At 51.8% G+C, this 71,809-nt stretch overlaps 1 protein-coding gene across 1 annotated transcript; it reads right to left on the bottom strand.

The window, feature by feature from the left end:
* Positions 1 to 16,432: 16,432 nt before the first annotated feature.
* LOC119978350 (vitamin K-dependent protein Z-like) lies at positions 16,433 to 62,444 on the bottom strand. Its single transcript, XM_038819925.1, has 5 exons — positions 62,296 to 62,444; positions 59,281 to 59,430; positions 53,585 to 53,609; positions 25,285 to 25,398; positions 16,433 to 16,883 (listed from the first exon to the last, which is right to left on the bottom strand). The coding sequence occupies exons 1-5, from the start codon at positions 62,299 to 62,301 to the stop codon at positions 16,774 to 16,776; spliced, it is 405 nt and encodes a 134-aa protein (XP_038675853.1). The 5' UTR covers positions 62,302 to 62,444; the 3' UTR covers positions 16,433 to 16,773.
* Between the last annotated feature and the right edge of the window lie 9,365 nt (positions 62,445 to 71,809).

The raw sequence follows: 71,809 nt of genomic DNA, 5'->3' as shown, positions 1-71,809 counted from the left end.
AACCTATCGGTTCAAGCCGCAGTTACGGCCCCTCATCTAGGAACATTTGTCGCTGCATTTCTAATTCCTTTTGCAGCACCCCATCATCCGCTGCATCCTCGTGGATCTGAACAGCCAAGACTCTAGGGGAGGCTATCTGTTCCAGCGCATCCTGCATTTTACCTATCACGCATTTAAGGATGGCCAGGCCCACAAAGATGCAGCCGAGTGCCACTGCTAGATACATGGCCATATTTATCAACCAATCCTTCCAACCTCCGAATCCCCAGCTACCCCAAGAGCCAGGGTCCTGCATACCGTCCAGATGGTCCCTTGTGTGATCCATAAATGTAGTGATGTTATCGGTTAAATCTTGATCTCCCATGATACACCTACCCTGCACTATGGCGCATACCCCACCTTCACGGGCCAGAAGATAGTCAAGAGCATAACGGTTCTGCATGGCAAACAACCGCAGTTGAGATAGTTCCTTTGTTATTGCCCCGAGGGCCCCCAAGGTCTTGTTTCCCAGGATGGTAAGGCCGCAAAGAAAATAATTCCTATCGTTGACCGCCAAGGAACCCCCCACACCCCCCAGTGTCAAGGCGCTCAGAATTCCCCATCCGGCTGAGTGGCCCCGGTTGGGTGCTAGGACCTGAGGTTTCTTCCAACCTTCGCAGAACTCGGCTGAGACTGACCGGCGCGCCAATTGATGGTGCAAGGGGCTGATTTAGCTCACTGGGCTAAATCGCTGGCTTTTAAAGCAGACCAAGCAGGCCAGCAGCACGGTTCGATTCCCGTTTCAGCCTCCCCGGACAGGCGCCGGAATGTGGCGACTTAGGGGCTTTTCACAGTAACTTCATTGAAGCCAGCTCGTGACAATAAGCGATTTTCATTTCATTTAATTTTCATTTCATTTTTCAGTATCCACTCAATGGGGCAGGGGACCGTGGTAGGGACTAGAGTCCCGATAGCAATTTGGCGGGGAAATGGGGGTGACAAAGCATTGCTCCGTGTGCAGGCTAGCATCACAATCAGTATATTGGTTGAGCAGGGATCCCCCAGTAGCCCATTTCATCCAGCTTTGGAATGCCCATTCGGGCCTCACAGCAATGCGGAACGCCCTAGACCCAACAGTGATATGAGAGACATTCGCCCAGCCACAAAGGAGCTGGAGGCCAGCGTTCAATGGAACGCAGGTGGTGTTATGACAGATGCATTGGCTAGACGCCTGAGTGACGTGACACCTCCTATCCGTACAAGTGGGGAACAGACATGTTATGTTCGTTTCCACCTCTACTAGCAAACACCCGTACGCCGGACTGCTGAAACAATTCTCGTACGACCGGGAGTCACTATTGGAAGTGAAGTAGCTAGGTACATATGCCCTGCACCGTCGAAGCTTATCATACTGAGAGTGGGAATTATCTCGAGGAAGGGGAAGGCAAATAGCCGGTGGTGCGGAAGCCGGATCGTAAGGAAGAGTGACTTGCTTGGGCGGTGGCTCGGAACGCTGACAATGAACCACAGTTTGGGGAGTTCCCCAAACCAGTGAAACAGAAAATAACCTAGACACCAATGCGGGGTTCAGGTAGCAGACAACCCGTCCCTGGCCATACAAACGGTGGTAAACCTGGTAGAAGAGATTCATACTGCCCAAGTTACCCCCCTCCCGGGTCCTAAATGAATCAAGTACATCCTCCGAGAACCTACGTTCTAGTTGTACCTCCCTCCTCACACGGCCCTTCCTCTGTCTAGTCCCTTTCTCTCTCTCACAACCTCTTCCTACCCCCTCCTCACAGTCTGATTGTATCTGTGAGGCACCAAGGTGAACACATCCAAAATCAAATTTACATGTACTCCAAAAACAAGGAAATGTCCATGCAATAGTCCCTTCCCATCGTCGGGAGCAGTGCAATTGCTTCATGAGTCCGGCACGGTCCGTTAAACTGATGACCTTCCATGAGTCGATACTACGTCCTCGTATATGGGGGCAGCGAAGAACGTCACCTCTGCAGAGGTGAAATGTCCGGGTACTTCGGTTGGGTTACAGATGTAGATGATATTCCCCTGTTCCATTTCCGGCGCCGATGTCACTCCAAGCGAGGCGATGCCGAAGATCACACAGGTGGTGTGTAGCCACCCCATCATGCTTCACACCTGTAAAACAACGCTGGGGAAGGGAGGCAGGTTAGTGACCGACCTTTTACAGTGGTGGAGGTGGACCCAAGAACTCCGCCCCTCCACTTTAACTGCAGTGGGGGTGGTAAGGAGAACTTGGAAGGGCCCCTCCCATCGCGGCTCCGACCCTTTCCGAGTCCAATTTTTGACCATGACATAAGTACCAGGCTGCACTGAAAGCGAGCTATGTGATGGGGACGGTGACGGTTGAGCTGCTCGAACCTGGCCATGGAACTCCTGGAGGACCTTAGTGAGGGCTAGAACATAGATAGTCATTTCTTCAGTCATATGGTGAAACTGGACCAGTCTGGGAACATGCAGGTTCCAGGGAGTTCTAAGGGGCCTGCCATAAAGGATCTCGGCAGGGGAGAGCCGGGCCGATCCCGCAGGTGTAACCCGCAGCTGGAAGAGGGCAACGGGGAGCAACTTAAGCCATGTCAATCCCGTATCTGCTCTTAATTTAGCCAATTTAGTTTTGAGGGTCTGATTGTGTCTCTCAACCAACCCGGCTGCCTGCGGTCTGTACGCACAGTGTAACTGCTGGCGTATGCCCAACTGAGAGCAGAACTCCTTGTTAATCTGTCCAATAAAATGAGGCCCGTTATCAGAACTTAACTGGGCTGGTATGCCGTACCGGGGAATGATTTCCCGCATCAGAACTTTGACCACAGTAGCAGCTTTATTATCGGTAGTCGGATACACCTCAACCCATCTGCTGAACACATCCACAATGACCAAAACATATTTATAACATTGACACCTTTCCAACTCAATGTAATCCATTTGGAGCGTCTCAAAGGGACCACTGGGCAATGGAGTTTGCCCCACCCCACAAGGGATACCTTTGCCGGTGTTATATTGCTGACAAATCAAACATCGATTACTGATACTCTGGGCCAGCCCCTGCATCTTAGGGTGCCACCAAGTGTCCAGTAACAAATCACTAGCCCCTGAGCCCCACAATAAGTTGCAAAGTGTACACATTCGATGATCCATAATGCTAGCACATCAGACATACAAGTCTGATGTGCTGGCGTGGTCCATAAAGAAGAAACAGAATCATATGTACAACCTAAAAGTTTCCACATTTGTTTATCACTCTCAGGAGCGTCCTCCTGTAACCTTATGACGTCTTGGATGGTTGGCATTGGCTTGTCAGAGGCAGACCTATTTACTGCAGAACGTTTAGTCTGACTCAATATTTCCGCGCTGCACAATCTGCACGTTCATTACCAACGTCAACTGGGGTCTGACCGTTTGTATGGGCCGCACATTTAATGACGGAAATCTGCACGGGCATAAGGAGGGCCTGCAGTAGGTCATTAACTAAACCCCGGTGGGATAGCTCCGTGCCTGCCGAGGTAAGGAATCCCCGATGCTTCCAGAGCTGTCCAAAGTCATGAACCACCCCGAAGGCGTATCGTGAGTCAGTAAATATTTACCCAGCGATCTGCCCCAAGTATACATGCACGGGAAAAGGCAAAATGTTCGGCTTGTTGGGCTGAATAAGGGGTCTGAAAAGCGGCCGCTTCTAGGGTCAGGCCATCCTGATCCACGATTGCGTAACCGGATAGTCTCCGGCCAGTGGGGCTTATTAATGCACTGCCGTCCACATACATAATCATGTCAGGTTGATCTAACGGAATATCGCTTAGATCTTCCCTTATCGAAGTAGCTTCCTGAATCAAGGCTAGACAGTCGTGGCCAGGTGCGTCTTCATGGTCAGGGGGACCGCTAAGAAAATAGGCTGGATTGATAGTGGTACAATATTTAAATGTCAGACGTGGATTGTTTAAAAGGTATATTTCATACCTATTCTGACGAGCTGCGGTAAGATGCTGAGTCTGCAGCTGCCCCAGTAGTGTGATGACCGAGTGGGAGCTATACACCGTAATGTCCTGTTGGAGAGTTATATTGGCAGCAGCCTGCAGACTATTGTATATCGCTGCCAGGATCTGGGTGCAAACAGGGTAGGCCCAACTGCACTCGATCAACTTTGGAAGAGTAATATGCCACAGGCCGGTGCTTATCCCCATGTTGCTGGGTGAGTACCGCTGTTGAACACCCTTCCAGAACAATACAGTATATCTGGAACGGTCGGTCGTACAGGGGCCTGCCGAGTGCCGGTGCTTGTAACAAAGCCTGCTTTAGGCAACAGAAGGCTTCGAGTGCCTAGGTGGTGAGAGTAAAATTCCCCCCTTCGCTAGTGTAAGGCGTCAGCAGTTTTGTATAGACAGCGATGTTTGGTATCCACTGCCTACAATAATTCACCATACCCAGCCAATGACGGACCTCCTTGGCTGTGGTAGGGGCGGGGAATTGACATATGGGTTCAAGCCTACTGGGTTCAAGACTTCTGTCTGTGGCTGTAAGTAAAACCCCCAAGAACTTGACCTTTGTCTGAGCCACCAGGACCTTTGATTGTGAAACAACGTAACCCAACGAGGATAGGTGGTTTAATAACTGGATCACATCATCCCTGTTACTGGGCTCGTCGGGACTCGCTACCAATAGGTCATCAACATACTGCACGAGAGTGGAACCATGCTTCAATGTCAAGGCCTGGAGTTGGGTCTGCAGACATCTGGAGAAGAGCGTAGGTGAGTTGACGAACCCCTGAGGCAGTCGGATCCAGGTATACTGCTGTCCATTGTAAGGGAAGGCAAACAAATATTGACTTTCAGATGCAAGCGGAAGGGCAAAGAAAGCATGCTGGAGGTCAACTATAGCGAAGACCCGGGCTCGAGCTGGAATTGGAGCCAGTATGTGGGCAGGATTAGGGACGAGAACCTGTAACGGCTGCGCGATGGCATTGATAGAACGGAAATCCTGCACTAAGTGGTACTGGTCTGGTTTGCCTGGTTTGGGCACCGCAAGTATTGGGGTGTTACATTCTGATTGGCAAGGGACCAGAATGCCCTGTTGCAATAGTTCACGGATTAATTTGTATATAGACGGGGCAGGTTGGGGTTTCAGGGGGTATTGCCGAATGGAAGGCAGCGTTACATTATCCTTAATCGGTACCTTAATGGGTGTAACATTTGCCTGTCCCACTTGTGATGGGCATTCCGCCCAGACCTGTGGGTTGACATATTCCAAAACGTCACGTCCCAGGTGATGCTGAAGTCGAGTGTTAATAGTTTCAGGGAGCTCAAAATATTTTATGGAAGTGCCGTCTGGCATGACTTGAAGTGTGTACTCCGTTGGATCTGAATGATCCACTGCTCTCCTTACCATAGGCCCCAGATCCTTGGCATGGTATTGGTTGTGGACTTGACGTGTAATGTGAGGGCCTACAGAAGCTGACTGTAGCCATAAATGTGGTGGTATTGTAACAAAATCGGCGGCACCTTCTTTTCCCGTAACTGTGGCTGTAATCTTGACCGACCATTCGGTCCCAATTAACGGCTGGTATTTGTTCTCCAACTCCCTGTTCTGTCCGGTTCTATCGTAGGCCAGTGTAACGTGGCACAGTGAATGTTCAATATCTAACGGCCACCACTGTGGCGTGACAGAAATATAGCACTGTTGTCTCGTCCTCCATGATTGAACCGTTACCCCTTCATCCCCGCACTCGAGCTGTAGCTGGAAGATACACAGTAAATCTCTGGCCAACAAGTTACAGTCCAATCCAGTAGTCACCACAAACCGATGATCTGTAGACTTATTCTCATAGTGACTACCACAGGTTCAGAAATAGGATACTCACACACCTGGCCTTGGAACCCCAACAAATGCTGGGTGTGGTGGGATAGTGGTAGTTGAAGTTCTGATTGCACTGAAGACATGGCTGCTCCAGTGTCGATTACAAATGGGTGATGTTCATCTCCTATCTGCAGAGAGATAATAGGTTCCCTGTCCGATTGGAGAGTCCTTATGACTAAATTAGCTAGTCAATCTTGTGTTGGGAAAGGGTTTGCCTGGGAGAAGTCGGTGTACCTCGTCTGTCCTCTCCTCGGTGGGTACCCCCTCCTTTGGTCAGGTAGTCTCCTCCTGCTGGCTGTCTTTTAAAGGGGCATTCCTGATGCCAGTGATCTGTACGGCCACAATTAAAACATGCATTGTTGCCTCTATATCTGCCCCGTCCTCTTTTCCCAGTAGACCAATGGCCCCTCAGAGGGGGCGGCAGTTGTAAAGCTGTTGGTGCACACGGTGGGCCATAAATAGGGGCTGCGGGTCCATTCGGGTGTGTTTGATATCCTCCCCCGTGTTGATCCACCCACCCAAGATCGTAATATTGGGGTTCCAGCTGGTAAGCCACTGTATCTGCCGCTGGTTGGGGTCTCAGATCATCCTTTTTCATCACGTACTCCGTCTTAATCTTTGTAACTGAGCCTCCTTCCTGGCCTACAACCCTCCTTCCAATAAAATCTGACTGCCCGGGCCATCTGGGAAGGGTCGTTCTCTGTCCAATTCATGTTATTACATTTCACGGCAGTGGCCACAGAAGGTGGTAGGCAATGCATTAACATAGCACAGTACTGAGGGGAATTCTGGCCATTCTGATACAGCAAGTCGCCTGACTGCGCACGGTAGAGTTCATTAAAGCGTTCCAGAAATTCCTCTGGCTCCTCAGTCTTTTTAGGTTTGAGGTCTAAGATAATAGAGATGTTTATGGGCTTTTGAAACGTGGCATTCAACGCATTCAGGATCTGTGTCTGTCTATCATCGTCCAAGGCATGGGCTTGCTGGAGTGCAGCGTGGCTAGCATAATTTAAATGGTTAAGGTGACTGCGGTATTCTGCTGGGGTTAAAACCTGCTGGACTAGGGCCCAGAGGTCCCGTGTATCAGCGTGATAGACCGAGATAGTGGTTCTCAGATAGTCCACGAAAGCAGCAGGAGATTTCTTCCTGTCTGGGATCGCAGCCAGAATAGCCATCATCTCACTGGGTCTCCATGGAAAATAAATATCTATAGTGGGTTGGGCGGCTGCTGTCGCAGCATCAGGATTCGGTATCTTCCTAACCGGCAACTGTCTCAGAGTCTCATTAGGGGGCGCTTTAGCGGATTCCTCTGGCTCCGCAGAGACTTCACCGTCTTTCCCTTCCACTAGGGGGAGCTCCGGCCCCTCAGAACCATTCCCCCCCGTTTTGTTTGTTCCCACATGTGTCTGTCTCAAGACTTCGGCCTTAAGGGATGCCTGTGGTATGGGTAATTGTTGCCGTATAGGATCAGACCCCTCTCTTATTGTCCGGGATCTGGTCCTCGAACTAACGGGGATTGTGGAACCGAGCTCCTCTTCTCTAACCGCAACCGAAGGGACTGGAGAGGCTGGTATGATGTGAATCTGGGAAGGAGCAACTGGATATAATTTATGATATCCCAGGGGCTCTGGAATTACTGCAGGCAATGCTACTGGTGCAGTGGGGACTCTACCCAACATGGTCCAATTATCTAAGTCATCGTCTACCTCTGTCAATGCAAGGCCAGCCATTGAACTACGTAGCCCATTTTTCTTACTCGAGTCTGCCCCAGTAGGCATCGCCCTCTCTTTACTCGCGCGTTTTTTTGAATGCACATTCCTTTTTCAAGACGTCTACAGTTTTCTGAGTCCCGCCTTCACTAATTGGAATCCCCATTTTAAGGGCATTTTCTTGCCAACATGATAACATGATCTTATCCCTCTCCTCTTGACAATATTTTCTCCATAATCCAATCAACTCTTTCGCTCAGAGGCTTTGATGTTTCTTCCAAATTTCACCCTGAATTTGTTTAATTAAGTCCAGATCTTTAGTGCCCTCTAGTGGCCATCCGTCTCCCAATTTCTTTCTTAAAGTTGCTGATAGTTTTCTAAAATCTCTCGCTTTATCCGGATAAATATCACATAATATTTGCAAAGAACTGTTTGGATCACTCGTATTATCCAAGCAATTCCCCATTATCTCCAACTAGTCCTCTAGACTGCGTTGTTCGCCACTACAGTCCAAGGATACAATTTTAACTTAACCAACTATAGTTTCCAAAACACACGTGGAACTGAATCCCACAAGCAACCTTTAACTGAACTGTCACGATTAAGACATCCCATCAGTTAAACCAACACTCAGTCGTACCTACATCGACTGATTTTCCCACGTCTCTAATCCCCAGAATGACCTTTGATTTAGTCGAGACGATCGTACCGTACCAGCCGCGATTGACCAGGCCAATCAGTCCAGGAGAAAGGGGAGATCAACGTGGTAATTTTAAGCTACTCACATTGTGGGCCCATGTCCACTTTCCGTGTCCAAAATCAGCCTAATTCTGAGTTCGCAGCTGGCCGGTGATCGTCTGGAGAAACCCGGGTTTCAGGCACCAAATGTTGATAGTTAAATTCTTCACCCGGTAGCCTGGCTCAATAAAATGAGAAATGGATTTGTAGGTATAGTATCATTTAATAATAAGCAACTTGCAAGGCTGGCTTACTCGTAGGACTTCAGAACACACACACAGCCGTCTTCTGGGAACCCAGAGTAAGAGAGACTGAGGACAAAGGGTCTCTACAGATATATTCAAAATCACAGTAAGATTCACATATAAGCTTCCCATTGGTCATTCTATACACCTCCTGACCTGGCCATATATCCTGATTGGGTCACTTTGCATTTCTCAATCCTGGGCCCCCTTGTTACCCAGCATCCTTTTCACCATTCTCTCCATGAGGCTACCCTCCCCCTTCTCTAGCCAGGGTTTGCTAAATTCCTTTGTCCTTTATCTGTGAGCTCACTACCATCGGACCGGCCCTATTATCTATACTATTTTAACTAATAATCCTATTTTTTTATCACATTCATTTGTTCAATTCCTCACTAACAACTAGCTGATTAAAGCCACAGTTAGGATTCTAATTGTGTCTTGAGTCGAATTGATGGTACATCAATTTAATCAGCTAGAATTTTGGAATGGAGCTTCGCATCAAGCCTGACTGCGTCCACACCAGCCCGCATGCTGCAAATACGTCTGCAATTTTTAAACACTGGCACGCGTGTTTTAATAGCTACCTGACGACTGCAGCCAGCAAGCCCACCAAGGAACCGAAACTCCACATCCTCCACTCATGCGTGGGCACATCGGTCTACCCAATGATCGAAGATGAAGGCAATTTTGATGCGGCCATGGAGATTCTCAAAGAACACTTTCTCCGGCCGCTCAACGAAGTATACGCACAGCATCTCCTGACGGCCAGACAACAGTTCCCTGGTGAGTCCCTCGACGAGTTTTACCAGGCCCTCACAGCTCTAGGGAGAACGTGCGCATGTCTCCAAGTTTCGGCGACGGAGCACATGGAACTTCTAATCAGAGACGCTTACGTTGCTGGCATGCAGTCCCCTTCTATCCGCCAACGATTGCTGGAGAAGAACACCCTCAGCCTAGCTGAGGCATGGACTCTTGCAACCTCCCTGGAGGTTGCTGCCCGGAACGCCCGCGCATACGCCCCTGTCCACACAGCAACCCCCTGGACTTCATGGCGTGCGCCACCCCCATCCTCTGTGGACCCCGACCCCCCCCCCCCCAAGCCTGCGCCGCGGGTCGCTCCGACAAACTAGCGGGGCCCCGTTGCTATTTCTGTGGCCTCTCGAAGCACCCCCGCCCGCGCTGCCCGGTCCGCTCCGCTCTGTGTAAGAGCTGCGGGAAGAAGGGCCACTACGCGGTGGTCTGCCAGACCAAGTCGGTCGCTGCTGCCCCGCGCAGCGACCGCGGATCACCCCCCCCCCCGGGCCCCCCCAGGGCCCCACGCCGCGCACCAACCTCTCCGGCCCGCCTTCCGGCTCCCGCAACGGCCCCACGGTCCTCCCGACCCACACCCCCAGCCGCCACGAGGCTCCCACGGGCGCCGCCATCTTGGGCCCCGGAAGCCATGTGCGGGCCATGGGCGCCACCATCTTGGGACCCTGACTCAACGTACGGGTCCTGGGCGCCACCATCTTGGGCCAACTCGGAAGGCCCTGCAAGCGACTACTCTGCCACTGAAGAGGATCTGGAACTTTCACCACGACTGGCTTCCATCAAGCTCGACCAGTCGCAACCACGCTCGCTCGCCAAGACTACAACGCCGGTGCAGCTCAACGGACACAAAACAAGGTGCCTGCTGGACTCCGGGAGCACGGAAAGTTTTGTCCACCCTGACACGGTAAGACGCTGCGCGTTCCCCATCCACCCAGTTAAACATAAAATTGAATTGGCCTCAGGTTCGCATTCCATCCAAATCACCGGGTGCTTCATAGCGGACCTCACAGTCCAGGGGAGGGTTTTCAAAAACTTCAAACTCCTCATTCTCCACCCTCTATGCCTCCGGCTCTCTTGGGCCTGGATTTCCAGTGCAACCTGCAGAGCTTAACCTTCCAATTCGGCGGCCCTATTCCTCCTCTTACTGTTTGCAGCCTCGCATCCCTCAAAGTGGACCCCCCTTCCTTGTTTGCTAATCTCACCCCAGATTGTAAACCTGTCGCCATTCGGAGCAGATGATACAGTGCCCAGGACCGGACGTTCATCAGGTCCGAGATCCAGAGGCTCCTTAAGGAAGGAGTTATCGAGGCCGGCAACAGTCCCTGGCCAGCCCAAGTGCTGGTAGTTCGGACTGGGGAGAAAAACCGGATGGTCATCGATTACAGTCAGACCATCAACAGGTTTACGCAGCTGGATGCGTATCCTCTCCCCCGTATTTCCGACCTGGTTAACAGGATCGCGAAGTACAAAGTCTTCTCCACGGTGGACCTTACGTCCGCCTACCACCAGCTCCCCATTAACGCGAGTGACCGAACATACACCGCGTTTGAGGCAGATGGGCGCCTCTGCCACTTCCTCAGGGTTCCATTCGGTGTCACAAATGGAGTCTCGCTCTTCCAACGGGAGATGGACTGACTGGTCGACAAGCACGGTTTACGGGCCACCTTCCCGTATCTCGATAACGTCACCATCTGCGGTCATGACCAGCAGAACCACGACATCAACCTCCAAAAATTCCTCCGAACCGCAAAACTCCTTAATTTAACTTACAATAAGGATAAGTGCGTGTTTAGCACCGACCGTCTAGCCATCCTTGGCTACGTAGTGCGTAACGGAGTGATAGGCCCCGATCCCGAACGCATGCGCTCCCTGATAGAACTTCCCCTCCCCGACTCCCTCAAATCACTCAAACGCTGCCTGGGCTTCTTCTCATACTACGGCCAGTGGGTCCCCAACTACGCCAACAAAGCCCGCCTCCTCATCCAGTCCACCTCCTTTCCTCTGTCGATGGAGGCCCGCCAGGCCTTTAGCCGCATCAAAGCGGATATCGCAAAGGCCACGATGCATGCTATCGACAAGTACCTCCCATTCCAGGTCGAGAGTGACGCGTCTGACGTAGCTCTGGCGGCCACCCTGAACCAAGCGGGCAGACCCGTGGCCTTCTTTTCACGAACCCTCCACGCTTCCGAAATCCGCCATTCCTCGGTGGAAAAGGAGGCACAGGCCATAGTCGAAGCCGTGCGATATTGGAGGCACTATCTGGCCGGCAGGAGGTTTACCCTCCTCACAGACCAACGGTCAGTAGCTTTCATGTTCGACAATGCACAGAGGGGCAAGATCAAGAACGACAAGATCTTGCAGTGGCGGATCGAGTTGTCCACGTACAACTACGATATCTTGTATCATCCTGGGAAGCTCAACGAGCCTTCCGATGCCCTATCCCGCAGTACCTGCGCCAGCGCGCAGATTGACCGCCTCCTTTCCCTACACACGGACCTCTGCCATCCAGGGGTCACCCGTTTCTACCATTTTATTAAGACCCGCAACCTGCCCTACTCCATCGAGGAAGTCAGGACCATCACTAGGGACTGCCACGTGTGCGCCGAGTGCAAACCACACTTCTACCGCCCCGAATGAGCGCATCTGATCAAGGCATCCCGCCCCTTTGAACGTCTCAGTATAGACTCAGAGAATCCCGCCCATTGAGTTAAGGGTCCCCTCCCCTCCAACAACCGTAACACTTACTTCTTGAGTGTTATCAACGAATACTCTCGATTCTCTTTCTCCATTCCCTGTCCCGCCATGACCACAACAACCATCATAAAGGCCCTCCTATCCATCTTCTCCCTGTTCGGTTACCCCGCGTACATCCACAGCGACCGGGGGTCCTCTTTTATGTGTGATGAACTGCGTCAGTTCCTGCTCAGCAGGGGTACAGCCTCTAGCAGGACGACCATTTATGACCCCCGGGGTAATGGTCAGGTCGAGCGGGAGAATGGCACCATTTGGAAGACCATCCTGCTGGCCCTACGGTCCAGAGATCTCCCTATTCCCCGTTGGCAAGAAGTCATTCCCAACGCCCTGCATTCAATCCGGTCTCTCCTCTGTACTACCACTAATCAAACACCTCCTGAACGTCTTCTGGTTTTCCCCAGGAAGTCGTCCTCAGGATCCCCTCTCCCGACCTGGCTGGCCACCCCCGGGCCCATCTTGCTCTGGAAGCATGTGCGGGTGCACAAGTCCGACCCGTTGGTTGAGCGAGTCCAGTTACTCCACGCCAACCCGCAATATGCGTACGTGGAATATCCCGACGGTCGGCAGGATACGGTCTCTGGCACCCGCCGGCGTACGGCCTTCTCCCCCTACACCAACACCTCCCCCCCAACCCCAATTCCCCCCAGCGCCCCCCACGACCCAGCGCACATGCCCCCTCTTCCCCGATTACAGCATATCCACCACCGGCCCGGGGTACGGAGACACATCTACGACCAACGCTCCCGGAGGCAAGGACGACCATCAGCCCGGCGTCACCGGCTCCACTGCAAAGGTCCTCCAGAACACCACGGGCACCCGACAGGCTGATCGTCTCCATCTGATGCGGCCATGGACTTTTTTTGGACATGTTTGGTGTCATCCTGTTATTAGTAGTAGTACTGTAGTATTGATTTGCCACGAGCCAGTGGGCAGCTCACCTATCGATTTTCGCTGCTCATACCACCAGTCCTCGGACCCCCCCCCCCTCTCTCTTCCACTTACACCCCCCCTTCTTTCTCCACAAGGGGTGAATGTGGTGGTATGGATATGAGCACTGCCATTGGTGCAGAGCACTGGCTTCCCATTGGCTCTGGCTGGTCATGTGCCTCTCGTCCGATTGGTTGGGACTAGTCATGTGGACTGCTCTCCAATTGGTCGAGAGGCAAGTAGGCCCCGCTTCCGAGGCGGGGTATAAGTACCCAGAGTTCCCGGTGGTCGGCCATTCTCTGCAGTCGACCACCGGGCTAACAACTAGCTGATTAAAGCCACATTTCGGATTCTAAATGTGTCTTGAGTCGAATTGATGGTACATCACAGGGCCAGTTTTATTTCAGAAAACAAGCGGCGGCAGAGTTCAGGGCATGAGCCCTGTGCGCTGACGTCGTGTGTTCTGAACGCAAGAGAGATTCCTCTATTTTGTAGCTACCAGCAGTGTGAGCTCCAGGGCCTCTGGTGAAAAACCCATGAAGAAGCTGAAAACAGGAACAAAGCAGCAGAAAGATAATTACTTCAGGTCTGGGTTTATTAATTGTGCCAATGCAAATCAGGTTTCAAAGTTTATGTTCCCTGCTATATGCAGGGAAGTGCTGGCAAATGAAAGTTTAAAACCCTCAAAACTTTAAAGATATTTGAAGACTAAAGATGGCGTGTCCGAGGAAAAACCTCTTGATTTTTTTTTCAACATATGCAATGTGATCTTAAATCATCAGCGGATGCCATTATCAGAAACGTAGCATTGAATAACAATCATTGTTATGATTATCAATTGAAGTGACATCATCAGAACCAAACAGGCTCATCAGTCAGATTCACTGTAAGTGAAAATGGTGGGTCACAAAGGTCAGCCAGTGTGGGTCACAAAGGTCAGCCGGTGTGGGTCACAAAGGTCAGCCAGTGTGGGTCACAAAGGTCAGCCAGTGTGGGTCACAAAGGTCAGCCGATGCGGGTCACAAAGGTCAGCCGGTGTGAGTCACAGAGGTCAGCCGGTGTGGGTCATAAAGGTCAGCCAGTGTGGATCACAAAGGTCAAGCAGTGTGGGTCCCAAAGGTCAGCCGGTGTGGGTCACAAAGGTCAGCCAGTGTGGGTCACAAAGGTCAGCCGGTGTGGGTCACAAAGGTCAGCCGGTGTGGGTCACAAAGGTCAGCCGGTGTGGGTCACAAAGGTCAGCCAGTGTGGGTCACAAAGGTCAGCCGTGTGGGTCACAGAGGTCAGCCGGTGTGGGTCACAAAGGTCAGCCAGTGTGGGTCATAGAGGTCAGCCAGTGTGGGTCACAAAGTTCAGGCGATGTGGGTCACAAAGGTCAGCCGGTGTGGGTCCTGAAGGATGCTCATTTGGCAAAAATGTGTCCCAGGCAAAGATAGAACATAGAACATAGAACACTACAGCGCAGTACGGGCCCTTCGGCCCTCGATGTTGCGCCGACCTGTGAAACCATCTGAAGCCTATCTGACCTACACTATTCCATTTTCATCCATATGTCTATCCAGTGACCAATTAAATGCCCTTAAAGTTGGCGAGTCTACTACTGTTGCAGGCAGGGCGTTCAACACCCCTACTACTCTCTGATTAAAGAAACTGCCTCTGACATCTGTCCTATATCTATCACCCCTCAATTTAAACTATGTCCCCTCGTGTTGGTCATCACCATCCAAGGAAAAAGACTCTCACTGTCCACCCTATCTAACCCTCTGACTATCTTATATGTTTCTATTAAGTCACCTCTCAGCCTTCTCCTCTCTAACGAAAACAACCTCAAGTCCCTGAGCCTTTCCTCGTAAGACCTTCCCTCCATACCAGGCAACATCCTAGTAAATCTCCTCTGAACCCTTTCCAAAGCTTCCACATCCTTCCTATAATGTGGTGACCAGAACTGCACGCAGTACTCCAGGTGCGGCCGCACCAGAGTTATGTACAGCTGCAACATGACCTTGTGGCTCCGAAACTCAATCCCCCTGCTGATAAAGGCTAGCACACCATATGCCTTCTTAACAGCCCTATTAACCTGGGTGGCAACTTTCAGGGATTTATGTACCTGGATGCCGAGATCTCTCTGTTCATCTACACTACCAAGAATCTTGCCATTAGCCCAGTACTCTGCATTCCTGTTACTCCTTCCAAAGTGAACCACCTCACACTTTTCCGCATTAAACTCCATCTGTTTGAAAAACACTGTTTTTGATGAACATGGCTGTGGGCGGTCCATGTCATCATGACTACCATGAGCAGAGCTGCTTTGGGGTAGAGTCAATGGCTAATACCTGAGGAATTGGAACTCGAGCTGAGGAAAACAAGGTTTTGAACGAGTCTGTGGCTCAACAAGGTGCCATATATATTGGGCGGGATTCTCTGATCCTGAGACTAAGTGTTGATGCCATCGTAAACGCCGTCGTGTTTAATACGGCATCAACAGGACCTCAGGAGAAGCGATCCTGAGCCCTACAGGGGGCCATCACGACACTGGAGTGACTCACGCAGCTCCCGCTGCCGATACCAGCGGCAAATGGTGCCGCGGGTCTGCGCATGCACGCTGCAACCAGCACGGATGCGCGGATACACGCTGCGACCAGCACCATCCCACGCATGCGCGGTAGCTTCCTTTGCATCAGCCCCGATGCAACATGGCAGAAAGCTACAGGGGCCGGCGCGGAGTAAAAGAGGCCCCAATCAGAAGAGGTCGGCTCGCCGATCGGTAGGCTCCAATCGCGGGCCAGGGCACGGTGGAGGAACCCCCCCCCCCCCCCCCCCAAGCAGGCCGCCCCCCGCAGGAAGGATATGCCAAGGTCCCGCCAGGTAAGACCACATGTGAATGGTGCCGGCGGGATTCAGGCTGTCTTGGCGTCTACTCGGCCCATCCCACGCAGAGAATCGCGGGGGGGGGGTCCATGTAGAACGCCGATTCTCCGGTGACCGGAGAATCGGCGGACCGGCGTCGGGGCGGCGACACGTGAATCGCGCCCGGCCCGGCGATTCTCCGACCCAGCCCTGGGGTCAGAGAATCCCGCCCATTGAGTTACTGTATTATTTGCATATATGTTTATTAACTATGATTTTCCTGTTAATTTATGCTTAATATATGCTAATTTTTTAGTTTGATAGTTAAAGTAAAAGCTCTAAAAGTGAATTCTTGATAAATGTTTTTATCAGTGGGTTATTCAGTTAATTTGGTTCTTTTGGTTTGTTGGTTTCCACGGGGATTGTAGAAAATTGAAAATACATCTCTAAATAAATCAAACCAGGATATTTCCAATAGACCAAATACAATTTGCATTAACGAACACCCTCCTCAGTCATATCAGAGAGATGAAATTACAGTTGTGAAGAATAATAATTTTCAGCGTTTAATGCACTAAAACCTGGAACATGGTAGCATAACAATCGGCAGAATTTAAAATGAAGTTGTTACTTTATCTAAATGGAAGGTTCAAAGTGTTGGTATTGATTATTAACATGAAACATTTTGCATTTGTAGCTTAATTCCTGGAACAATATAAAATATAAGTACACTGAGAACTGACGTTCTCACCCAATTTTACTGATTACGGACGTGATATAAACCAGCCAATAATAACCCAAATCAGAGGTAATGATTGATTTTACCAATGAGGAAACACATATCTAGTCTTTATGGAGTCCAAGTAAACATATGTTCAATGTTATTCCATTGCACACCCATCAACTGGACAAAGGCAGGTGAACTTATTGATTCCATCAACACACGTGGTTCCTGGTGGGCAAAGGTGCATGAGTTCACACTCATTGATATCTGAAATGATATGAGTCAGCGTTAATTATCAACCACATTATGCATTGTTTCTGTTATAACATTTCACCCTTTGAGCTGGACAGCAACACACCAATGGTCCTTTCATGCTCTGACCTGGATTCAAATTCAGGATCATCAGAATAAAGTCCCCACTTACAGTCAGTAAGCTTTCTGTCAGTTTCATAGAAGCATCCAGCTCAGAAAGAGGCCATTTGCCCCAATGTCTGTATGTCAACACTTTGAAAGAGATAAGTAGTGGAAACAGGTCAATAGAGCAAAATCTGCTGACCTCAGGAAGGTCACAGGACGATGGACGTGATAAATGGACAAAATGGCAGTACAGTACGGGATATTCCACATAAGACCATAAGGTATGGGAGCAGAATTAGGCCATTTAGCCCACGAATCTGCTCGGCCATTCGATATGTTCCTCATCCTCATTCTCCTAGCTTCTCCCCATAACCCCTGACCATCTTATTAATCAAGAACACCAGATTTGTGCTGGAGATGCTGCTACCTACAGGGCGATAGACCATGAGCTAGAAGGTGGTATTAGACAGAATTATTCTTTCTTAGAACAAAAGAACTAGGGGCAGGAGTCTGCAATTCAACCTCTCGAGCCTCCTCCACCATTCAATATGATCTGTCTGATCTCATCATGGTCTCACCCCCACCTTAACCTCGCAGCCCATTACTAATTAAAAATTTGTCTAACTCCTCCTTGAATGTACTCACTGTCCCAGCATCCACCAGACTCTGGGGGAGTGAATTCCACAGATTCACGAACCTTTGGGAGAAGTAGCGTCTTCTAATCTCTGTTTTAAATTTGCTATCCCTTACCCTGAGTCTATGACCTCTCGTTCTAGAATGCCCCACCAGAGGAAGGTCTGCTCAACTTCTACTTTATCCATACCTTTTACCAACTTATATACCTCAATTTGATCTCCCCACATTCTTATAAACCACAGAGAGTATAGGCTGAAACTGTTCAATCTCCCCTTCATGCTGCTTTAGGGGGTCCAAAACGTACAGGAGCAGTTCATCCGCATAGAGTGAGACTCTGTGCTCTCTGCCCCCTCTCTGGATCCTCTGCTCGTACTAACCTTGGAAGCACCAATTTCCCCTCTACAAAGATGTCATTGTGCGAATATACCCAGTGTACTTGGGAGAAGGAGAACTCCCCTGGGTGGGTGAACCTCCACCGCCCCCATCTGCTCCATAAACCCACTTAGTTCTTTTGCAATATTTGGTGTCTTCCCCGATATGGGATTTGATTTGTCTGTCCGTGGGTCCTGTACACAATTGAAATTCTCTCCCCCCATAATTATTCAGTGGGTATTTATGTCAGGGATTTCCGTCATGGTCTTTTTCATAAACTCCGTGTCATCCCAGTGGGAAGGGTACGCGTTAACCGACTGGTGCCCCTTCCAGGACACTGCTGACCATGACGTACTACCCCCCCAGTACGTCAACTGTAACTGTCCTCATCGTGGTAAATGCTGTCCTCTTATTAAGTAGTATGGCTACCCCCCCCCCCCCCCCCCCCCCCCCCCACAAAGCTCTCGTCCAGTAGCACAAATGATATGTCTGTCACAGCCCGCCCTTTCTTACCCGCAGTCGGTCCTTCTCCCTCGGGTGTGTCTCCTGGAGAAGACTATGTCGGCTTTCATACTTTTCAGATATGCGAAAACTTTGGATCTTATCACTGGGCTATTCAGTCCCCTGACGTTCCAGGTGATTATCCTGATGAGGGGTTTCTGTCCCCCCCCTCCTGCGGGATCAACCATATTTACGTTGTGGATGCTCCCCACACTCCGGGGCTTCCCTTTGTTTGGAACCCTCCAAAGTGGCTATCTGCCGAGCCATTTTGCTCCCTATCTCCAATTGTGCCCTCTCCCCTCCCTTACCCCTTCTCCGTCTTTACGTTTCCCATGATTCTGCTTCCCCTTGTCTCCTCCCATCCGATTATTGTCACCCTCCCTACTCCCCCTCCCCATTTACCCACCTAACTATCCCTTGCTGGAGTTGTATTCCCCCTCCCCCATTGCCAAGTGCTCATTCCTCTGTGGGAGATGCGCTGCGGCCCCCCTCTCACTTGTATTTCCTGGCGCTAGCTTTCCCGTTGGTGTAGTGCCCCCCCCCCCCCCCCCCCCTGAGGTCGGTTAGGAGCCTCCCATTCACCTGCTGAATGGTTTCCCCTCTTTTCATCCTCCTCACCCTCCCCTGTACTCCGCTGCCCTCGCACCTTCCTTTCTGTAATAATAATAATAATAGCATATTGTCACAAGTAGGCTTCAATGAAGTTACTGTGTGTGGTGAATGTAATTCACACTGTATAGTATTGTGGCCTTGTGGGCACTGGCTTCGGTGTTTCAAGGCCTACCTGGCTGCATCGACCACCTCCGAGACTACAGAGGAGCAGAAACTCAGCCTACTGCACGCACGAGTGAGCCATCGCATCTCTACGCAACTCAATTGTACCGACTCCTATACTGAGTCCCTTGCTATGCTCGACCGATTGTACGTGCGGCCGGTAAACGAGGTCTACGCGCGGCACATTTTCACCACCCGCCGCCAGCGCCCTGCTAGAGGACTTCCTGTGCGACTTAAAAGCCCTTGCTCAGGACTGCAACTTTCAGGCTGAAACTGCCTCCCAGCATATGGAACTCGCTGTGTACGTTGCGGAGCTCCGGTCGAACTATGTGCGCCAGCGACTACTCGAGAAAGGGGCCCAGAACTTGGAGGACACGACAGAGCTAGCAACTACTATGGAGGTCGCGTTCTGAAGTCTAAACTCATTCCCCACGGACCAAGCGACCTCATCGTGGACCCCCGACCAGTGACTGCCCCAGGCCTGCGCTGCGTGGCCACCCACACACTATGGAGCGCCAGCGTGCCATTTTTGTGGCCAGCCCCAAAACCCACGACAGCACTGCCTGGCCCGCAATGCGACCTGCAGCAGCTGCTCGGTCCAAATACAAGGGCACACCGTCGCGACCCTAACGATTCAGGGTGCCAGCTACTCTAATTTCCAGCTGTACGTACTCCCCGACCTCTGCGCCCCACTCTTACTTAGGCTCGATTTCCAATGCAACCTCAAGAGCCTCACACTCAGCTTCGGCGGACCCCTACCTCCTCTCACTATATGCAGCTTAGCGACTCTAAAAACTGACCCCCCTTCACTCTTCGCTAACCTAACGGCTAACTGTAAACCAGTAGCCACCTGCAGCAGGCGGTACAGCCTGCAGGACAGAGTATTCATCCGAGCCGAAGTCCAGCAGCTCCTACGTGAGGGAGTCATAGAGGCCAGTAACAGCCCCTGGAGAGCTCAGGTAGTGGTCGTCAAGACCGGGGGAAAGTTCCAGATGGTGGTTAATTACAGCCAAACCATTAACCGGTTCCTGCACCTCAATGCGTATCCCCTTCCCAGAATTGCAGACATGGTCAACTAGATCGCCCAGTACCGCATATTCTCCACGGTGGATCTGAAGTCTGCTTACCACCAGCTCCCAATCCGCCCGGAGGACCGGCACTACACGGCGTTCGAGGCAGATGGCCGCCTCTTCCATTTCCTCCGGGTCCCCTTTGGCGTCACGAATGGGGTCTCGGTGTTCCAACGAGCAATGGACCGAATGGTGGACCAGTACGGGCTGCGGGCCACATTTCCGTACTTGGACAGTGTCACCATCTGCGGCCATGATCAGCAGGACCACGACGCCAACCTCCACCGATTTCTCCAAACCGCCCAGAAACTCAACCTCACCTACGTTAAGGAGAAATGCGTTTTTCGTCCTTGGTAAGAAGTCTTACAACACCAGGTTAAAGTCCAACAGGTTTGTTTCAAACACGAGCTTTCGGAGCACGGCTCCTTCTTCAGGTGAATGGAAAGGCTTGTTCCAGAAATGTTTATATAGACACAGTCAGAGATGCCCCGGAATGCGAGCACCTGCAGGCAATCAAATCATCAAAGATGCAGAGAGAGAGGTAACTCCAGGTTAAAGAGGTGTGAATTGTCCCAAGCCAGTTCAGTCGGTAGGCCTCTGCAAGTCCAGGCTTGTTGGTGGGGGCCGAATGTAATGCGACATGAATCCCAGATCCCGGTTGAGTCCGCATTCATGCGTGCGGAACTTAGCTATAAGTTTTTGCTCAGCAATTTTGCGTTGTCGCGTCTCCTGAAGGCCTCCTTGTAGAATGCTGACCCGGAGATCAGAGGCTGAATGTCCTTGACTGCTGAAGTGTTCCCCAACTGGAAGGGAACAGTCCTGCCTGTTGATAGTCGCACGATGCCCGTTTATTCGTTGTCGTTTCGTCCTTGGCTGTGTCATGGAAAACGGAGTCCTGGGCCCCGACCCGGACCGTATGCGCCCCCTCTTACAGCTCCCTGTCCCTCATTGTCCCAGGGCCCTCAAGAGGTGCCTGAGATTCTTCTCTTATTACGCCCAGTGGGTCCCCCAGTATGCGGACAAAGCCCGCACACTATTTAAGACCACACTCTTCCCACTGTCAGCAGAGGCCCGCCAGGCCTTCACCTGCATCAAGGAGGACATCGCCAAAGCCGCCATGCGGGCGATGGATAAATCCGTCCCCTTTCAGGTGGAGAGCGACGCCTCAGAGGTCTCTCTCGCCGCCACTCTGAATCAGGCAGGGAGACGAGTCGCCTTCTTCTCCCGAATCCTCTCCGCTTCGGAACTTCGACACTCCTCAGTCGAAAAAGAAGCTCAAGACACCCGGGGGTCACCCGGCTCGCCCACTATGTCAAAGCCCGAAATCTGCCTTTCTCCACCGAGGAGGTAAAAGCCATCACCAGGGATTTCCCGATCTGCGAGGAGTGCAAACCGTACTTCTGTAGACCAGACAAGGCCCACTTCGTTAAAGCTTCCCGGCCCTTTGAACACCTGAGCATCGATTTCAAAGGGCCACTCCCCTCGACCAATCGAAATGTGTACTTCCTCAACGTCATATACGAATTCTCCCGCTTCCCCTTTGCTATCCCGTGCCCCGATATGACCTCCCACACAGTCATCAGAGCCCTGCACAGTGTCTTCACCCTGTTCGGTTTCCCCAGCTACGTACACAGTGACAGGGGTTCGTCCTTCATGAGCGACGAGCTGCGTCAGTACCTGCTCGACAAGGGCATCGCCTCGAGCAGGACTACCAGCCATAACCCCAGGTGGAACGGGCAGGTAGGAGAGGGAGAACACGACGGTCTGGAAGACCGTCCTACTGACCCTATGGTCCAGGAATCTCCCTCCCTCCCACTGGCAGGAGGTCCTCCCCAACGCGCTCCATGCAATTAGGTCCCTCCTGTGCACAGCCACCAACCAGACCCCTCACGAGCGATTATTTGCTTTCCCTCGGGGCACTGCCACGGGGGCTTCACTCCCATCTTGGTTGAGGACACCGAGCCCGGTTCTCCTCCGGAAGCACATCCAGACACACAAAACGGACCCACTAGTAGAGAGGGTACTACTGCTACACTCGAACCCACACTACGCCTTTATTGAATACCCCGACGGCCGTCAGGACACTGTTTCCCTCCGGGACCTAGCGCCTGCAGGATCCACCACCACCACCACCGCCGAGGTACCCCTCACACTACACCCCACTCAACCCCCTGCGCCCCCGCACCTATAAGTTTCCTGCACCCCCCTGCGCCCATCACACCGGTTAGGAACGGAGCTCGGACCGAAACACCCCCGGAGTCCACCCTCATATCCACACCGATCGTCACCACCCAGCCACCCGAAGAGGCTGCAACCCCGGTGCTCCGCCGATCCCAAAGGACGACTCGGCCACCGGACCGACTCAACCTGTCGACCCGTCACCCTCGCCGGACTTGATTTTTTTTACAGTGGGTGATTGCGGAGGTGTAGTGGTGTAACAATCCCTCCCTCAATCTCAGCAAAATTAAAGAGCTAGCCATTGACTTCAGGAAGTGACGTATCGTACGCACCCCTGTCTGCATCAATGGAGCCGAGGTGGAGATGGTTGACAGCTTCAAATTCCTTGGGTGTACACATTATCAACAATCTATCCTGGTCTTCCCATGTCGACGCTATGACCAAGAAAGCACAACAGCGCCTATACTTCCTCAGGAAACTAAGGAAATTCGGCATGTCCACACTGACTCTGACCAACTTTTATAGATGCACCATCGAGAGCATCCTATCTGGCTGCATCACAGCCTGGTATGGCAACTGCTCGGCTAAAGAGCGCAAGAAACTTCAGAGAATCGTGAACACAGCCCAGTCCACCACTCGAACCTGCCTCCCATCCATTGACTCTGTCTACACCTCTCGCTGCCTTGGGAAAGCGGGCAGCATAACCAAAGACCCCTCCCACTTAGGTTATTCTCCCTTCCAAACTCTTCCGTCAGCCTATAGATGACGGTCTGCCTGTAGAATTATCATAGAATCATAGAATTTACAGTGCAGAAGGAGGCTATTCGGTCCATCGAATCTGTACCGGCCCTTGGAAAGAGCATGCTACCCAAGTCCACACCTCCACCCTATCCCCGTAACAACAGTGCTAACCATTATGCTACTGTACTACAGCTGACGGTCTGCCTATAGCTGACATTGTGCCGATAGCTGACGTCCTGCTTATAGCTGACGCTCTGCCTATAGCTAATGTTCAGCCCATAGCTGACATTCTGCCTATAGCTGAGTTCTGCCTGTAGCTGACGTTCTCCCTATAGCTGAAATGCTACTTATAGCTGCCATTCTGCTTATAGCTGACATTCTGCCTATAGCTGATGTTCTCCCTATAGCTGACGTTCTACCTGTAGCTGACGGTCTGCCGATAGCTGACGGTCTGTCTATGGCTGACGTTCTGCCTATAGCTGACATTTTCCCTATAGCTGACGTTCTCCCTATAGCTGATGTTCTGCCTGTAGCTGACATTCTGCCTATCGCTGTTGGTCTGCTTATAGTTGACAGTCTGTCTACAGCTAATGTTCTGCCTTTAGCTGATGTTCTGCCTTTAGCTGATGGTCTGCCTGTAGTTGACGGTCTGTCTACAGCTGATGGTCTGCCTATAGCTGACAATCTGCCTTTTGCTGTCCCACACGCCGTGATTGACGTGAGCTCAAACAGCAGACATTTGGCTTTTTTAGCAAATTATTTACTATTATCAGCCATGATTACCTCACTCTGTACAGTTATGCACAGGACCCATTTATCACTCTCTGCACAGTTATGCAGAGACATTTACCAATGGTAATGTTTAGCAGATTATCTGCCCCATATTGCCAACCTGGTAAATAACCCCCAAAGTATTGACAGATTTGTAGAAGCACTTATTGTATTTTCACAGTTGAGCTGTTCCGCTCAAAGCATGAGAGAAATGCAGGAAGCTACAATTGTACAATTGAAAAATTGTATTTTAGTGTCAATGATTTTTAAAATATATTATAAATTATACCGGCAATAAGCAAGAGCCATCAGAAGAGATGAAAGTTTCCTTCGAACAAAGAAGGCCGAGGGCTGATTTGATTGAGGTGTACAAAATTACTAAGGAATAGAGTGGACAGGATAAAATTGTTTGCCTTGGAGGAGAATTCTAGAACCAGGGAGATAGATTCAAGATAAGAGGCAGAAGGTGTAGAGGGGACATGAGGAAGAACGTTTTTACGCAGAGGGTAGTGGGAGCCTGGAATTCGCTGCCCGAGTTGGTGGTGGAGGCAGAGACCCTGAACTCTTTTAAAAAGTACCTGGATCTGCACCTTACGTTCTGGAAGCTACAGGGCTGTGTCCCGGTTGCAGGAAGGTGGGATCAGAAAGGGCACCTGGGTGTCCTCAGCTGGCACAGACAAGATGGGCTGAATGGCTTCCTTCTGAGCTGTAAGTTTTCTATGGTTCTATAATAGAACTTGTGCACAGGCAGGAGGATCTGTAGAGGAAATTGTAGGTGGCGGGTGGGGGGGGGGGGGGCTGTGTGAGTTGCGGCCATTGACAATTCAGAGCCGTGTTCAACCAGTTATTTTACCATCTCCTCTCCCTTTTTGCTGCGGTGACCTTACGTCCGTGACCATGTTTGATTGCTGATTTCCAATAGCAGCCAGAGAGCCGGGTCTGTGACCACCAGCTGCACAACAACCCTCCCGTTGTCACTTCCCCTTCCTCCCCTCTTCCACTGCCCCAATCACAGTGCCAAACCCCACTCGAGGCAGACCTACACTCGGAGCACACCCGAGCCATACAGATAGCTCAGCACAGGAAAGTTGAGAGACAGAGGTGCTGTATGCCACAAATGATGCTGCAACTGAGGGCAGTGGGGTCACGGAGTGGGGGGGGGGGGGGGGGAGGCAGGCATGGAAATTCCAAAACAAAATCTGATCTATGGAATATAACCAGTGACATTTCTCTCGATAAAATAAATGTTGCAAAGAAAATTCTTGTACCTATTTCACAGAATGTTCCATTAAATCCTCCGGAACATTTGCAGGAAATCTCACCATGGTCATCCACACAGGTGCCATTATTTTCACAGGGAGATGGATCACACCAAGTCCTTCCTAAGAAAGAAACATGAGATTGTAGTTATTATTTCAATCTGACATCGCATTGGCGGGATTGTCTGGCCCCTCCGGTGGTGCACACCTCCCTGCGATTTTCCCGGTGATGTCGGGCAGCTTCAATGGGAATTTCCATTAACGGCGGTAGGAGCAGTGTCTCCCGCCACCAGCAAACGGTACCGTCTCCTTTCGCTGGGAGACACGCATCTGGAAGGACAGAGAATCCCGTCCAAAGTGTCACATTACATGTTGCAGATTAAGCACATTGGTGTAAAATAACATGGACAGGATTGCCTCCAGGATCCCTCCCACCCATCCCAGTGTGGCAGACAGAGCCTCAGGCGAGAAGCCTGCCCTTGTCCCTATTGAGGCCCTTAATGGGCAGCGGAGGGCCAGTTCCCATCCAAACTCAATTTTAGACTAGTGGATGGCCAATTGCTGAGGGTGGGAAACTGAAAAGGCGCCTCAAGCTGAAGGCCCCTTTAGACTTGGGAGTCCCGCCCCACCACAGGGACTGGGGAGACCTGGCCTACCCTCCCCAACCCCATCCCTGACTACGGCAACCCCTAACATCCCCTCCCCAGCACTCCTGGTACATACTAGAAGTGCACCCCCAACGTGGTCTCAGGGATGGCCCTGAGCCACTGCAGTGCTGTGACTGGATGGGCAGCAGAGCTGTCCGCCAGACTCTTAAGTGCAGACGGATGTCCTGCCAGCTGCCAATCAGACCTCAACCGTGTGTGAAATGGCAGTGGGCTGTGGGAGTTGGTGCTGATGTGAAATGGCAGTGAGCTGTGGGAGTTGGTGTTGATGTGAAATGGCAGTGGGCTATGGGAGTTGGTGTTGATGTGACATGGCAGTGGGCTGTGGGAGTTGGTGTTGATGTGAAATGGCAGTGGGCTGTGGAGTTGGTGTTCATGTGACATGGCAGTGGGCTATGGGAGTTGGTGTTGATGTGAAATGGCAGTGGGCTGTGGGAGTTGGTGTTGATGTGAAATGGCAGTGGGCTGTGGGAGTTGGTGTTGATGTGAAATGGCAGTGGGCTATGGGAGTTGGTGTTGATGTGAAATGGCAGCGGGCTGTGGGAGTTGGTGTTGATGTGACATGGCAGTGGGCTATGGGAGTTGGTGTTGATGGGAAATGGCAGTGGGCTGTGGGAGTTGGTGTTGATGTGACATGGCAGTGGGCTATGGGAGTTGGTGTTGATGTGACATGGCAGTGGGCTATGGGAGTTGGTGTTGATGTGAAATGGCAGTGGGCTATGGGAGTTGGTGCTGATGTGACATGGCAGTGGGCTATGGGAGTTGGTGTTGATGTGAAATGGCAGTGGGCTATGGGAGTTGGTGTTGATGTGAAATGGCAGTGGGCTATGGGAGTTGGTGCTGATGTGACATGGCAGTGGGCTGTGGGAGTTGGTGTTGATGTGAAATGGCAGTGAGCTGTGGGAGATGGTGTTGATGTGAAATGGCAGTGGGCTGTGGGAGTTGGTGTTGATGTGACATGGCAGCGGTCTATGGGAGTTGGTGTTGATGTGACATGGCAGCGGGCTGTGGGAGTTGGTGTTGATGGGAAATAGCAGTGAGTTATGGGAGTTGGTGTTGATGTGACATGGCAGTGGGCTATGGGAGTTGGTGTTGATGTGAAATGGCAGTGGGCTGTGGAGTTGGTGTTGATGTGACATGGCAGTGGGCTGTGGGAGTTGGTGTTGATGTGACATGGCAGTAGGCTATGGGAGTTGGTGTTGATGTGACATGGCAGTAGGCTATGGGAGTTGGTGTTGATGTGAAATGGCAGTGGGCTGTGGAGTTGGTGTTGATGTGAAATGGCAGCGGGCTGTGGGAGTTGGTGTTGATGTGAAATGGCAGTGGGCTATGGGAGTTGGTGTTGATGTGACATGGCAGCGGGCTGTGGGAGTTGGTGTTGATGTGACATGGCAGTGGGCTATGGGAGTTGGTGTTGATGTGAAATAGCAGTGGGCTGTGGGAGTTGGTGTTGATGTGACATGGCAGTGGGCTATGGGAGTTGGTGTTGATGTGAAATGGCAGTGGGCTGTGGAGTTGGTGTTGATGTGAAATGGCAGCGGGCTGTGGGAGTTGGTGTTGATGTGACATGGCAGTGGGCTGTGGGAGTTGGTGTTGATGTGAAATGGCAGTGGGCTATGGGAGTTGGTGTTGATGTGAAATGGCAGTGGGCTATGGGAGTTGGTGTTGATGTGAAATGGCAGTGGGCTATGGGAGTTGGTGTTGATGTGAAATGGCAGTGGGCTGTGGGAGTTGGTGTTGATGTGAAATGGCAGCGGGTTGTGGGAGTTGGTGTTGATGTGACATGGCAGTGGGCTGTGGGAGTTGGTGCTGATGTGAAATGGCAGTGGGCTATGGGAGTTGGTGTTGATGTGAAATGGCAGTGGGCTGTGGGATTTGGTGTTGATGGGAAATGGCAGTGGGCTATGGGAGTTGGTGTTGATGTGAAATGGCAGCGGGCTATGGGAGTTGGTGTTGATGTGAAATGGCAGTGGGCTATGGGAGTTGGTGTTGATGTGAAATGGCAGTGGGCTATGGGAGTTGGTGTTGATGTGAAATGGCAGTGAGCTGTGGGAGTTGGGGTTGTTGTGAGAAGGCAGTGAGCTGTGGGAGTTGGTGTTGATGTGAAATGGCAGTGAGCTGTGGGAGTTGGTGTTGATGTGACATGGCAGTAGGCTATGGGAGTTGGTGTTGATGTGAAATGGCAGTGGGCTATGGAAGTTGGTGTTGATGTGAAATGGCAGTGAGCTGTGGGAGTTGGTGTTGATGTGAAATGGCAGTGAGCTGTGGGAGTTGGTGTTGATGTGAAATGGCAGTGGGCTGTGGGAGTTGGTGTTGATGTGAAATGGCAGTGAGCTGTGGGAGTTGGTGTTGATGTGACATGGCAGTGAGCTGTGGGAGTTGGTGTTGATGTGACATGGCAGTGGGCTATGGGAGTTGGTGTTGATGTGAAATGGCAGTGGGCTGTGGGAGTTGGTGTTGATGTGACATGGCAGTAGGCTATGGGAGTTGGTGTTGATGTGAAATGGCAGTGGGCTATGGGAGTTGGTGTTGATGTGACATGGCAGTGGGCTGTGGGAGTTGGTGTTGATGTGAAATGGCAGTGAGCTGTGGGAGTTGGTGTTGATGTGAAATGGCAATGGGCTGTGGGAGTTGGTGTTGATGTGACATGGCAGTGGGCTGTGGGAGTTGGTGTTGATGTGACATGGCAGTGGGCTATGGGAGTTGGTGTTGATGTGAAATGGCAGCGGGCTATGGGAGTTGGTGTTGATGTGAAATGGCAGTGGGCTGTTGGAGTTGGTGTTGATGTGAAATGGCAGTGGGCTATGGGAGTTGGTGTTGATGTGAAATGGCAGTGAGCTGTGGGAGTTGGTGTTGATGTGAAATGGCAGTGAGCTGTGGGAGTTGGTGTTGATGTGACATGGCAGTAGGCTATGGGAGTTGGTGTTGATGTGAAATGGCAGCGGGCTATGGGAGTTGGTGTTGATGTGAAATGGCAGTGGGCTATGGGACTTGGTGTTGATGTGAAATGGCAGTGGGCTGTTGGAGTTGGTGTTGATGTGAAATTGCAGTGGGCTATGGGAGTTGGTGTTGATGTGAAATGGCAGTGGGCTGTTGGAGTTGGTGTTGATGTGAAATGGCAGTGGGCTATGGGAGTTGGTGTTGATGTGAAATGGCAGTGGGCTATGGGAGTTGGTGTTGATGTGAAATGGCAGTGGGCTGTGGGAGTTGGTGTTGATGTGAAATGGCAGTGGGCTATGGGAGTTGGTGTTGATGTGAAATGGCAGTGGGCTGTTGGAGTTGGTGTTGATGTGAAATGGCAGTGGGCTATGGGAGTTGGTGTTGATGTGAAATGGCAGTGGGCTGTGGGATTTGGTGTTGATGGGAAATGGCAGTGGGCTCTGGGAGTTGGTGTTGATGTGACATGGCAGTAGGCTATGGGAGTTGGTGTTGATGTGACATGGCAGCGGGCTGTGGGAGTTGGTGTTGATGTGACATGGCAGTGGGCTATGGGAGTTGGTGTTGATGTGAAATGGCAGTGGGCTGTGGGATTTGGTGTTGATGGGAAATGGCAGCGGGCTGTGGGAGTTGGTGTTGATGTGACATGGCAGTGGGCTATGGGAGTTGGTGTTGATGTGACATGGCAGTGGGCTGTGGGAGTTGGTGTTGATGTGAAATGGCAGTGAGCTGTGGGAGTTGGTGTTGATGTGACATGGCAGTGAGCTGTGGGAGTTGGTGTTGATGTGACATGGCAGCGGGCTGTGGGAGTTGGTGTTGATGGGAAATAGCAGTGAGCTGTGGGAGTTGGTGTTGATGTGACATGGCAGTGGGCTATGGGAGTTGGTGTTGATGTGAAATGGCAGTGAGCTATGGGAGTTGGTGTTGATGTGAAATGGCAGTGGGCTATGGGAGTTGATGTTGATGTGACATGGCAGCGGGCTGTGGGAGTTGGTGTTGATGTGAAATGGCAGCGGGCTGTGGGAGTTGGTGTTGATGTGACATGGCAGTGGGCTATGGGAGTTGGTGTTGATGTGAAATGGCAGCGGGCTATGGGAGTTGGTGTTGATGTGACATGGCAGTGAGCTGTGGGAGTTGGTGTTGATGTGACATGGCAGTGGGCTATGGGAGTTGGTGTTGATGTGACATGGCAGTGAGCTGTGGGAGTTGGTGTTGATGTGAAATGGCAGTGGGCTATTGGAGTTGGTGTTGATGGGAAATGGCAGTGAGCTGTGGGAGTTGGTGTTGATGTGACATGGCAGCGGGCTGTGGGAGTTGGTGTTGATGGGAAATGGCAGTGAGCTGTGGGAGTTGGTGTTGATGTGAAATGGCAGTGGGCTGTGGGAGTTGGTGTTGATGTGAAATGGCAGTGGGCTGTGGGAGTTGGTGTTGATGGGAAATGGCAGCGGGCTATGGGAGTTGGTGTTGATGTGACATGGCAGCGGGCTGTGGGAGTTGGTGTTGATGTGAAATGGCAGCGGGCTGTGGGAGTTGGTGTTGATTGCTCCTCGCTGACTCTCAGGGTGAAGGGTGCGTCGTGCTCACCATTTTGAAAATTCAGCCATTACGTTGACAATATTTTGGATAGATTTCCCTGCTCAAAGCCAACTTAAAAGTCTAAAAAATACTGCTGCAATATCAGCAATACATCCTTCACCAAGTAAGGGAATTGATTTGAATGGACGGTGTATTAGGCCATTGATCTTGGCAACTGTAATTGAACATTGAGGGTTAGATTTTATGGCCTTCCCAAGGTTTGTTTTTCAATGACGGGAAGCAGCCCACCGTTTGTCAGCGGTGGGATCTCGCCCCTGTCAATGGGATTTTCCATTGAATCCACCCACACCGCCAGGAAACCCCTGGTGGGGGTCACCATCATCGTGACCAGAAGATCCCGTCGGAGTGAAAAGCTGGATGGTCTCGCCCCGAATGATTCATAATCATTGTTCACTCTGCTTTCTTTATTTTAAATAAATTTAGAATGCCCAAATTTAGAGTTCTCCAATTAAGGGGCAATTTAGAGTACCCAATTCATTTTTGTTTTTCAATTGAGGGGCAATTTTAGCGTGGGCAATTCACCTACTCTGCACATCTTTTGGGTTGTGGGGGCGAAACCCATGCAACCACGGGGAGAACGTTCAAACTCCACACGAACAGTGACCCAGAGCCGGGATTGAACCTGGGACCTCGGCGCCGTGAGGCAACAGGGCTAATCCACCATGCTGTCCCCAATCCACCTATCCTACACATCTTTGAGTTGTAGGGGTGAGACCCACGCAGACTCAGGGAGAATGTGCAAACTCCACACGGACAGTGACCCGGGACCTGGGACCTCGATGCCGTGAGGCAGCAGTGCTAACCACTGCACCATTGTGCTGCCCTAATTCATGCTCAGAAGGGAAGGGGGGAAAGGAGTAGAACATTAGTAATTGGGGACTCAATAGTCAGGGGCACAGATAGGAGATTTTGTGGGAGCGAGAGAGACTCACGTTTGGTATGTTGCCTCCCAGGTGCAAGGGTACGTGATGTCTCGGATCGTGTTTTCCGGGTCCTTAAGGGGGAGGGGGAGCAGCCCCAAGTCGTAGTCCACATTGGCACTAACGACATAGGTAGGAAAGGGGACAAGGATGTCAGGCAGGCCTTTAGGGAGCTAGGATGGAAGCTCAGAGCGAGAACAAACAGAGTTGTTATCTCTGGGTTGTTCCCCGTGCCACGTGATAGTGAGATGAGGAATAGGGAGAGAGAGCAATTAAACACGTGGCTACAGGGATGGTGCAGGCGGGAGGGATTCAGATTTATGGATAACTGGGGCTCTTTCTGGGGAAGGTGGGACCTCTATAGACAGGATGGTCTACATCTGAACCTGAGGGGCACCAATATCCTGGGGGGGGAGATTTGTTAGTGCTCTTTGGGGGGGTTTAAACTAATTCAGCAGGGGCATGGGAACCTGGATTGTAGTTTTGGGGTACGGCAGATTGAGAGTATGGAGGTCAGGAGCACAGATTTGACTTCGCAGGAGGGTGCCAGTGTTCAGGTAGGTGGTTTGAAGTGTGTCTACTTCAATGCCAAGAGTATACGAAATAAGGTAGGGGAACTGGCAGCATGGGTTGGTACCTGGGACTTCGATGTTGTGGCCATTTCAGAGACATGGATAGAGCAGGGACAGGAATGGTTGTTGCAGGTTCCGGGGTTTAGGTGTTTTAGTAAGCTCAGAGAAGGGGGCAAAAGAGGGGGAGGTGTGGCGCTGCTAGTCAAGGACAGTATTACGGTGGCGGAAAGGATGCTAGATGGGGACTCTTCTTCTGAGGTAGTATGGGCTGAGGTTAGAAACAGGAAAGGAGAGGTCACTCTGTTGGGAGTTTTCTATAGGCCACCTAATAGTTCGAGGGATGTAGAGGAAAGGATGGTGAAGATGATTCTGGAAAAGAGCGAAAGTAACAGGGTAGTTGTTATGGGAGACTTTAACTTTCCAAATATTGACTGGAAAAGATATAGTTCGAGTACATTAGATGGGTCATTCTTTGTACAATGTGTGCAGGAGGGTTTCCTGACACAATATGTTGACAGGCCAACAAGAGGCGAGGCCACATTGGATTTGGTTTTGGGTAATGAACCAGGCCAGGTGTTAGATCTGGAGGTAGGTGAGCACTTTGGAAACAGTGACCACAATTCGGTGACCTTTACGTTAGTGATGGAAAGGGATAAGTATACCCCGCAGGGCAAGAGTTATAGCTGGGGGAAGGGCAATTATGATGCCATTAGACATGACTTAGGATGTGTTGGTTGGCGAAGTAGGCTGCAAGGATTGGGCACACTGGATATGTGGAGCTAGTTCAAGGAACAGCTATTGCATGTTCTTGATAAGTACGTACCAGTCAGGCAGGGAGGAAGGGGTCGAGCGAGGGAACCGTGGTTTACCAAAGAAGTGGAATCTCTTGTTAAGAGGAAGAAGGAGGCCTATGTGAAGATGAGGCGTGAAGTTTCAGTTGGGGCGCTTGATAGTTACAAGGAAGCGAGGAAGGATCTAAAGAGAGAGCTGAGACGAGCAAGGAGGGGACATGAGAAGTCTTTGGCAGGTAGGATCAAGGAAAACCCAAAAGCTTTCTATAGGTATGTCAGGAATAAAAGAATGACTAGGGTAAGAGTAGGGCCAGTCAAGGACAGTGGTGGGAAGTTGTGTGTGGAGGCTGAGGAGATAAGCGAGATACTAAATGAATACTTTTCGTCAGTATTCACTCAAGAAAAAGATAATATTGTGGAGGAGAATGCTGAGACCCAGGCTATTAGAATAGATGGCATTGAGGTGCGTAGGGAAGAAGTGTTGGCAATTCTGGACAACGTGAAAATAGATAAGTCCCCGGGGCCTGATGGGATTTATCCTAGGATTCTCTGGGAAGCCAGGGAAGAGATTGCTGAGCCTTTGGCTTTGATTTTTAGGTCATCATTGGCTACAGGAATAGTGCCAGAGGACTGGAGGATAGCAAATGTGGTCCCTTTGTTCAAGAAGGGGAGTAGAGATAACCCCGGTAACTATAGGCCGGTGAGCCTAACGTCTGTGGTGGGTAAAGTCTTGGAGAGGATTATAAAAGATACGATTTATAATCATCTAGATAGGAATAATATGATTAGGGACAGTCAGCATGGTTTTGTGAAGGGTAGGTCATGCCTCACAAACCTTATCGAGTTCTTTGAGAAGGTGACTGAACAGGTAGACGAGGGTAGAGCAGTTGATGTGGTGTATATGGATTTCAGTAAAGCGTTTGATAAGGTTCCCCACGGTCGGCTATTGCAGAAAATACGGAGGCTGGGGATTGAGGGTGATTTAGAGATGTGGATCAGAAATTGGCTAGTTGAAAGAAGACAGAGAGTGGTAGTTGATGGGAAATGTTCAGAATGGAGTTCAGTTACGAGTGGCGTACCACAAGGATCTGTTCTGGGGCCGTTGCTGTTTGTCATTTTTATAAATGACCTAGAGGAGGGCGCAGAAGGATGGGTGAGTAAATTTGCAGACGACACTAAAGTCGGTGGAGTTGTAGACAGTGCGGAAGGATGTTGCAGGTTACAGAGGGACATAGATAAGCTGCAGAGCTGGGCTGAGAGGTGGCAAATGGAGTTTAATGTGGAGAAGTGTGAGGTGATTCACTTTGGAAAGAATAACAGAAATGCGGAATATTTGGCTAATGGTAAAATTCTTGGTAGTGTGGATGAGCAGAGGGATCTCGGTGTCCATGTACATAGATCCCTGAAAGTTGCCACCCAGGTTGATAGGGTTGTGAAGAAGGCCTATGGTGTGTTGGCCTTTATTGGTAGAGGGATTGAGTTCCGGAGCCATGAGGTCATGTTGCAGTTGTACAAAACTCTAGTACGGCCGCATTTGGAGTATTGCGTACAGTTCTGGTCGCCTCATTATAGGAAGGACGTGGAAGCTTTGGAACGGGTGCAGAGGAGATTTACCAGGATGTTGCCTGGTATGGAGGGAAAATCTTATGAGGAAAGGCTGATGGACTTGAGGCTGTTTTCGTTAGAGAGAAGAAGGTTCAGAGGTGACTTAATAGAGGCATACAAAATGATCAGAGGGTTAGATAGGGTGGACAGCGAGAGCCTTCTCCCGCGGATGGAGGTGGCTAGCACGAGGGGACATAGCCTTAAATTGAGGGGTAATAGATATAGGACAGAGGTCAGAGGTGGGTTTTTTACGCAAAGAGTGGTGAGGCCGTGGAATGCCCTACCTGCAACAGTAGTGAACACGCCAACATTGAGGGCATTTAAAAATTTATTGGATAAGCATATGGATGATAAGGGCATAGTGTAGGTTAGATGGCGTTTAGATTTTTTCCATGTCGGTGCAACATCGAGGGCTGAAGGGCCTGTACTGCGCTGTATCGTTCTATGTTCTATGTTCTATCTGCTTTCTGATGCATTTTACAACTACATTTTAAAATTAAAAGAGCTAAAACTTATTATTGAGACAAACACATTAATTAAACATTTTTCCCATGAACTAATGGATTGGTTTAAACGTTTGTACTGTATTAACATTTTGGAAAGTGCAATATGTGTGTGTTGTTAGATACCATACAGAATTGTACCAGCGGAGGGAGTCTGCAAGCTGAAGCTAGGTCTATGAAGAAGCCATTTTAATAAAAGAGAAGATGTTGCTCATGCACCTTTATAGAACAGTACAGCACAGAACAGGCCCTTCGGCCCTCGATGTTGTGCTGAGCAATGATCACCCTACTCAAACCCACGTATCCACCCTATACCCGTAACCTAACAACCCCCCCCCCCCCAACCTTACTTCCTTGGGCACTACGGGCAATTTAGCATGGCCAATCCACCTAACCCGCACATCTTTGGACTGTGGGAGGAAACCGGAGCACCCGGAGGAAACCCACGCACACACGGGGAGGACGTGCAGACTCCGCACAGACAGTGACCCAGCCGGGAACTGAACCTGGGACCCTGGAGCTGTGAAGCATTTATGCTAACCACCATGCTACCGTGCTGCCCTGCCGTGCAATTCTGGTCTGATTCTGGCTGCTTCCAGTCCAAAGGACCAGAAGTTATTATTTTGTCAAGTAGGAAGTTAAACACAGCAATAAAACCAATATGGGCAGCATGGTATCACAGTGGTTAGCACTGTTGCTTCACATCTCCAGGGTCCCAGGTTCGATTCCCGGCTTGGGTCACTGTCTGTGCAGAGTCTGCACGTTCTCCCCGTGTCTGCGTGGGTTTCCTCCAGGTGCTCCGGTTTCCTCCCACAAGTCCCAAAAGAAGTGCTTGTTAGGTGAATTGGACATTCTGAATTCTCCCTCAGTGTACCCAAACAGGCGCCAGAATGTGCCGACTGGGGAATTTTCACAGTAACTTCATTGCAGTGTTAATGTAAGCCTACTTGTGACAGTAATAAAGATTATTATTATTATTACTATTATTATCTAAGAATCATAAAATCCCTACAGTGCAGGAGGAGGCCATTTGGCACATGGTAAGAAAATGAAAATGAAATGAAAATCGCTTATTGTCACGAGTAGGCTTCAATGAAGTTACTGTGAAAAGCCCCTAGTCGCCACATTCCGGCGCCTGTCCGGGGAGGCTGGTACGGGAATCGAACCGTGCTGCTGGCCTGCTTGGTCTGCTTTAAAAGCCAGCGATTTAGCTCAGTGAGCTAAACCAGCCCCTAAGAGCACCTAGGCCCAGGCCTAGGCCCATAGATTATCCCCATAACTCCACCCCGTTTGGACACCAAGGGGCAATTAGAGGAAACCCACGCAGACACGGGAAGAACGTGCAGACTCCGCACAGACAGTGACCCAAGGCCGGAATTGAACCCAGGTCCCTGGAGCTGTGAAGCAACAGTGCTAACCACTGTGCCATTGTGGCGCCCTATCTTTCCCATAAACTGATGAAGTGGTCTATAGTTCAGCTGGAAAATGTCAAATACCAAGTTCTTGCCTGTTTTTCGTAGCTTTGTTATTAGGAGAGAGAACTAACTGAACACTTCAGCTGGATGTTTATGAGAGACTGTCAGGGTGGGACCTGACTTCTTCTCAGGAGAAGTATTCTCCTGATTTGGTGAGCCGCAGACCATTAGAATGCAGAAAAGAGAATCTCTCTGTCACTCACTCTGGAAACCTGACCACACAAACCTAGGCTAACAAACTGAGCCACATTTTCTCTCCAAGTGAAGACGAACAATTCCTTGACACGATTTCAAAAGGGCAGTGCTGCCACCCCCAGTGTCCTGGCCAATATTTGTCCCACAATTGGCATCACTCATACAAATTGTCTAGCTGCTACCCTGTGGTGTTTGTGGAAGCTAGCTGTGGGATATCTCCAAAGTATCTCGCTGACCGTGAAGTACTTTGGGACATCTTGAGCTTTAGAAAGTGCTTTATAAATGTGCACCCCATGTATATCCCATATAAATGTACATCCCGATGTACAGCAGCACAGGTTCAATTCCCGTACCAGCTGAGGTTATTCATGAAGGCCCCACCTTCTCAGCCTTGCCCTTTGCCTGAGGTGTGGTGACCCTCAGGTTAAATCATCACCGGTCAGCTCTCCCCCCTCAAAGGGGAAAGCAGCCTATGGTCATCTGGGACTGTGGTGACTTTACTTTATATAAATCTAAGTCTTTTATATTTTCTTTCTGGAATTATGCAATCTATGAACCATTTTAAATCAATTGTTTATTTTGAAATAATTGCCTCATGAGGAAAATAATCCTTTTTATGTCACAAGCTACTTTCATTCTTTCAAATAAAGGCTCGAACTATTTTGATATTTGTTGACAAAATACACGTGCTGTCGAAGCTTTTCATCTTGTAACTATCAGGGCAGTTGGACAATTGACACTAACAGGATGTTGGCATCAAGCCAAAAAGACATTGGGTGGATTCTCCAGGTCTGCTCGAGAGCAGCAGGATTTCCGATGGCCCAATCAGGCAACGAACAGGTTTTACACTGGGTGTCAAAACCGTTGGAAGTTTCCTGGCCGGCCCCGATGGGATTCCACCCAGACCTGGCGGGAACACGCAAGGTCCTCAGATTTATTATTCTGAATGGAATTGTAATTTGGGAAGCTCTAATCAGCAGACTCTCTTCTGATGCACCCACCTGCCCACATCCGGCACTAATGCATACATAATTTTGTGCAAGTCCTCAAAAACGGGGACTTGATGCTATGGACTGTAAGGGGGAGCAAGGGGGTAGGTGCGCTTCCAAATTTAATTTTGCTTGCAGAGTGGGGTTTGCCTGCTGACCTGGGAGTAGTGGGGCTTGCATTGGTGGGAAGGGGTTGAACCCGGCGGGGGGGTCCCTCCTTGATGGGGTACCATGGCTCAGCCTCTTCATGGTGCAGTTAACAACTCACTCCTTAGATGTAACTTTCAGACACAAGATGGCGATAGTGCTGAATGCAGTCAGTTTCATTGAAGTGTTGGGAGGTCTCCTGTTCATGTCCTGAACTTCATATTCAGTTATGAAACTGGGCAAGTGGTTGAAGTATCAGTGGGAGCATCTTGCAGAAATGATCATAACTCCGATGATTCAAGGTTGTTATGGAAAAAAACAAAGATGTGTCTGAAATCAAAGTTATAAACTGTGTGAAGGCAAATTTTAATAAGATCAGATATGATTTGGCCTGCGTGGACTGGGAGCAGACACCTTCAGATAAATCGGCACAACAGTGGAACGCATTCGAAAGGAAATAGGGAGAGTACAGGACCAACACATTCCAATCAGGAAATAGGGTGGCGAGTCCCGGTGACAACCCAGCCATGAGCTTAACAGTCGCACGAAAGGCGGCTCTCATCTGAAACTTATTTTTTGACTTTTCGACCCGAGGAACGGGCACCAAATCTGTTAAAAACCAAACTAACCGACCTCCCATCAACACCCAGGGTGGGGGGGGGGGGGGGGGGGGGGGGGGGGAGTGGACTTGAGATGCTGACCAATCAGGGCGGACCCAGGGGTGTGATGGCACTGGAAAGGGTGCAGAGGAGATTTACCGGGATGTTGCCTGGGCTGGAGAGTGTTAGCTATGAAGAGAGGTTTAGCACAGGGCTAAAGAGCTGGCTTTTAAAGCAGACCAGCAGCACGGTTCAATTCCTGAACCAGCCTCCCCGAACAGGCGCCAGAATGTGGCGACTGGGGGCTTTTCGCAGTAACTTCATTTGAAGCCTACTTGTGACAAGCGATTTTCATTATTTTCAGATTGGATAGACCGGGATTGTTTTCCTTGGAGCAGAGGAGTCTGAGGGGGGACATGATTGAGATGTATAAAATTATGAGGGGCATAGATAGAGTAGAACATAGATCATTGCAGCGCAGTACAGGCCCTTCGGCCCTCGATGTTGCACCGTCCTGTGAAACCCTTTTAAAGTCCCTCTACACTATTCCCTTATCGTCCATATGCCTATCCAATGACCATTTGAATGCGTTTAGTGTTGGCGAGTCCATTACTGTTGCAGGCAGGGCATTCCACGCCCTTTCTACTCTCTGAGTAAAGAACCTACCTCTGACATCTGTCCTATATCTATCTCCCCTCAATTTAAAGCTATGTCCCCTCGTGCTGGACATCACCATCCGAGGAAAAAGGCTCTCAATGTTCACCCGATCTAATCCTCCGATCATCTTGTATACCTCAATTAAATCACCTCTTAACCTTCTTCTCTCTAACGAAAACAGCCTCAAGTCCTTCAGCCTTTCCTCATAAGATCTTCCCTCCATACCAGGCAACATCCTTGTAAATCTCCTCTGTACCCTTTCCAATGCTTCCATATCCTTCCTATAATGCGGCGACCAGAACTGTACGCAATACTCCAAATGTGGCCGCACCAGAGTTTTGTACAACTGCAACATGACCTCATGGCTCCGAAACTCAATTCCTCTACCAATAAAAGCTAACACACCGTACGCCTTCTTAACAACCCTCTCAACCTGGGTGGCAACTTTCAGGGATCTATGGACATGGACACCGAGATCTCTCTGCTCGTCCACATTACCAAGAATCTTACCATTTAGCCCAGTATTCTGTCTTCCTGTTATTCCTTCCAAAATGAATCACCTCACACTTTTCTGCATTAAACTCCATTTGCCACCTGTCAGCCCAGCTCTGCAGCTTATCTATGTCCCTCTGTAACTTGTAACATCCTTCTGCACTGCCCACAACTCCACCGACTTTAGTGTCATCTGCAAATTTACTCACCCATCCTTCTACGCCCTCCTCCAGGTCATTTATAAAAATGATAAACAGCAGCGGCCCCAAAACAGATCCTTGTGGTACACCACTAGTAACTGGACACCAGTCAGAACATTTCCCATCAACCACCACCCTCTGTCTTCTATCAGTAAGCCAACGTCTGATCCAAACTGCTAAATCACCCTGAATCCCATGCCTCTGTATTTTCTGCAATAGCCTACCATGGGGAACCTTATCAAACGCGTTACTGAAATCCATATACACCACATCAAATGCTTTACCCTCATCCACCTGTTTGGTCACCTACTCGAAGAACTCAATGAGGTTTGTGAGGCACGACCTACCCTTCACAAAACCATGTTGACTATCTCTAATCAAATTATTCCTTTCCAGATGATTATACATCCTATCTCTTATAAACATTTTCCCACAACAGAAGTAAGGTTCACTGGTCTATAGTTAGCGGGGTTATCTCTACTCCCCTTCTTGAACAAGGGGACAACATTTGCTATCCTCCAGTCTTCTGGCACTATTCCTGTAGACAAAGATGACTTAAAGAGACAAAGATGACTTAAAGTAGACAGGAAGAAACTTTTCCCCTTGGTGGAGGGATTAGTGACCAGGGGGCAGAGATTTTAAGGTGAGGGGCAGGAGGTTTAGAGGGGATGTGAGTAAAAACATTTTCACCCAGAGGGTGGTGGGAGTCTGGAACTCGCTGCCTGAAAGGGTGGTGGGGGCAGAGACCCTCACAACATTTAAGAAGTTTTTAGATGTGCACTTGCAATCCCAGGACAGACAAGGCTATGGGCCAAGGGCTGGGAAATGGGAATACAATAGTTTGGTGCTTGTTTTTGACCGGCACAAATGCAATGGGCGGAAGGGCCTTTCCTGTGTTCCATGCATCCTGCCGATCTGGAAACCCTCATTGTTGTACCATAGAATCCCTACAGTGCAGAAGGAGGCCATTTGGCACCGATCTTCTGAAAGAGCACTCAACCAAGGTGGGGTCACAGGAATAGGGCCCACTCCCACCGCCCTATCCCGTGACCCCACGTAACCTGCACATCTTTGGACTATGGGACAAAACCGGAGTACCCGGAGGAAACCCACGCACACACGAGGAGAAGGTGTAAACTCCACACAGACAGTGACCCAGACCGGAATTGAACCCGGGTCCCTGGTGTTGTGAGGTTGTAGTGCTAACCATTGTGCCACCATGCCATCAACACCCCATTCAAAGAGTCACGGGAATAGGGCCCACTCCCACCGCCCTATCCCGTGACCCCACGTAACCTGCACATCTTTGGACTATGGGACAAAACCGGAGCACCCGGAGGAAACCCACGCACACACGAGGAGAAGGTGTAAACTCCACACAGACAGTGACCCAGACCGGAATTGAACCCGGGTCCCTGGTGTTGTGAGGTTGTAGTGCTAACCATTGTGCCACCATGCCATCAACACCCCATTCAAAGAGACAGGCGGGCTAATCTCAGGAGCATCAGCTGTTGGGATACCTCATTGGACTCCTTTGATTTTTTTTTGTGAGGGCCACGAAGAATCCAGCATGAGTTTTCAGGATACAAAGAAATAACATTTATTTACAATAACATATATATACGCAACAGCAGCAGCAGCAACTTCCCTTGCTGCTTACTCCTCTCTCTGCTGGTTCCATACTGGCCAGCTCTATTTATGCAGGGAGTCTGCTAATGATTTCTCCGCTCCCCCCTCATTGGGGAAGCTCATACTCCCACAGGATTGTGGGATTGTCATTAGTCCCCAGCCAATGGTAAGCAGGCAGGTTATAACATCCCTCCCCCCCAAAGTCCAAGGAATCCACCGAAGACCCTGGCGAAGGAGGGCGTCGGACTCGTTTTGCACGAGGCGCTGGATCGGGCGTCGTGTAACAAGATGGAGACCAGTGCTTCCGTGATGAACGGTGCAACGGTTGTATATCCACGGCCCGTGGGCTGAGTATTCCCCCTCTGAGGTGTCTTGTGTCTCCATCTCGGAGTCAGAGACTGCTGCCTCCGTCATCTCGGAGTCTTTATCTCCACGCGGTTCTGTCACGACCAGCGCAGGCTTTGAGTGAGGCACCAGAGGAAGATTGTGAGGAATACTGTCCATTGTGTCTGGTCTCTGTGGCTGTAGAAATGAGCTCCTGGGGTGGGGAATCTTTGGAAGAGATAGTCTTCTGGACCAAACATGGTCTACATGATTGCACTGGATACGACCCTGGGCTTGCACCTGGTAAGAGAATGGGCCCGTTTGGCGAAAGATTATGCCAGGGACCCACTACAGTAATTATCACTACTGCATTTTCAATTTCCCGAGCAACTCTTTTAGCACTCTGGATGCATTCCATCAGGGCCAGGAGACTTGTCTACCTTTAGCCCCATGAGCTTGCCCATCACTACCTCCTTCGTGATAACAATTGTCTCAAGGTCCTCACCTGTCATAGCCTCATTTATATCAGTCACTGGCATTTTATTTGTGTCTTCCACTGTGAAGACGGACCCAAAAAACCTGTTCAGTTCCTCAGCCATTTCCTCATCTCCTATTATTAAATCTCTCTTCTCATCCTCTAAAGGACCAATATTTACCTTAGCCACTCTTATTTGTTTTATGTATTTGTAGAAACTTCTCCTATCTGTTTTTATATTCTGAGCAAGTTTATTCTCATAATCTATCTTACTCTTCTTTATAGCTTTTTAAGTAGCTTTTTGTTGCCCCCTAAAGATTTCCCAGTCCTCTAGTCTCCCACTAATCTTTGCCACTTTGTATGCTTTTTCCATCAATTTGATACTCTCCCTTATTTCCTTCGTTATCCACGGTCTATTTTCCCTCTTTCTACCGTCCTTCCTTTTTGTTGGTACAAACTTTTGCTGAGCATTGAAAAATCGCTTGGAAGGTTCTCCACTGTTCCTCAACTGTTTCACCATAAAGTCTTTGCTCCCAGTCTACCTTAGCCAGCTCTTCTCTCATCCCATTGTAATCTCCTTTGACTAAGCACAAAACACTAGTGTTTGAGTGCACCTTCTCACGTTCCATCTGTATTTTAAATTCCACCATATTGTGATCGCTCCTTCCAAGAGGATCCCTAACTATGAGATCATTAATCAATCCTGTCTCATTACACAGGACCAGATCTAGGACCGTTTGTTCCCTCCTAGGTTCCATTACATACTGTTCTAGGAAACTATTGCGGATACATTCTATAAACTCCTCCTCAAGGCTGCCTTGACCGACCTGGTTAAACCAATTGACATGTAGATTAAAATCCCCCATGATAACTGCTACTTATCAGCAATAAGGCAGCATGATGTCCAATGATAATCATGCACTGGCCATCCTTACTCGTCTCTGAGAGCACCTGTTCCCTCTCACATCCCTGTCTTCAGCCTCCTACCAACTGTCCATCATCAATGAGATTCCAGCTGATCTCCAGGTTCAATGTCCAATCATATTTCAGAGCCAAAAGTCGTCATAGGCAGGGACTGAGTCACAAGGCCATGAGGCCGCTCTGGACCGTCCGCTCTCACCACAACATGAGACTCAGCATTGCTGACCCAGGGCTCACCCAGACTCCACGGAGGCTGTGGGCGAACATTAGGGGAGATGAGGCAGGGTAAGCGACTGTGCAAGATTCCTGTCGTGGCTCATCAACGCTGCACTGGCAGCGGCAATGGTGAGGGTTGGTCAGCCCTCACATGCAGGCTGACCATGAGATTTTGGCAGAATGGAGGCCTCTTCCTCACCACTTCCCCCCCTCCCATTACCCTCCCCTTCCCCCTCCCATTACCACCCCTCCCATTACCCTCCCCCTCCCATTACCCTCCCCCCTCCCATTACCCTCCCCCTCCCCTTCCATTAGAGGCATACAAAATGATCAGAGGGTTAGATAGGGTGGACAGCGAGAGCCTTCTCCCGCGGATGGAGGTGGCTAGCACGAGGGGACATAGCCTTAAATTGAGGGGTAATAGATATAGGACAGAGGTCAGACGTGGGTTTTTTACGCAAAGAGTGGTCAGGCCGTGGAATGCCCTACCTGCAACAGTAGTGAACTCGCCAACATTGAGGGCATTTAAAAATTTATTGGATAAGCATATGGATGATAAGGGCATAGTGTAGGTTAGATGGCCTTTAGTTTTTCTTCCATGTCGGTGCAACATCGAGGGCCGAAGGGCCTGTACTGCGCTGTATCGTTCTATGTTCTATTACCCTCCCCCTCCCATTACTCTCCCCTCCCATTACCCTCCCCCCTCCCATTGCCACCCCTCCCATTACCACCCCTCCCATTACCCTCCCCCTCCCATTACCCTCCCCCTCCCATTACCCTCCCCCCTCCCATTACCCTCCATCTCCCATTACCCTCCCCCCTCCCATTACCCTCCCCTCCCAACACCCTCCCCCCTCCCATTACCGTCTCCTGCCACTACACACCCCCTCTCATTACACTTCCCCCTTCCCATTACCCTTCCCATAACCCTCCCCGTCCCATAACCCTCCCCGTCCCATTACGCTCCCCCTCCCATTGCCCTCCCCCTCCCAACACCCTCCCCCCTCCCATTACCGTCACCTGCCATTACACACCCCCTTCCCATTACCGTTCCCATAACCCTCCCCCTCCCCCTCCCATTACCCTCCCCCTCCCATTACCCTCCCCTTCCCATTATACTCTTCCTCTCCCCCTCCCATTACCCTCCCCCTCCCATTACCCTCCCCCTCCCATTACCCTCCCCCTCCCATTACCCTCCCCCTCCCGTTACCCTCCCCTTCCCATTATACTCTTCCTCTCCCCCTCCCATTACCCTCCCCCCTACCATCACCCTTGCTCCCCTCCTTCCCTTCAAATTTTTCCCCTTCCCACAACCAGATCTCCCCCTGCCCCCTCCAAGGGTTATCTCAGGATCAGGCAGGGATGATGGGCCTGGGTTGCCTTTGAGGGACGGAGGATGATGACAACTCACTGTGAGGTGAGCTCTGATGCTCCTCATTATCTGAGAAAGTCTGACTCCTGGTGTTCTGATGACCCCCGGCTCATCCCTGAGTGGACGATGGGAGCACTTCCTTCTGGGATATGGTGGCGAGGGCGGTGGGAGAGGGAATGAGGTTTGGGGTTGCTGTTATCAGGATGTCTCAGACAGGCGCTCTGATGGCCTGTCCCTTCTGGGTCAGGCTGGCAGGCCTGTGGGAAGTTCAGAGGTCCGATCTTCCATGGCCTTCCACTCTGTGTAGGTGTGCCTCCAGATTGCACATCAGAAGTGGAGGCGGCCAACTGCTTTTTGTGCCTTCTGGCCTGTGATGCCCTTAGAGGGCACCTCTGAAGGGCCTGGTCCTGGAGGGACCCGGCAGACGTCCGGGTGTCACATGTGAGACATGCCACCTAGTTTGCCTGCTGCCCAGGAAATGCGCCAGTATTAGGCAGGGGATGGCTTCCAGAGTCTCCCAGGTGGAAGGCCCCGTGATGGGCCCCGGATCACCCGGCCTAGTCATCGGAGCTCCCGACCCGACCCCCGACGGCAAGACCCGGCCCAACGCGACCCCGAAAGACCTGCCCAGTGACCTGACCCGGAGAGGCCCGCCCAGCGACCCGACCCGGAGAGGCCCCGCCCAGCAACCCGACCCGGAGAGACCCCCCGCCCAGCAACCCGACCCGGAGAGACCCCGCCCAGCAACCCTACCCGGAGAGACCCCGCCCAGCAACCCGACCCAGAGAGGCCCCGCCCAGCAACCCTACCCGGAGAGACCCCGCCCAGCGACCCGACCCGGAGAGACCCCGCCCAGCAACCCGACCCGGAGAGACCACGCCCAGCAACCCGACCCGGAGAGACCCCGCCAAGCAACCCGACCCAGAGAGGCCCCGCCCAGCAACCCGACCCGGAGAGACCCCGCCAAGCAACCCGACCCAGAGAGACCCCGCCCAGCAACCCGACCCGGAGAGACCCCGCCCAGCAACCCTACCCGGAGAGACCCCGCCCAGCAACCCGACCCAGAGAGACCCCGCCCAGCAACCCGGAGAGGCCCCGCCCAGCGACCCGGAGAGGCCCCGCCCAGCGGCACGGAGAGGCCCCGCCCAGCGGCACGGAGAGGCCCCGGCCAGCGATCCGCCCCAGAGGCCCCGCCCAGCAACCCGGAGAGGCCCCGCCCAGCAACCCGACCCGGAGAGGCCCCGCCCAGCGACCCGACCCGGAGAGACCCCGCCCAGCAACCCGGAGAGGCCCCGCCCAGCGACCCGGAGAGGCCCCGCCCAGCGATCCGCCCCAGAGGCCCCGCCCAGCAACCCGGAGAGGCCCCGCCCAGCAACCCGACCCGGAGAGGCCCCGCCCAGCGACCCGACCCGGAGAGACCCCGCCCAGCAACCCGGAGAGGCCCCGCCCAGCGACCCGGAGAGGCCCCGCCCAGCGATCCGACCTGGAGAGACCCGCCCAGCGATCCGCCCCAGAGGCCCCGCCCAGCAACCCGGAGAGGCCCCGCCCAGCAACCCGACCCGGAGAGGCCCCGCCCAGCGACCCGACCCGGAGAGACCCCGCCCAGCAACCCGGAGAGACCCGCCCAGCAACCCGGAGAGGCCCCGCCCAGCAACCCGGAGAGGCCCCGCCCAGCGACCCGGAGAGGCCCCGCCCAGCGATCCGACCTGGAGAGACCCGCCCAGCGATCCGCCCCAGAGGCCCCGCCCAGCAACCCGGAGAGGCCCCGCCCAGCATACCGACCCGGAGAGGCCCCGCCCAGCGACCCGACCCGGAGAGACCCCACCCAGCAACCCGACCCGGAGAGGCCCCGCCCAGCAACCCAACCCGGAGAGGCCCCGCCCAGCGACCCGACCCGGAGAGACCCCGCCCAGCAACCCTACCCGGAGAGACCCCGCCCAGCAACCCGGAGAGGCCCCGCCCAGCAACCCGACCCGGAGAGACCCCGCCCAGCAACCCGACCCGGAGAGGCCCCGCCCAGCAACCCGACCCGGAGAGGCCCCGCCCAGCAACCCAACCCGGAGAGGCCCCGCCCAGCGACCCAACCCGGAGAGGCCCCGCCCAGCGATCCGACCCGGAGAGGCCCCGCCCAGCAACCCGACCCGGAGAGGCCCCGTCCAGCAACCCGACCCGGAGAGGCCCCGCCCAGCGACCCGACCCGGAGAGGCCCCGCCCAGCGACCCGGAGAGACCCCGCCCAGCGACCCGGAGAGGCCCCGCCCAGCGACCCGGAGAGGCCCCGCCCAGCGACCCGACCCAGAGAGGCCCCGCCCAGCGACCCGACCCGGAGAGGCCCCGCCCAGCGACCCGGAGAGACCCCGCCCAGCGACCCGGAGAGGCCCCGCCCAGCGACCCGACCCAGAGAGGCCCCGCCCAGCAACCCGACCCAGAGAGGCCCCGCCCAGCGACCCGGAGAGACCCCGCCCAGCGACCCGACCCAGAGAGGCCCGCCCAGCGACCAAGAGAGGCCCCGCCCAGCGACCAAGAGAGACCCCGCCCAGCGACCCGACCCGGAGAGACCCGCCCAGCGACCCGACCCGGAGAGACCCGCCCAGCGACCCGGAGAGACCCGCCCAGCGACCCGGAGAGACCCGCCCAGCGACCCGACCCAGAGAGGCCCCGCCCAGCGACCCGACCCGGAGAGACCCGCCCAGCGACCCGGAGAGACTCCGCCCAGCGACCCGACCCGGAGAGACCCGCCCAGCGACCCGGAGAGACTCCGCCCAGCGACCCGGAGAGACTCCGCCCAGCGACCCGGAGAGACCCCGCCCAGCGACCCGACCCGGAGAGACCCGCCCAGCGACCCGGAGAGACTCCGCCCAGCGACCCGACCCGGAGAGACCCGCCCAGCGACCCGGAGAGGCCCCGCCCAGCGACCCGGAGAGGCCCCGCCCAGCGACCCGGAGAGGCCCCGCCCAGCGACCCGACCCGGAGAGATCCCGCCCAGCGACCCGACCTGGAGAGGCCCCGCCCAGCGACCCAGAGAGACCCCGCCCAGCGACCCGACCCAGAGAGGCCCCGCCCAGCGACCCGACCCGGAGAGGCCCCGCCCAGCAACCCGACCCGGAGAGGCCCCACCCAGCAACCCGACCCGGAGAGACCCCGCCCAGCAACCCTACCCGGAGAGACCCCGCCCAGCAACCCGACCCGGAGAGGCCCCGCCCAGCGATCCAACCCGGAGAGACCCCGCCCAGCAACCCTACCCGGAGAGACCCCGCCCAGCAACCCGACCCGGAGAGGCCCCGCCCAGCGACCCGACATGGAGAGACCCCACCCAGCGACCCGGAGAGGCCCCGCCCAGCGATCCGACCCGGAGAGGCCCCACCCAGCGACCCGACCCAGAGAGGCCCCGCCCAGCAACCCGACCCGGAGAGGCCCCGCCCAGCGACCCGGAGAGACCCTGCCCAGCGATCCGACCCGGAGAGGCCCCACCCAGCGACCCGACCCGGAGAGGCCCCGCCCAGCAACCCGACCCGGGGAGGCCCCGCCCAGCAACCCGACCCGGGGAGGCCCCACCCCGCAACCCGACCCAGAGAGACCCGCCCAGCGACCCGACCCGGAGAGGCCCCGCCCAGCAACCCGACCCGGGGAGGCCCCGCCCAGCAACCTGACCCAGAGAGACCCGCCCAGCAACCCGACCCGGAGAGACCCCGCCCAGCAACCCGACCCGGAGAGGCCCCGCCCAGCGACCCGGAGAGACCCCGCCCAGCAACCCGACCCGGAGAGGCCCCGCCCAGCGACCCGGAGAGACCCCGCCCAGCAACCCGACCCGGAGAGGCCCCGCCCAGCGACCCGACCCAGAGAGGCCCCGCCCAGCAACCCGACCCGGAGAGACCCCGCCCAGCGACCCGGAGAGACCCCGCCCAGCAACCCGACCCAGAGAGACCCCGCCCAGCAACCCGACCCCTAGAGGCCCCGCCCAGCGACCCGACCCAGAGGGACTCCGCCCAGTGACCCGACCCGGAGAGGCCCTGCCCAGCGACCCGACCCGGAGAGACCCCGCCCAGCAACCCGACCCGGAGAGACCCCGCCCAGCGACCCGGAGAGGCCCCGCCCAGCGATCCGACCCGGAGAGGCCCCACCCAGCGACCCGACGCAGAGAGACCCCGCCCAGCGACCCGACCCAGAGAAGCCCCGCCCAGCAACCCGACCCGGAGAGGCCCCGCCCAGCGACCCGGAGAGACCCCGCCCAGCGATCCGACCCGGAGAGGCCCCACCCAGCGACCCGACCCGGAGAGGCCCCGCCCAGCAACCCGACCCGGGGAGGCCCCGCCCAGCAACCCGACCCGGGGAGGCCCCGCCCAGCAACCCGACCCAGAGAGACCCGCCAGCGACCCGACCCGGAGAGGCCCTGCCCAGCAACCCGTCACGGGGAGGCCCCGCCCAGCAACCCGACCCAGAGAGACCCCGCCCAGCAACCCGACCCAGAGAGACCCGCCCAGCAACCCGACCCGGAGAGACCCCGCCCAGCAACCCGACCCGGAGAGGCCCCGCCCAGCGACCCGGAGAGACCCCGCCCAGCAACCCGACCCAGAGAGGCCCCGCCCAGCAACCCGACCCAGAGAGACCCCGCCCAGCAACCCGACCCGGAGAGGCCCCGCCCAGCGACCCGACCCAGAGAGACTCCGCCCAGTGACCCGACCCGGAGAGGCCCCACCCAGCGACCCGACCCGGGGAGGCCCCGCCCAGCGACCCGACCCGGAGAGGCCCCGCCCAGCAACCCGACCCGGAGAGACCCCGCCCAGCAACCCGACCCGGGGAGGCCCCGCCCAGCGACCCGACCCGGAGAGGCCCCGCCCAGCAACCCAACCCCGGGGCCCCGCCCTGTGGCCCGATCCAGAGAGGCCCCGCCCAGCAACCCGACCCGGAGAGGCCCCGCCCAGCAACCCGACCCGGAGAGGCCCCGCCCAGCAACCCGACCCGGAGAGGCCCCACCCAGCAACCCGACCTGGAGAGACCCCGCCCAGCAACCCGACCCGGAGAGGCCCCGCCCAGCGATCCGACCCGGAGATGCCCCGCCCAGCAACCCAACCTACCTGGAGATGGAAGAAAGAAAAATCCACGTGGAGGCCCGACCGGGCCCAATTCAAGATCCGACCCCAGGAGCGCCCAGGGAGGAAACAGACGACGGGACTCAGCCCAACCTGCCTCAGGAAGCCCCTGCCCATGACCCAGGACCCCAAAAATGGCAGAGACCCTGCGCGAGGATGCGAACGTGCTGCAAGGTATTCCCGCACCCGCAGAACGCCGGGACCCATCCGGATCGCAAACTCGCCCCCCCAGCAACCCCTCGACCTCAACCAGCGCCCGGGACCCTGCCAGATGGGACTCCAGATATGTAAACAGCGCCCTGGTCCCCGCCAGCGCCCTGGACCCCGCCAGACGCAACCACCTCCCTTCCACAAGGGCTGACATCTCCCATCGGATCCCAGGATCATCCAGCAGCAGCCGCCGACCGAGAAAGCGAGGGGAACGCAGCGATCTGCAGGTTAGACTGAGCAACGCGGTTTCAAGACCGCTCTCCCCAGCATACTCCTGGAAAATGGCCAAGCGATTGAAAACAAGGTGAATGAACTTAACGCCAGACGTACCTCTCAAAGGGAAGTAAGAGACTGCTATATGCTCTGTTTCACAGAGACATGGCTCACCCCCGCCTCACCGGACTGTGCCATACAACCTGAAGGCTTCTCTATTCATCGGGCGGACCACACAGCATCTTCAGGAAAAGCGAAGGGTGGAGGGGTTTGCCTCCTCATCAACTCCACCTGGTGCTTGGATGTGGCGACCCTGGCGACCTACGGCTCCCTGGACCTGGAATACCTGACCGTAAAGTGCCCCCCAACTATCTTCCACGTGAGTACACTTCAGCCATTATCACAGCAGTCTACATCCCACCCCAGGCAGAAGTGAGGAAGGCGCTGGACGAACTGTACACAGTCATAAACAACTACGAAACAGAACACCCGGAGGCCTTGTTCATCATGGCCGGAGACTTCAACAAGGCCAACCTCAAGAGCGTACTGCCAAAATTCCACCAGCCCATCTCCTGTCCCGCCAGGGGCGACAACACTCTTGACCACTGCTACTCAAAAATCAAGGGCGCCTACCGTTCCATCCCCCGACCGCACTTTGGGAAATCAGACCATCCTTCTCCCGGCTTACAAGCAGAAACACAAGCGCAAGAATCCAGCTAAGAAGGTTGTGCAGTGCTGGTCTGAGGAGACAGAAGAGCTCTTACGTGACTGCTTAGAGACAGTGGATTGGTCCATATTTAAGAACTCAGTGACTAACTTAAATGAGTATGCCACCACCATCACAGACTTCATCAGCAAATGTGTGGACGACTATGTGCCAAAGAAAGCAGTACGTGCGTTCCCCAACTGAGATTGACTCCCTACTGAAGGACAGATCTGAGGCATTCAAGGCAGATCGGTGCCCCGCAAGGCTGCGTACTTAGCCCCCTACTCCACTCCCTGTACACACACGATTGCGTGGCAAAACGTGGTTCTAGCTCCATCTACAAGTTTGCTGACGATACCATAGTGGGCCGGATCTCGAATAACGATGAGTCCGAATACAGGAGGGAGATAGAGAACCTGGTGGAGTGGTGTAACGACAACAATCTCTCCCTCAATGCCAGCAAAACTAAAGAGCTGGTCATTGACTTCAGGAAGCAAAGTATTGTACACACCCCCTGTCAGCATCAACGGCGCCGAGGTGGAGATGGTTAGCAGTTTCAAATTCCTTGGGGTGCACATCACCAAAAATCTGTCCTGGTCCACTCACGTCGACGCTATCACCAAGAAAGCACAACAGCGCCTATACTTCCTCAGGAAACTAAGGAAATTCGGCATGTCCACATTAACCGTTACCAACTTTTACAGATGCACCATAGAAAGCATCCTATCGGGCTGCATCACAGCCTGGTATGGCAACTGCTCGGCCCAGGACCGCAAGGAACTTCAGAGAGTCGTGAATACTGCCCAGTCCATCACACAAACCTGCCTCCCATCCATGGACTCCATCTACACCTCCCGCTGCCTGGGGAAAGCGGGCAGCATGATCAAGGATCCCTTCCACCCGGCTTACTCACTTTTCCAACTTCTTCCATCGGGCAGGAGATACAGAAGTCTGAGAACACGCACGAACAGACTCAAAAACAGCTTCTTCCCCACTGTCACCAGACCCCTAAATGACCCTCTTATCGACTGACCTCATTAACACTACACCCTGTATGCTTCAACCGATGCCAATGCTTATGTAGTTACATTGTATATCTTGTGTTGCCCTATTATGTATTTTCTTGAATTTTGTTTAATTCCCTTTTCTTACCATGTACTGAATGATCTGTTGAGCTGCTTTCAGAAAAATACTTTTCACTGTACCTTGGTACACGTGACAATAAACAAATCCAATCCAATCCATTATTTCCTTCTCCCTCAGAGTGCTCGCTGGCCCATGGGCTACTCCATGGGATTGAGGGGCAGCTGGAGTGAGCTACAGAGTCCTCAACATCATCTGGTGCTGCCAGTCCTGGAGGCCCACCATTGTCTGAACCATCATGTCGATGCCCTCAGTCATGGAGCTCTGTGGCTGGGTCATGTCTCTCTGTGATTGGGCCATGTCTCTCAGTGCCTCAGATATGTCCCTCTGCGACTACTACAGGTCCGCCAGCATATGGCCCATACTCTCGATGCCCTCAGCCATGGTCCTGGGAGACTGGGCCAAGATCTGGAGTGTCACAGCAATGTCCATCTGCACCTGGGACATGTCCATCTATGAGTGGACCCTCCTGTTGTGTGCCTCAGCCATGGACATCGCAGTGTGACCCAAGCCTTGGAGGTCTTCAGACATGACCAGGACTTCTTGCTCCAGGCTTTCCACCATGGACGCCACCATTGCAGTGTTGGCCTGGATGCCACATAATGCCAACACCATCTCCTGCACCTGAGGCCAATCCCTGTAAAGTGGAGAATTGTGGCAATTCTGCCTATCACACTAACGACTAATGTGGTCTATGAATTTCAAAGTTTGTGTGATCCCCACTATGTAGATCCCTACCTTCCAAAGGCTGGCAGATCGCATTAAACTGCTGTCATTATGGTTGTTTACAACAGGCAAAGTACAAACTATACCCAACCAGGTGGTGTTTGCAAAACGCAGAACAATTTCCAACATTAATGCAATTTTGCAATTGGACAATATTTGCTAAACAATCCTGTGCTGGAATTACACTGACAACCTATTCAAGATTATTGGTCAGGCTCACAGTGCGTCTCACCTATCCGTGCTGGAAGCTACAAATAATAATCCATGGGACCCTGTTCTTTGCAGACAGAAAGAGCAGGTACACACGTTGTCCTTTCTTCAACCAAGCAGACTGGCAGCAACCATTCTCTGGTTCATTCCTCAGGGCAATGCCTTGACCAATCAGCGTCAATCTGCCTGGTTTGAATTGAATCAAAGTCTGGCAGTTAACTGTTGGTCATCAGTTATTTGGTGCATTCTCCATGGCAATGCCTCTGCCTATCAGAATCCACTTGTCAACTAATCATCACTCTCTTCTCGTGCAGTAGAAATTATTATTCCCATAACATTTAGGATTCTAACAAATTGTCCTGAAGAGTGCAAGAAACAAGGGCAGCACGGTGGCCTAGTGGTTAGCACAACCGTCTCACGGCGCTGAGGTCCCAGGTTCGATCCCGGCTCTGGGTCACTGTCCGTGTGGAGTTTGCACATTCTCCCCGTGTCTGCATGGGTTTCGCCCCCACAACCCAAAAATGTGCAGAGTAGGTGGATTGGCCACACTAAATTGCCCCTTAAATGGAAAAAATAATTGGGTAATCTAAATTTATAAAAAAAATTTAAAAATATATAAAAAAAGAGTGCAAGAAACAAAGATTCAACAAGATGTGTCCTTTTTCAGCAATATTCAAGTTCTGTTCCAGCAAACAACTAGTTAGATATTGAGATAGGTTAAAGAACACGTACCTGTGTAGAAGTCCCAGAACAAATCCTTGAAGAAAGGGGGAAAAAAAATTAACATTAAAATCCATATAATTTCAGGTCACAATCCGGTTGATCTGAATTAAACCCAGTCTCAGGCCAATCAGGGTTTAATTGTTGCAGGGTTCAGAATTGCCCAGTACTTTTAAGATCGTCTGTGACAAAGTGAAATCTCTGCACAAAAACTACTGTTTAAGTATTAAGTGTGTTATTCAAGCAGCCACAGATGCCAGGCTTCACACTCCAAACTGCAATTAGACAAACAATTACATTCAGTTTCCATTCTTTACTGCAGTCAACTTCTTAAAATGTAACTTTGTCTGAAAATGTTTCTTGCATAAAGTTTAAGTTCACTCCCATACCAATTATTTTTTTTGGTCAAAGGCAAGTACACTTAGTAAGGATTTGATAAGTATTTATTTTATATCAATTCATTAATTAGTGCTAGAAATGACAGTCAGCAGGGTAATGTGCTTCATCTGTGAGTTGTGGGAGGTCCATCAAGCTTCCAGCATTCTGGACAACTGCATCTGCAGGATGTGTATATAATTGCAGCTCCTCACAGATTGCATGGATCGGTTGAAGCAGTAGGTGGTTGCATCATAGATAGGAGTTTTAGAGACGAGGTCCCACCCTAGGTACTGGCAGACAGATGGATGACCGCTAGAAAGGGCAGGCAGTCAGTGCAGGAATCCCCTGTGGCTGTCCCCTCTCTAACAAGTATACCATTTTGGATAAGTTTGAGGGGGATAGCCTATCAGGGGAAAACAATAACAGCCAGAACAGTGGCACCGCAACTCAGCAGGGGAGGGCAAAGTGCAGGATGTGATAGTTATCGGGGATTCTATAATAAGGGGCACAGATAGACACTTCTGTGGATGTGAAAGAGACTCCAGAATGGTATGTTGCCTCCCTGGTACCAGGGTCAAAGATTCTCTGAATGGGCATGGGGCATTCTAAGGGGAACAGTGAACAGCCAGAGACTGTAGTACACATAGGTAGTAACGAGATAGGCAGGTAGAGTGATGAGGTCCTGCAGGGGGGGTTCAGGGATTTGGGTAGTAAATTTAAAAAGCAGGGCCTCGAGGGTTGTAATCTCGGGATTATTCCCTGTGCCATATGCCAGTGAGGCTAAAAATAGGAGGATAGTGCAGCTAAACATGTGGCTAAAAAGCTGGTGTAGGAGGGAGGGTTTCAGATATCTGGATCATTGGGATCTCATCCGAGGCAGGTGGGATCTGTAAAGAAGGACGGGATGCATCTAAACTGGAGGGGCACCGATATCCTGGCTGGGAGGTTTACTAGTGTCACTAGGGAGGGTTTAAACTTGTGCGGCAGGGGAGTGGTAACAAAAGGAATAGGTCAGCAGGTGAAATAACTGAGGGGGAACTAGAGAGTAGAGCCAGTAAGACTGAGAGGAAGAGCAGGCAGGGAGATGATGCTGAACACATTAATGATCTGGAGGAAGGAACTGAAGGCACTGTTGCTAAGTTTGGAGATGATACAAAGATCTGTAGAGGGGCAGGTAGTATTGAGGAAGCAATGGGGCTGCAGAAGGACTTGGAGAGGCCAGGTGAGTGGGCAAAGAAGTGGCAGATAGAACACAATGTGGAAAAATGTGAGGTTATGCACTTTGGAAGGAGAGATGGAGGCATAGACTATTTTCTAAATGGGAAGATGCTGAGGAAATCAGAAGCACAAAGGGACTTGGGAGTCCTTGTTCACGATTCTCTTAAGGTTAACCTGCAGGTTCAGTCGGTAGTTAGGAAGGCAAATGTAATGTTAGCATTCATGTCGAGAGGGCTAGAATACAAGACGAGGGATGTACTTCCTGAGGCTGTATAAGGCCCCAATTGGCGTATTGTGAGCAGTTTTGGGCCCCGTATCTAAGGAAGGATGTGCTGGCCTTGGAAAGGGACCAGAGGAGGTTCGCAAGAATGATCCCTGGAATGAAGAGCTTGTCATATCAGTAACAGTGAGGAATCTGAGTCTGTACTCGTTGGAGTTTAGAAGGATGAGGGTGGATCTCATTGAAACTTACAGCATACTGCGAGGCCTGGACAGAGTGGACGTGGAGAGAATGTTTCCACTTGTCGGAAAAACTAGAAGCAGAGGACATAATCTCAGACTAAAGGGACGATCCTTTAAAACAGAGATGAGGAGGAATTTCTTCAGCCAGAGGGTGGTGAATCTGTGGAACTCTTTGCCGCAGAAGGCTGTGGAGGCCAAATCACCGAGTGTCTTTAAAACAGAGATAGATCGGTCCTTGATTAATAAGGGGATCAGGGGTTGTGGGGAGAAGGTAGGAGAATGGGGATGAGAAAAATATCAGCCATGATTAAATGGGCTGTTTGGCCTAATTCTGCTCCTATATCTTACGGCCTTATAGTCTTATGGTCTAACACAGCGGGACTGAAGTGTATTTGTTTCAATGCGAGGAGTGTAACAGGAAGGCAGATGGTCGTAGAGCTTGGATCAGTACTTGGAACTATCATGTTGTTGCATTAAAGAGACTTGGTTAAGGGAAGGACAGTATTGGCAGCTAAACGTTCCAGGATTTAGATGTTTCAGGCAGAATAGATGGGATGTAAAAGGGGTGAGGGAGTTGCACCGCTGGTTATGGGGAATATCACAGCTGTACTGCAGGAGGACACCTCAGAGGGCAGCGAGGCTATATGGGTAGGGCTCAGGAATAGGAAGGGTGCAGTCACAATGTTGGGGGTTTACTACAGGCCTCCCAACAGCCAGCGGGAGATAGAGGAGCAGATAGGCAGACAGATTTTGGGAAGGTGTAAATGCAACAGGGTTGTTGAGGTGGGTGATTTTAACTTCCCCAATATTGACTGGGACTCACTTAGTGCTAGGGGCTTAGACGGGGCAGAGTTTGTAAGGAGCATCCAGGAGGGCTTCTTAAAACAATATGTAGATAGTCCAACTAGGGAAGGGGCTACACTGGACCTGGTCTTGGGGAATGAGTCTGGCCAGGTGGTAGTACGGGAGCATTTCGGGAACAGTGACCACAATTCAGTAAGCTTTAAGGTACTTGTGGATAAGGATAAGAGTGGTCCTCGGGCGAAGTTGCTAAATTGGGGGAAGGCTAATTATAACAATATTCGTCAGGAACTGAAGAATTTCGATTGGGGCCAGCTGTTTGAGGGTAATTCAACATCTGGCATATGGAAGTCGTTCAAATGCCATTGATAAGAATTCAGTTCTGGCATGTTCCTGAATCAAACAGGAAAAAGGAAGGATTCGTAAGGGTTAGAAGGCTGAGAACAGACAAAGCACTTGACGGAATATAAAGCAAGGAGGAAGGAACTTAAGCAAGGTGTCATTAGGGATAAAAGGTGTTTTGCAAGTCCTTGGCAAACAGGATTAAGGAGCATCCCAATATATATACATGTATATAAAGAGCAAGTGGGTAGCCAGGGAAAGGGTTGGCCCACTCAAGGACAGAGGAGGGAAGCTCTGCATGGAACCAGAGGAAATAGGCGAGGTACTAAATTAATTTTTGCATCAGTATTCATCAAAGAGAAGGACTTGGTGGACGTTAAGCCTGGGGATGGCTGTGTGGATAGTCTGGATCATGTCAATAATAAAAAGGAGGCGTTGGGTGTCTTGAAAAACATTAAGGTAGGTAAGCCCCCTGGGCCTGATGGGATCTACCCCAGAATACTCCCAGGCCACTCCCAGGGGCACATCAGGGCCGCCGGTGGGGCCTTCTGGTGTTCCTGGCATGGGGGCAATTGTGGGCCACCTGCTCAATCTCACCATCCAGTCCGGGCCACCAAACGTAGCTACACCTTCTGGGGTGGAGGCCCCAGTTCCACTTCTGTCCCTTCTTCAGCGGTCAATGGAGTGGGCTGAGCAGCGTGGCATCCTGGGTATGAACTCCCCGTAATAGTTCACCAGGCCGAGGAAAGAGCGGAGCTACGTTTAGTCACGAGGGATTGGGGCTGGCAAATCTCCCTCATCCTTTCCTCCATTGGATGGAGGCCTCTAATGTCCACTCGGTTTACCTGGATCCTCTAATGTCCACTCAGTCTGCCTGGATCCTCTAATATCCATTCGGTCTACCTGGATCCTCTAATGTCCACTCGGTCTACCTGGATCCTCTAATGTCCACTCGGTTTACCTGGATTCTCTAATGTCCACTCAGTCTGCCTGGATCCTCTAATGTCCACTCGGTTTACCCGGATTCTCTAATGTCCACTCGGTTTACCTGGACTCTCTAATGTCCACTCGGTTTACCTGGACTCTGTAATGTCCACTCGGTTTACCTGGATTCTCTAATGTCCACTCGGTTTACCTGGATTCTCTAATGTCCACTCAGTCTTCCTAGACTCTGTAATGTCCACTCGGTTTACCTGGACGATGTTCCCATCATCGGGACCTCGCAACAGGAACTCGTGGAGAATCTAACTGAGGTCCTCGAGCAGTTTGCTCGGGCTGGGGTCCACCTTCGGAGGAAAAAGTGCGTTTTCCACGCACAAGAAGTCACTTATCTCGGCTACTGAGTGGACAGCAGAGGGGGCCGGTTGGATTGAAAGGGAGAGGAGCTAGTTGCTGCTGCCAGTTGCTTTCCAGGGAGAGTGGGAAGAGAGCTTGCAGTTACCATGCCTGGGACTCGTATTTTTATTGGTCTTTCTGCTTATCGGCTGGGAGTGGAACGAGGAGAGGCTTTGATTGGCCTGTTGCCGTACTGAAAGTGGGGGAGAATGGACTCGCTTTTGCAGTTTTGGACTTGATGGTGTCTGGAGACCGGATGCCGGGACTGTGAGATTTTTTTAATGTTGGGGGATTGTATGATGACTATTGTATTTTTGTTGTGTATTTTTGAGTCTAGCGGATGGGTGCTTGCCAGTTGTGGCCCTGATGCTTCTGTGCATTGGGGGTTAAGGGATCCGGTGCTAGTGATGGGAAGGGATGGTCTCGCTCTTCTCAATCATGCATTGCCTGTCCTTTTCTGGAGGACTGTGCTGTTTGTGGACACCGCTTCACCAAAGTGGGGCTGTTACTAGAGTCAGGGGAGGGGAGGGGGAGCATGCGCTGGCTTGAGTGCTGGTGGCTTTGCCTTGTACTTAACTTTTTGTTGCGTTTCTTGTGGTATTTTGTGTTTTCTTTGTAAAGGGAATTCTCTCTCTCAGTCTCTCTCTCAGTCTCTCTCTCTCTCTCGCTCTCTCTCTCACTCTCTCTCTCTGTCTCACACTGGGCCCTGTATTGGTGTGTCCTTTTCCAGTCTGCACTGCCCATTTGGGCACCTTTCCACCAATGTGGGACTACCGTTAGGGCAGGGTGATGGTGAGTATGTGCTGCCTTTCCGCTGATGTGAGGGTACCGTTGGGGCCTGGGGGAAGGGGTGGGGGGAAGGGTTGGTGAGTATGTGCTGGCTTGAGAGCTGGTGATTTTATTTGTTTTTGGTGTCTTGCAAATGTTTTTTGCATAATATTGAATTTTGGGACTGTTGTTAATTCTTTTGTGTTCTTGAGTTATCAATCAACGTAAAATATCTGTCTAGGAGGGGAAGCGGGTGCTATACATCTCTGTCCCGCAGGGGTAACCTCACTTTTCTGAGCAGCTCAAACCCTCTCAGTCATGTGATCAGAGAAAGGAGGAAAATGAGAAAGAAACAGTGAAAATGATAAAAGAGACTAAAATGAGTCTTAAAGCTTCGGACTTACTGTTTGAACGTCATCTTCAAAAATCTCTCGAGCCTCTTCTTTGGAGCAAGTTTCCTCCACGCACTCTCTTTCCATATTCCCAGTGTACCATTCCTCTCCGAAAGAGTTAGCTCTGCGAAATCGAGACAGGAACCTCACAGCCTCCGGTTTCTGTACAAATACTCAAGATGCATCCATATTATTATAAATCACTTTCCTGTGTACATATATTGTAAGATGGTCATACTATTGACTGTCAATCATTCTGTGGTATCCTGAAGTTTTGGAAGGCACTATATAAATGAAAACTCTTACTTTGTTTCAAAGTAAGTTAGCACTGTTGCTTCACCAGGGACCCAGGTTCGATTCCCCTCTGGGTCACTGTCTGTGCGGAGTCTGCACGTTCTCCCCATGTCTGCGTGGGTTTCCTCCGGGTGCTCCGGTTTCCTCCCACAGTCCAAAGATGTGCAGGTTAGGTGGATTGGCCATGATAAATTGCTCCTTAGTGACCAAAAAGGTTATGTGGAGTTACTGGGTTATGGGATAGGGTGGAGGAGCGGGCTTAAGTAGGGTGGTCTTTCCAAGGGCCGGTGTAGACTTGATGGGCCGAGTGGCCTCCTTCTGCAATGCAAATTCTCTGATTCTATGATTCAATGTCAAAGATCAGGGGCTGGATTCCCCGGTTTGCCGGCTATTTCCTGACGCTGGCGTGGGAATGGTGACGTTTTACGACCGGCACAAATGGCGACCAATCCTCCATTTGGTTGGGGGCTAGCAGGAAGGCAGCGTGGAGCCCCTGGCTTGAGCTGCCAATACGGCCAGAGAATTGCCGGGTCCGTGGCCGTGCATGCGTACTGCAGTAGCCGCGCCGTGCAACATGCCACAAGCCGGGCGCAGACCTGGCCTGCCAAATAGCGCCCCCCTGCCCGCAGATCGGCTCCCCCCTGACTGTGCTGGCGCTGAACTGAGTCCACAGCCGCCACACCATGTTCCCGACAAAAAATATCATGAGAGTCCCACGCCGTCGGGTACTCGGACTGTTGGGGGCGGAGCATCAGGTGGAGGGCCTCAGGTAACTTCCTGAAGCCGTCCATACAGCATGCAGCGTACTCTGTGAGTTCACCATTTTGGAGGGGATGGAGCATCGCAAAAGCGCCGCCGTCCCCGATTTTGTCGTCAACGTGGATTCTCCGGCCGATCACCGAATGCGATTTCGGCGTTGACAACCAGAGAATCCCGTCCCAGGACTCCGGGCTGGAATCTCACTGAATTTGCTGACACTGGATTTTAAATTTCACTGGATTTGCTGACACTGGATTTTAAATTTCACTGGATTTGCTGACACTGGATTTTAAATTTCACTGATTTGCTGACACTGGATGTGGGGCTGGCATTGGAAACCTATCAAAGTATCGAGGGAAGAATTGTACAAAGTCCCTTTCAAAAATTATTTTGGTGCAAGAGTACTTTGGCCTCTTGCGTTTTAATCAATAAAATGACTAAACTGCTTGTTATTTATTTTCTCTTTTGGTTAGCTGTAGAGATAGTTTCAAATAAAAAAAGACACAAGTAACCAGCTTCCCCACAATCCTGCCAATTAAACCCACTTTCATTATAATCTGTTCAGTTATAACACACACTTTGTTATGAAGCTCCAGAAACGGTTGTGACCTTCTATTTGATCTTATGCCGTGTGTTAATTTTTGCCGTGTGCAGGGAATTTTCACTTTTACACATCTCTCTTTTTAACAGAATGAAAGTGTGATTCCTACAGATGCGCTGGTATCAGTTTGGTGCCTGATAGGCAGAATGTTCCAGCCCTGATTTTGATCCATGTGAGTTCCTCGTTGGTGGGGAGCTGGGAAAGATAAAAACCCACTGCAGCAAAAATCAGGTTGAAGCAAGTTTAACTCATTTACACGTTGCCATTTAACTCATTTGCACGTTGCCAAGTTTAACTCATTTACACGTTGCCATTTAACTCATTTACATGTTGCCAATTTAACTCATTTACACGTTGCCAAGTTCACTTCCCACTGGTTTACATAAAAAAGCAAGTGGCTGATGGTTGCGCATTGGCACTCCAGTAAATGTGACAAGAGCGATTTAGGGAGCATCTGACAGGAGGGAAGGAGTAGGAAGTCTGGAGCCGCAATGGCCTCAATTTTCCTTGCGCTCAGAGGAACATTTGACTCCTTCAACATCATAGGGAAATTAAAGAATTTATCTTAAATTGTCTCACCTGGTCTAGGATCCCCTTCTCCCTTTACTTTACCTGGCAAAAAAGCCACAGCATTTTCACACACAGGCCTGTGGTAAGTTAACAGTTGGAACTGGTTGACTTCATTACTCCCCATTCTCCATATCAGGGGTTACGGGGAAAATGCAGGAGAATGGGGGTGATAAACATATCAGCCAAGATCGAATGGCGGAGTAGGTAGACTCGATGGGCCGAATGGCCTAATTCTTCTCCTATATTTGATATGTCAATGAGGACGCTGACTGCTTTGCATGGCTGTCTCAGCTGCCCTTCAATAGGCAGGATCATGGGCAATTCTGATCAGGAGCATTTCAAACCCAAATGCAGTTTCCACTGGGAAGGTTGAGCTAAAATTGACATTCTTCGCACCAAAATGCCTTTTTCCAATTGTTTAATTACCCTGATGGAAATCATTCCAGATACCATCACTCTAATATCACATAAAGGCAGCAAAGGCTAGATGACAATTTTGGAATAATTGACAAAAAAATTGGTTTTAAGGAACAAAATTGTTATCCTGTTCCATGACCCAGTTCTGCCTCAGGGGGAGTGATGCAAAGGTCATGACAGAGATTGTAAAGCTGAGAGATGCTAATTGCCGATTGTTAACGGACGCTGGGTACAGACATCAACGTGGCAGAGAACGAATCAGATCACCAATCTATCCTCAGCCAGGGACTGACTCCACACCACACGTGGGAGTAACAGAGGGAGTGAGGGACAACACAGCTGGAACAGGTTGCCTGAAGAAATGTTATGAAAGCGTTGATACTTACAGTCATTTGCCTGACACTCAAAGAGAAGCAATGATATTATCCCACAGCTCAAAATGATTGTCATGTTCAAATTGATCATCGCAAGACAATCAAGATGCTGTATTGCCAACGATAATTCGACCACACTCAAACTGATGTTCCACTGTTTATATAGTCAGTGGGTGTTTTGGAGTTGAAATGCTTTGGTTAATAAGTAACCGATTATTTTGAAAGGTTATCACAAGGTTTCACAGATCAGTATCATTGATTACAGCAAAGAATATATCTTGTGTAGATGTGCATTGTAACTACACCACACAGGGTGGGAACTTACTTGCCCTTGGGAGGCAGATTGGGGGGCATGGGGAGGTTGGAGGTTGGGGGGGGGGAGGGGTGCAGCCGGTAAAATATTAGGAAGCTACCTGGAATCAAGGACAGCACGGTAGCACAGTGGTTAGCACAATTGCTTCGAAGCTCCAGGGTCCCAGGTTCGATTCCCGGCTTGGGTCACTGTCTGAGCGGAGTCTGCACGTTCTCCCCATGTGTGCGTGGGTTTCCTCCGGGTGCTCCGGTTCCCCCCCACAGTCCAAAGATGTGCAGGTTAGGTGGATTGGCCATGCTAAATGGCCCTTAGTGTCCAAAATTGCCCTTAGTGTTGGGTGGGGTTACAGGATTATAGGGATAGGGTGGAGTTGTGGGCTTGGGTAGGGTACTCCTTCCAAGTGCCGGTGAAGACTCGATGGGCCGAATGGCCTCCTGCACTGTAAATTCTATGATGATACCTCAGGATGTCTCCACGATGAACTTCAGTCCTTGCTCCATTTTACCAGCAGCAGGAGGGAGATTGGCGGCTGCCCGCCCACCAGAGACACTCAGCTGATTTAAATAATTGAGGTCCCTTTAGGGGTCACTTTGAGGGTCAGCTGGCATTTTTCTGGTGGCAGAGTGGCCATTTGTCAAGGGGGCAGCAACAGCTGCAAGGGCACAGCCACCCAAAGGTTTCTGGAAGGTAGCATCAGAATTTGAGGTTCAATGGCCCAAAGAAGGTCTCTCGGCAGCAACGGTTGCCCCACAGGACCTGACATGGTCAATGGCAGAATTTCCCCATCGATTGCTCGGGCTGCTTGCCCAACCCTGGCTGAGAAAATGAATTTTTACCTCCTCTGTGAGGTTGCTTCAAAATGGAGGCACCATCTTGTTCTGTTTGCAACCTCTGCAACAGCGACCTGTAAACCGTGACAATCTGCTGGCACTCTGAATGGCTGGCAGTGTGGGATGACCAGCCCACCATCCTGAACTGGGTGACCAGCTCAGTCTTGACTATTTAAGAGACCACTGCAGGAAGATTGACTTTACAGTCCCACTGCCCAATCCCGCAGACTCACACTTACCAGTTGAGATGAAGAAACTGCTTCTATCTTGGAGGATAGAATGGAGGTGGGATAGGCACATGACGACACTGAGCTTGCGGGGGGGGGGGGGGGGGGGGGGGGGGGTGATAACCAGGGGGAATGATAGCACAGGTTTCAGCTCAGCTGGGGGGGGTGGGGCTCAGTCACATGCAAATTCTGCTACAACAGCGGAGCCTGGCCCAAAGGGACAGGAGGCAGCCGTCCAGGATGGAGAGCCGGCCACCCAACAGGCCGAGGAGGAGGAGGTGCAAAGGAGGCGCCGCACAAGGCCTTGTGTGTACTGGCACCGCCTGTCATTCGAGGACTTGCTGGACCGGGCATGCCGTTAAAGGCTCCGGCTGAGCAGGGAGACAGTGCGACATATCTGCCAGATGATGGCACACCTAGCACCGCAGGGGTATGGGGGAGGACACTCGTTCCCGGTGATTGTCAAGGTGATGGTCGCTCTGAACTTGTACACCGCGAGGTCTTTCCAGATGGCAAGTGGGGACCTGTCCGTGATCTCACAGAGTTCGGTGCGCAGGTGCATCCGTGCCAGCATGGAGGCCCTTTATAGCCAGGCGCCTCAATACATCCATTTCAATATGGACCGAACCCACCAGAATGCCCGGGCAGCGGGGTTCAGCACTATCTCCGGGATGGCCCGGGTCCAGGAGGGGATCGAGATGCATGTCCCCTTACAATCACCTGCAGATGACAGGCTGCTCTACACAAACCGAAAGGTGTTTCACTCAATGAATGTGCAGCTTGTGTGTGACCATAAGATGCGCATCATGCACGTCTGTGCCCGATACCCGGGCAGTGTGCACAACGCTTTCATCCTGGCAAACTCTTCAAGGCACTACCTCAGCTGGGGGGTTGGGTTCTGGGTGACAGGGGTTACCCACTGCGGCCATGACTGATGACGCCTATCCAGAGGCTCCAGACCGATGCGGAGACCCGGAGTCTATGCAGCGACCAGGAGTGTGATCGAGCAGAGCTTCGACCTCTTGCAGATGTGGTTCAGTTGTCTGGACTGCTCTGGAAGGGCCCTCCAGTATGAGGCTGAGAGGGTCGCCCGCATCGTGCTGGCCTGCTGTGTCCTCCACAACATCACGCAGCAGGGGGGTGATGTGCTGGAGGAGGAGGCTGAATGCCAGGCTTCGTCCGACGAGGAGGATACAGGGATGAATAAGAATGGCTGGACATGGGGCCCCGACAAGCACGGGAGGGCGCACAATGTGCGGAGGAAGATAAAAGAGGTGGGGGAGTTGCAATATTGGTTAGAAAACATATTACAGTTGTAGAGGGAGGACACCATTGAAGAATCAAGTAACGAGGCACTATGGGTAGAGCTCAGAAACAGGAAGGGAGCAGTCACTATGATGGGGGTGTATTACAGACCTCCCAACAGCCCATGGGAAGTTGAATAACAGATATGTAAACAGATTCTGGATAGATGTAGAAATAATAGGGTTGTTGTAGTGGGAGACTTTAATTTTCCTCATATTGACTGGAAATCCCTTAGGGCTCGGGGTCCGAATGCTGAGGAATTTGTTAAGTGTGTCCAGGAAGTGTGTTAGGGACTGGTTTAGCACAGGGCTAAATAGCTGGCTTTTAAAGCAGACCAAGGCAGGCCAGCAGCACGGTTCAATTCCCATACCAGCCTCCCCAAACAGGTGCAGGAATGTGGTGACTAGGGGCTCTTCACAGTAACTTCATTTGAAGCCTACTTGTGATAATAAGCGATTTTCATTTTTCATTTAATTTTTCATTTCAGTTCATTTGAGGAACGTTTTTGGAACAATATGTGGATAGTCCGAGAGAGAGGGCTATATTGGACCTAGTACTAGAGAACGAGCCCGGCCAGGTCATCAAAGTTGCAGTGGGAGAACGTGTGGCAAACAGTGACCACAATTCCGTAAGCTTTCAGATACTCATTGAAAAGGACGAGTGTTGTCCGAGGGTTAAGGTGCTAAATTGGGGGAAGGCTAACTACAACCAGATTAGACAGGATTTGGAGGATTGTTTGGGAGAGGCTTGATGAGACCATCAATTCACTAAACACGTGCTTTGAGATATGAACAGTGGTTTTAATCTACTTACTACAGAGCCAGCCTGGTACACGTTGAACTCTCGATGAACTGGTCGGCTGGCTCTGGGCATCGATATTTATACAGCAGTCCACGGGGAGGAGCCAAGGGTGGAGCCCTGTACAAACTCCTAAGCATTCCCAGAGCTACTCCCCCTAGTGGTCGGGAAACACAACTGTGCTTACAATCGTACGGTCTCATATATATATCACAGTGTGAATTACAGAGTTACATTCACCCCCTACAAAAAAATCCCCGGCGGGGGTGGTGGTTCATAAATTGAGTCTGTCCGGTGGTCGAGTCATCCGCTGCGATCTCCGGAGCACCGGGGTTGCAGCCTCCTGTGGTGGCTGGATGGGTGTCGCGGGTTGGGGTACGATGGCGGACTCCGGGGGCGATTCCGCCCGAGCTCCATACCCGTCTGGTTCGACTGGGGACGCTGGGGGTTAGCCGGTGCGGATGCGCGAAACAAATGTAGCGAGCTAGTGGGCTCAGGAGCGCGAGGGGGCGGCTGGGTGGGGTGTAGAGTGAGGGGTACCTCTGCAGTGGTAGTGGGGGTGCTGGATCCAGTGGGTGCTAGGTCCCGGAGGGATACGGTGTCCTGACGGCCGTCAGGGAACTCTACGAAGGCGTACTGGGGGTTTGAGTGGAGCAGGCGCACCTTCTCTACAAGGGGGTCAGTTTTGTGTGCCCTGGCGTGCTTCCTCAGGAGTACAGGGCCCGGTGTCTTCAGCCATGCCGGGAGTGAGACCCCCGTGGTAGTGCCCCTGGAAAAGATAAAGAGCCTCTCGTGAGAGATCTGGTTGGTCGCGGTGCATAAGAGGGACCTAATAGCGTGGAGCGCGTCTGGGAGGACATCCTGCCAATGGGAGACTGGGAGATTCCTGGACCGGGGGGTCAGTCGGACGGTCTTCCAGACCGTCGCATTCTCCCTCTCCACCTGCCCATTCCCCCTGGGGTTGTAGCTGGTAATACTATGCAAGGCCCTAATGACTGTGTGGGAGGTCATATCGGGGCACGGGATAGCAAAGGGGAAGCGGGAGAACTCATCTATGACGTTTAGGAAGTAAACGTTCCTGTTAGTCGAGGGGAGCGGCCCTTTGAAATCGATCGCAAGGCGTTCAAAGGGCCTAGAAGCCTTGACCAGGTGGGTCCTGTCTGGTCTATAGAAGTGCACTCCGCGCAGATCGGGCAGTCTCTGGGGACAGCTTTTACCTCCTCAGTGGAGAAAGGCAGATTTCGGGCTTTGATGTAGTAGGCGAGCCGGGTGACAGAGGTCGTTGTGGATGACTTTCAGGCGGTCGTTCTGCGCGCTGGCGCACGTCCCGCGGGATAGGGCATCTGGGGGCTCGTTAAGATTCACCCGGTCGATACTTAATATCGTTAGCTATAGGTGGAGAGTTCGATCCTCTACCGCAGAATTTTATCGTTTTTAATTTTGCCCCTTTGCGAGTTGTCAAACATGAAGGCAACCGATCTTTGGTCGGTGATGAGGGTGAACCTCCTACCTGCGAGGTAGTGCCTCCAGTGACGAATAGCCTCCACAATGGCTTCTTTTGCGACTGCCGAGTGTCGGAATTCCGAAGCGGACAGGGTACGGGAGAAGAATGCGACTCGTCTCCCTGCCTGATTTAAAGTGGCTGCAAGAGCTACCTCTGAAGCGTCGCTCTCAACCTGAAAGGGGGTGGATTCATCCACCGCCCGCATGGCCGCTTTGGCGATGTCCTCCTTGATGCAGTTGAAGGTCTGGCACGCTCAGCTAACAGGGGAAATAGTGTGGCCTTAAAGAGTGGTCTGGCTTTGTCCGCATATTGAGGGACCCACTGGGCTTAATACGAAAAGAATCCCAAGCACCGTTTGAGGGCCCTGAGACAATGGGGGAGGGGGTGCATACGGTCCGGGTCGGGACCCAGGACTCCGTTTTCCACGACATAGCCGAGGATGGCTAGTCTGGTCGTGCAGAAAACGCATTTCTCCTTTTTATAGGTGAGGTTTAGTTTCTGAGCCGTCTGGAGAAAACGGTAGAGATTGGCGTCGTGGTCCTGCTGGTCATAGCCGCAGATGGTAACGCTATCCAAGTACGGGAACGTGGCCTGCAGCCCAGCCCATACTGGTCCACCATTCGGTCCATTGCTCGTTGGAACACCGAGACCCCATTAGTGACGCCGAAGGGAACCCGGAGGAAATGGAAGAGGTGGCCATCGGCCTCGAATGCCGTGTAGTGGCAGTCCTCCGGGCGGATTGGGAGCTGGTGGTATGCAGACTTCAGATCCACCATGGAGAAGAGCCGATACTGGGCGATCTGATTTACTATGTTTGCAATCCTGAGGAGGGGGTACGCGTCGAGGAGTGTAAACCTATTTATGGTCTGACTATAGTCTATGATCATGCGGAATTTTCCCCCGGTCTTGACGACCACCACCTGAGCTCTCCAAGGGCTGTTGCTGGCCTCTATTATCCCCTCACTGAGAAGCCTTCGGACCTCTGATCTGATGAACACCCTATCCTGCAGGCAGTACCGCCTGCTACGGGTGGCTACGGGTTTACAGTCCTGGGTGAGATTGGCAAAGAGAGGTGGGGGGGGGGATTCACAGCGTGGCTAGGCTGCAGATAGTGAGTGGGGGTAGGGGTCCGCCGAAACTGAGGGTGAGGCTCTTGAGCTTACACTGAAAATCTAGGCCCAATAAGAGTGGGGCGCAGAGTTCGGGCAGGACGTAGAGCTGGAATTTAGCATAGCTAGCGCCTTGGATTGTGAGCGTCGCGGCGGTGCGCCCTTGGATCTGGACAGAGTGGGAGCCCGAAGCGAGGGAGATAGTTTGCCGTGCGGGGAAAACGGGGAGCGAACAGCGTCTTACCAGATCTGGGTGTACGAAGCTCTCAGTGCTCCTGGAGTCGAAAAGGCATGGCGTGCTGTACCCGTTAATTTGGACCGTCGCCATCGAGTTTCGCAGATGTTTCGGGCGCGATTGGTCCAGAGTGACTGCGCTGAGTTGCGAGTAGTCGGTGGCTCGATCAGCTGTGCTAGAGTGGGCCCGTGATGACTGCCCTCTGACTTCGTAGTCGTCGAGGTGAGTTTCAGAGTTTGAAGGGGATGGATCCCAAGATGGCTGCCCCCATGAGTCGCACATGTCGGGTGGGGGCGGAGTCGGCATACAGGCTGCAGCATTTCTGGGCCTGCGGGCCTGTGAATTCAGGGAACGAGTGCTTTGAGCCGTGGGAGGGTTAGAGGCTGGGGCGGAACGAGTGCTTTGAGCCGTGGGAGGGTTAGAGGCTGGGACTTTCTTCGCCAGACACACTCTGGCACAGTGTCCTTTTCACCCGCAGCTGCTGCAGGTCGCGTTGCGGGCCGGGCAGTGCTGCCGCGAGTGCTGATTCTGGCCGCAAAAGTGGCAGACTGGGGCAGCATTGTGGCTGGGTGGCCGCGCGGCGCAGGCCTGGAGGAGTCGCTGGTCGGGGGCCCATGATGGGGTCACGGGGTCCACCGGGAACGAGGTGAGGCTGCGGAAGGAGACCTCCATAGTGGTAGCAAGTTCAAGTTCAAGATTTAGGGCCCCCTTTTCCAGCAGTCGCTGGCGCACGTAATTTGACCTAAGGCCCGCAACAAAGGCATCGTGTACAGCAAGGTCTCTATGTTCTGCTGCGGTAACCGCCTGGTAATTACAGTCACTAGATAAAGTTTTAAGCTCTCTCAGGAATTCTACGGGCGATTCCGTAGGCCGCTGGCGGTGAGTAGTGAACACGTGTCGTGCATAGACTTCATTAACAGGCCTCACATACATTTTGTCGAGTAGCGCTAGGGCTTCAGTATACGAACCGGCACAGTTTAGTTGAGTACAGATTCTGTGGCTCACCCTCGTGTGTAGTAGGCTCAGTTCCTGCTCCTCCGTTGTTTCGGCTGTGCTTGCTTCCGCCAGGTAGGCTTTAAAACACCGCAGCCAATGAGAAAAAATTTATTTTGCCTCTGCATCCTGTGGGTCGAGTTCCAGTCGCTCAGGCTTGAGGGCTGATTCCATGATTGATCCTGACTGTTTCTTAAGTAGATTAAATTGATGAGACCATCAATTCACTAGACACGTGCTTTGAGATATGAACAGTGTGTTTTTGAAAACTCACCACTATTCTTAGAATTCCCCCTATACCAAAAAGGGCCAATATTCTAAATGGTGAACAGGGATTCTCACTCCCTGACTCTGATGCAGGCTTCGGTGGGTGCTATTCAGGTCAAACTATATTTTCAAGTTATCCCCCGGTATAACCCATACCTTCACCGAAGATTTTATCTACTTACCACTTAGTAGCATCGATGTCCTGGGTCCTGCATTGCTAAGTAAGTAACGTAGACTTTCAGGAATAAATCACTTTTTCAGGTTAAGTTAAGTTATTTTATTATTATATTTTTTCTTTTAAAAGCTGCAAACAGTTTCTTTACAGAAAGGTAAAAAGATCTTGCTTCTGGATCCTTCCTGTTGGTTGTAGGGACCTTCAGGCCCACCTTGACACTCAACCTTCTTTAAAGTCTGGTCATTTTGGGATGTATTCGCTGGTTAGCTCTGTTGCTGTGTCTTGTTGATCCATGTACTGAGCTATAAGAGCTAACTCTGCTAGTTATCTCTAAGCTGACTCTGACTCCTGTTTAAATTCTAGTCTTCTTTAGATGTATAACTGTTTAAACTCGGCTGCTTGCCTTGTCTTTCCCATGACCGAGCTCTCTCTCTCTCTCTCTCTCAGTTCTCCTCCCCTTCTCTCCTGTTGCTGTTTCTGTTGCCTTTCTTCGGGTTTATATTCTCTTTCAAAGAGTTATTAAGTTTTAACGACTTTATTGTAAATGAGCTTGTTTCACTTTGATTGTTAAAAAGTATCTTTGATGTAAACATTTGAATTCAACTAATTATTAATTTTGGGCATAACGTCACCTCAGATCTGATTACAAAATGCTTTGGTTTCAATAGGTGTTACTTTTATTTCTGTGATTTCGAATCGTTTAATTTTCCAATTGTCCCCAGCTCATAACTTTGCCTTTGATTTTGACTTTAAATTATGTTTCTTGTAGACAGGTCGTCTCCAATTTGCTTTTAATTGACTTGATGTTAGTAGAATTTTACACTTAGAATTAACACCAAATGCGACTGAGCATCATCGATCCTTTCCAGCTGTTTACTAAGAGAGTTTATTTCAATTAAGGTGTGAAACTTTGCTTTTAGCTGTATGCTAAAATTTAGAACATAGAACATAGAACGATACAGCGCAGTACATGCCCTTCGGCCCACGATGTTGCACCGACATGGGAAGTCAAAAACTAAAGGCCATCTAACCTACACTACGCCATTATCATCCATATGCTTATCCAATAAACTTTTAAATGCCCTCAATGTTGGCGAGTTCACTACTGTTGCAGGTAGGGCATTCCACGGCCTCACCACTCTTTGCGTAAAAAACCTACCTCTGACCTCTGTCCGATATCTATTACCCCTCAATTTAAGGCTATGTCCCCTCGTGCTAGCCACCTCCATCCGCGGGAGAAGGCTCTCACTGTCCACCCTATCTAACCCTCTGATCATTTTGTATGCCTCTATTAAGTCACCTCTTAACCTTCTTCTCTCTAACGAAAACAACCTCAAGTCCATCAGCCTTTCCTACCCCTGGACTGCTGTATAAATATCGATGCCCAGAGCTAGCCGACCAGTTCATCGAGAGTTCAACGTGTAACAGGCTGGCTCTGTAGTAAGTAGATTAAAACCACTTGTAATTGAAAATACAGAAAAAAGTCCATCAGCCTTTCCTCATAAGATTTTCCCTCCATACCAGGCAACATCCTGGTAAATCTCCTCTGAACCCGTTCCAAAGCCTCCACGTCCTTCCTATAATGAGGCGACCAGAACTGTACGCAGTACTCCAAATGCGGCCGTACCAGAGATTTAACTTGGTTATGACTTGAAAGACCTGCCTGCTTTAAACATTCATCACTTAATTCAATTGAAACTCTCATCCATGCTTTTCCAGATGCTTCCTGAGATAGTTACTTTCAATGAAGGTGTGAGCCATTGTTTTAGC

Source organism: Scyliorhinus canicula, chromosome 15, assembly GCF_902713615.1.
Source record: "Scyliorhinus canicula chromosome 15, sScyCan1.1, whole genome shotgun sequence".
Lineage (NCBI taxonomy): Eukaryota > Metazoa > Chordata > Chondrichthyes > Carcharhiniformes > Scyliorhinidae > Scyliorhinus > Scyliorhinus canicula.
The sequence above is the reverse complement of the archived record's forward strand: the minus strand, read 5'-3'. Positions and strand labels throughout refer to the sequence as shown.

Excerpts from the sequence above, each read along its gene's own strand:
- LOC119978350 (XM_038819925.1), bottom strand. Across the intron at positions 53,610-59,280 it reads TTGAAGATGACGTTCAAACA|GATTTGTTCTGGGACTTCTA; the intron begins GTAAGTCCGAAG and ends CCTTTCTTCAAG. Across the intron at positions 16,884-25,284 it reads TGGAACATTCTGTGAAATAG|ATATCAATGAGTGTGAACTC; the intron begins GTACAAGAATTT and ends ATATCATTTCAG.